General features: G+C 47.0%; 2 protein-coding genes and 1 long non-coding RNA gene across 9 annotated transcripts in view; 2 read left to right on the top strand and 1 right to left on the bottom strand.

Annotated features, from left to right (window-relative positions):
* Positions 1 to 30,793: 30,793 nt before the first annotated feature.
* Positions 30,794 to 31,664, top strand: LOC144143520 (uncharacterized). Its single transcript, XR_013317110.1, has 2 exons — positions 30,794 to 30,940; positions 31,027 to 31,664. It is a non-coding gene; the product is annotated as an uncharacterized LOC144143520 (long non-coding RNA).
* A 7,272-nt stretch (positions 31,665 to 38,936) lies between these two features.
* Positions 38,937 to 48,334, bottom strand: LOC144143521 (uncharacterized). 7 transcript variants are annotated; one of them, XR_013317111.1, is made up of 4 exons: positions 47,963 to 48,328; positions 45,723 to 46,051; positions 45,477 to 45,658; positions 38,937 to 39,114 (listed from the first exon to the last, which is right to left on the bottom strand). XR_013317111.1 is itself a non-coding variant. In XM_077675299.1 (4 exons), the coding sequence occupies exons 1-3, from the start codon at positions 48,018 to 48,020 to the stop codon at positions 45,513 to 45,515; spliced, it is 480 nt and encodes a 159-aa protein (XP_077531425.1). In that variant the 5' UTR covers positions 48,021 to 48,334; the 3' UTR covers positions 38,937 to 39,114; positions 45,477 to 45,512. The 7 variants fall into 7 exon arrangements, 2 of the variants coding, with proteins under 2 accessions (XP_077531425.1, XP_077531423.1); XR_013317112.1 differs by having other exon boundaries at positions 45,477 to 45,655; positions 47,963 to 48,327; XM_077675299.1 differs by having other exon boundaries at positions 45,477 to 45,605; positions 47,963 to 48,334.
* An 8,679-nt stretch (positions 48,335 to 57,013) lies between these two features.
* LOC144143085 (uncharacterized) overlaps positions 57,014 to 71,665 on the top strand; it is a 16,416-nt gene continuing 1,764 nt past the window's right edge. The window contains exons 1-3 of the mRNA XM_077674902.1: positions 57,014 to 57,021; positions 68,635 to 68,744; positions 68,854 to 69,036. Of these exons, the coding sequence (XP_077531028.1) occupies positions 57,014 to 57,021; positions 68,635 to 68,744; positions 68,854 to 69,036 (301 nt within the window). The remainder of the gene's footprint in view (positions 57,022 to 68,634; positions 68,745 to 68,853; positions 69,037 to 71,665) is intronic.

The raw sequence follows: 71,665 nt of genomic DNA on the forward strand, positions 1-71,665 counted from the left end.
TTGTTAACCTTTCTGCGTGAAGATTGTGTAGATAATTTGCCCGTTGTATGCGCTCTGAAATACAGGACGTCCTTCCTTTGTTTCTGAAAGTACCACTCATACTCGCGTCCACACAACGACGGCGTCTTGTATTTGTGGTGAAGTATTTAGTGACGAAAACAAGACGATGAAGTATTTATGCTCTCGACACGCAAGTTCGTGTTTCACTAATTTCATGCGCACACGAACCATAACTTAATGATAAGCAATAACAACAAATGAGAAAGGACAATAAGGTATTCAGCTGTAACTGAGCCTGTCCAGTGCGTAGGCACCGAAAAATGCAAACTGAGACACATGACTTTCCTATTTTCAAATTCAATTTAGTCGTGTATAATGTAGATACATTATAAGAAAGAGGAGGACAAGTAAGAGAGAGAGAGAGAAAATTCTTGAATGAGACCGAAGAGGTCAGCCCTGGTTTACTTAATAGCCAGGCAGTGTCTTAGCTTTAGATGAGCGGCTTTCTCATTCCAGGAAGACATGGCCTTCTGCTTCTCGTCCTGTCCGGGTTGTGGTGCCGAGACTGGTCAGCAAGGTCACTCATTGGTCTTCATTCGCGTTCGCGACTATGTCTGTCTGTGTCTTCTTCATCGCAGAGCCAAGGAGTACGGCACAATGGCGGTGATGGTAATTATGGTTTGGCGGTCGGCACATACCCACCACGGGGGAATGACTGGCTGTGGCTACGTCCCTCCTGATGTTGATATGCTCGCGGCTGCCTACACTCTCAATATATATATATATATATATATATATATATATATATATGCGTGTGTGTGTGTGTGCCTCTCTGAAGTTTCTACTAATGTTGTTTTCCAGCCGCTTTTCGTGTCGTCTGTCGTTAAATCTTGGCTTGATATTTGATTCCCTGGCACGCGAAAGGGGATAACTTTAAAGGCCGAGCACGTGGAGGGGTGCCCTGTAAATTTCCTACGGAAGATGCCCCGACGTACACGCGCTCCGAGAAACAAGAGATAGGGGGAGCAGCGAACGTCGATTGCAACTCCATCCGCGAACGTCAGACGTCGCAGAATCACTACGCCTGCGGGACGATAACGCCCGTTCTGGAGCCGTTCCAGCGGCCTCCCGCCCTCCTTGTTATCGCGTGTGTGCGGAGGACCTACCCTTGCGTAAACTGCCGCCACCGCCGATCGACGCGTCACGTGCATCGTCGAGTGCGCAATACGGTCTATAAGTGCGTGAACGCGTTGCGTCCGGCTACGCGCGCGTATTTTCTGCGCTCTGTTGCACGGGAGATAAAGGATACGCGGTCGCCTTGTTGCGTAACGCGTACCTCACGATGCGTAACTCGTTCCGTGACTTCTGCTACGTAATTTTTTTGAGTTTTAGCTTTCCAATAGCGTCATGAGATACCAGGGAAGGTGAGGTATATCGATGAGATTTCAAAGTAGTAAGACTCCTTGGGACACAAACGGCACTCCTGGGGCCGTATTCTCGTGTTTTGTCCGTTTCAAAAGTGTCCATTTTGAGCAAGACCTGATTAGCTAAAAGCGAACACCCGGATGTGACGCTATGCAAGCACGACGGAGCTATGAGGTGCGGCTTCTCGGAGCAGACGATTTTTCGTCGCCTGGTTGTTGGTTCGCTGGCGGAACAATAAACACATAAAAGATATTTTAAAATAGGTTTAGTCGTTTAAACTGTGTTACAAGAACAGTTGCGGAAAAGTCAACCCAAAGCCCGCCTACAACTGGAAGTACGTCACAATAAAAGGGACGTAAAACGGACGTTTTCGAAACGGACACACACGAGAATACGACCCCTGATTAGAGAGAGAGAGAGAGAGAGAGAGAGAGAGAGAGAGAGAGAGAGAGAGAGAGAGAGAGAGAGAGAGAGTGATCTTTAATGAAGTCTGGCGATGTTAGCCGGGCTAAAATGCCTAACTTACTACGCCAATTGATGACGTAATGAAGATGATGGCGATGATGATGACGAACTTGATGCGCACAGAGACCAGAGACGTTGAGTTATTTACAGAGACTGATCTAGACCTGTGTGTTGCAGGTACTGTATCAAAGCTTTTGTAGCCCGTAAAGCACGTTCGGGACATGGCCACGGTCCGAAAACGTCCTTTAGTTGAATGTCCACGCGTCATGCAAGGAGTGCAAAATAATAGATTGTTTCCAACTAGCCAGCCTTGTCATTCCTTTACAGGATTCGGCTTCATAGCTTAAAATAGTCATGGGAGAGGAGGCCTTCGCCCTTCAGTTTAAGAAAATATCTCGAATAATTAATTATTAAACACCTTGGAATGTTCCATGAAACACCGTTACTGAGATCTGCCGCGCACAACATTGCTGTTAGGCAGGCACACAGTGGTTGAACTAGTTAGTTAATCTACAACGCCACATATCGCCATAGGACACCACAGTCAGGTTAATTAACCACTAATTATTTAGTTATTTTAATAATACAATTTATAATCGATTGATTAATCGTCGTACGGGGATCGAACCCGGGTCCCCAGACTCCAGAGTACGAGCATCAGTACGTCGTCAGCGTAACAGGTGAAGGTGGCAGCGGGACGAAGGTGAAGGCGTATCGAAGCTGACGGACCGTATGTAGAACGAGAGCACCCCAACCACGGAGAGCTCATTCAGAGGAAGCTGTGGCGTCAAGTGTCGCCAGCCTGTCAAAGTCAAAGTCGTCATCATCATCATCAACAACAACAGCCTATCTACGCCCACTGCAGGGCAAAGGTATCTATATATGTCCAAAAAAGGCCCATATATCTCCAAATGGAGGTCCAGTACATCTCCAATAAAGGCCCATGTATCTCCAATTGAAGGTCTGTCAAAGTGATCCTCACCAAAAGACGAGTAAACCAAAGCGAAGCGTTGCCTTACGCCAACGCGACGTAAGGCAACGAAGTACTTGATAAGTTTCGCCAGGGGAAGCCATAATTATTTCGCGTTGAAACGTTGAAGCATATAAAAATGCACCGAAGAATTTTGTCTTTTTTCCGTTTATAAGTAGCTTCTGCGAGATGACGACACGTTGCAGCGGTGGAGTTAATTCTTCTGGTGAAATCGTTTTGATGGCTACAACTGCAAGCTCGCCACTTTTTGTTAAAGAGTGAAACAATAAACCAGAATGAATACCATGGCGACCATGTAGAATTCTGACACCGAATGGCCGTTTTGCCCCGAAAATCGTTAAAAGCCTACGCATACCAAAGGAAAAGTGCATCACGAAAGTCATACAACACTTTTCTTACACGGTCTCTACCCGCCGCGGTGGCTCAGTGGCTAAGGCGTTGTGCTGCTGAGCACGAGGACGCGGGTTAGATTCCCGGCCGCGGTGGCTGCTTTTCGGATGCAGGCGAAAAAACGAAAACACCGGTCTGTTCGAGATTTCTGCGCACGTTAAAGTTCCCTTGTTGCACACGTTAAAGTTCCCTTGCGCACGTTAAAGTTCAGATTTCTGCGCACGTTAAAGTTCCCTTGCGCACGTTCAAGTTCCCTTGCGCACGTTAAAGTTCAGATTTCTGCGCACGTTAAAGTTCCCTTGCACACGTTAAAGTTCCCTTGTGCACGTTAAAGTTCAGATTTCTGCGCACGTTAAAGTTCCCTTGCGCACGTTAAAGTTCAGATTTCTGCGCACGTTAAAGTTCCCTCCATATATACAGCGCGCCTCGTAGCCCACGTGTAGCTTCAGTGAGTCAAACCCCAAGAATTTGAACGTTTTCTACAATATACGCACCTTGCTCCAATGACTTACCGACTAAAGGTTTAGAATTTCAGCTTATCACCTTTGGCCCTATTTTTAGCAATCCCCACATCTGATGCATGCATGCGTACGTAACAAAGCCTTCTTTGAAACTCCTGCCCTGCGCTGCGTCAGGTTTCGCTTCAACACCACGAGCGTAAAATAGTACAACTCTTTGTACAAAGGAAACTCGCTACAGATGGGTGAACCCTCCGGTGGTCGTGGGTTCGACTCGCCGACACAGCACGCGAACTCGGAGACGCTCGGAGAACACCGGCTCTGCCCGCGAGCGCAGCCTCAGCGGAACCAGCCCTAAGATGTGCTTATCAGTTGCGCCAAGACGATGCCTGCAAGAGCAAGACGGAATGCAAGACAGGGAGCTGAAGTACAGCGGCAGTCGTTTCCGGTCTTATCGCGGCAGCTTTGGGACTAAATCCCCGCGAATTAGCCATTCCCCTAATCTCACCCGAGCAACTTACGCGCCTACTAAACGCCAGCGTAACGCACATAATCACCGTTCGTCATCTTTCTGCAGGTGCCAGCACAAGCTCGGTGTAACCACTCGAAACCGAGAGAAATGGCACGACCGGTCGTCGCCGCGGGGGGCCTGCCGTCGCAGAAACGTCCTCGCAAACTGGCGAAGAAGCCGTTTTAAACTTACGCAATACAAGCCGGGACTGCTGCCCCATCGACGCAGTGTAAGCGCCGACGCTAGTTTCCTCCCCCCACCCCGGGAGCCCTCAGGGTTCACGTCTTTCGCCGTTGCTTTTCTCTCCGTCGCTGCCCCCATCTTGTGTCCCATTCAGTGGCGTGCGACGGTGAAGTGTCGCCAGAGCAGCGTGCGCACTTTTTTTCTTCTGCCGCGGACGCAGTGTGCGTGGCCGCAGGCGACCGATCTCAATCACTTTTCGGTGCTTACGCGTACGGCGTTGCGAAAAACGTGAGGTCGAGCCATCGACCGCGTCTTTCGGTCACCGCTTGTGCTGCTGCAGCGTGTTTAAGAGCGTGAGAGCACGTTTAGTGCAGTATTAGCATGTTATGAAACGCGGCGAAAAAGAGGGACGACCGCCGTGTAGCGATGCTGGGAATTTCAGCGGTCAGCTTTATGGATACCGGTTTGTTTACTTGCGTGCTGCTGGCTGCTGTTCAGGTCAATTTCGCGAGTTGGCAAGTTTCTGACGCTGAAATTGCCAGCACATCAATGGATTTCCCCATAAACAGGTTGGTCAACCGAAAAGCTCTGACCAACCGGTCAGATCTCTGAAAAAGATCTATATAAGATATCTATAAGAGCTCTATAAGATCTCTATAAGAGCTCCGATAAGATTGGACACATGGCGCTTACGTGACAGCGGGATTAGATTGTGTCAAAACGATTACTTGGAAAGCGCTGGAAAGGAACACTTCTAAACAAGATAATACACGCATCCATCATGAAAAAGGAGTTCAATAGTACCCCTTTATCTCACAAACCAGGAGTCGGTATACATACATTTAGATCGTTCGCCGATGTGTTCACTTCGTGCGCGAAAAAGCGGCGCATGGGTTCATTCTTAGTTTGCGAATGCGGTCTTTGAGGGTTTGACGATCGATTGGACGCACTTTTAGCGAAGGTTTTGGCGCACTTTTGCGCGGTTTTCATGTGAGAAATCTTTCACTTTTCTCTCAACTTTCTTTAAAAAAGGGTGGTAAACGTTTTCACGGAAGATGAACTGTAGCTGACTCTAGCAAGAAATTTGCCCGTATGTACCAGAAACACTCGTTACAACGAAGTCGTCGGGTTATTAAACTGGTTTCGTCATAGCGATACTTCGTTATAACCGATACATCGTTGAAAGCGGATACTATTTGCTCTCAATATATTCCAGTGAAGACCGTGAAACACTTCACATTAAGCGAGATTTCGCTATACCAAGGCGCTTACTTTACTTACGCAGCAAATACCTTCAGCTGCAACTTTATCAGCTAATTATGCATTGTAAAGTGATTCACGCCCGTTTTGTCTATAAATAATACCGTTACACCCTACCAAAAACAAAGAAAAACACCATTTAAAGGGTGTAATTAACGATGAAACACCTTTTAAAAGGCTGTATTATTTGTTTTTTTTTTGGGGTGTAAGGGTGTTGTAAACAACAAGACACCCTTAAAGTGTGTTTTCCTTTGTTTTTACGCTATAGTGTAAGGGTGTACTAATTAATATAGAACGACTTAAACCCTTAAGTCATTTTGTAGTGTGCTCCCACAGTGTCGTACCGGACGAAACTGGAAGCATTGGAGACCGTCGAGGTGTTTTGATTCAGCGACTCTGTAATGCGCCTGGCTTGGCAAGTGCAGGAGTTTGTAGATTCCGCAGCAACCAGATTACACGCATCCCCTTGCTGCGAGTTCGACTATACACATCCGAACTTGCAGCCATTTGGTGTAACATCGAGTGGACTACTCCCCATCGGCCTTCTCGGAATGTAAAGAGCACCCTGAAAAGTTGACAAGCAGCCCTGGTCTACGTACCATGTTTGCACATTTCTAAGGCGCACCTTTTTTTTTTTTTTTTTTGCATAGAACTGGCCTTAACATTTGCGTGCGCGTTACAATCGGGCTCAAAGGTGAAATCGGCTTTCAATGTTCCCCGCTTTAGTTTTTAATGCCAGCAGGAGCTGGATAAGCACGTTTATGAAGCACAAGGAATTTTTGCTGCCACATTTGCGCGCGTCAGATAAAATGTCTTCTTCCGGGTACATGGTGTCATGTTTCTTACGTCTACGTGATAGAATCAGCGTCAAACTATTGTTTCAAATTTTTGTACGTAAACTTACCTGTGCATCACAATAGGGGCGCGTTAGAATCGTGCAAATACGGTATTCACTGAGGGTTTCACCAAGTTGGAGCAAAGTTCCACAGGGCTGGGACATAACAGAGCCCGTAGCGACACCTGTGGCGCTGTACATAGCAGGCAATTTTCCCAGTCTCCCCTGCCGTACCAACTGGCAACGTGTACCGTTATGACCGAAGATGAAGCCTGGCGGTGGAGAGTGCAAAACATCCTACTATAAAAAGCATTGGAACTGCGACACCTAGCCTGGACTTTGTCTGTGCGCCGCCATACAAAGATGGCGCCAAAAAGGCCCATTTTGATTGGCTTCAGCCGCCATGACGTCATCATCATCATTAGCCTGTCTACGCCCACTGCTGGGCAAAGGCCTTTCCCGTAGATCTCCAATTATACCGGTCCTGCGCTAACTGCGACAAATTTATCCCCGCAAACTTCTTGATCTCATCTGACCACCTAACTTTCTGCCGCCCCCTGCCACGCTTGCCTTCTCTATGCATCTACTCTGTTTCCCTTAATGGCCAACGGTTATCCTGCTTTGCATTATATGCCCTGCCCGTCATGACGTCATGGCATAATTGAAACTTAATTAGATGATGCTTTTGGGAAGGTGGCATTGATCAGGTTGGGTCAGTCTAGAGAAGGGCACCTGAAGGTGGAGGAAGGTCTCTTCAATTCGTCATTTCTGATTTCCCGTTGGCTGCTCCAGAATCATTCTGAATGTTTTTGCCGTAGAATCTCTGCTCAGGACAGGAAAATAAAGGATACCAGGTGATCTCCCCACTGTTGCAAAGGTCTCGCACTGTCCGGAAGGCGGCAAAGCTGCTTCGTCACTAGCCAGCCTAATTGAAGCGATAACAGGCCAGACTACTCGGAAAGGGAACGCAAGATAATGCACGATAGCGACGTTTGCCGAGCGTGCAAACAGGTCTCTCGATTCGCCGTCAGTCTAAGCGTGCATGTCCTATCAGGCGGCGTTTCCTTGCCGATTCCTAAACGTATCTATTTGCTTAGGTCTCTGGGCGCGCGGTTGCGTCCTCTCTGAAGCCACCGCGTGCTTTGAAAACTAAAAATAGGAGCAGGAATAGCTTGCCTTTGAGTGATTTGGTGAGACGTAGTGACGTATACGTGACGTGTACGGTCCCAGCGAAGATGACACACTAATCTTCTTTGAGTTCCATCTACATTGTGGTAGGTTTTTGTTTTCGTGAATGCTTGCAAGTGGATGGGCGTAATCATGAGATCGTCACGGCTGCTATGATTCCTGGCTACAACTTGATCGAGTTGAGCACTGCGTTAGAAACTTCACGGGGGAAGGGGAGGGGGGGGGGGGTATAAGTTTAAAAACTGCTGCAGACTTTAAAAATAGACGTGTATGGATGTGTCCCTTTTAGTAAGTAGTGAAATCAGATGATTTTAACTTTGGTTGACTTTAAAAATCGAGGTGTATGGATGTGTTCCTTTTAGTAAGTAGTGAAGCCAGATGATTTTAACTTTTTTTTACGTCTCAAACATGCTCCTTGTGCGCTTTATTGACTGGGAGGAGGTTGCGGCACTTTGTCAGGCATTAAATTGCCTTTTTGCCAACCTTGCCCCTTTCATGTGTGACAAATGTACTGTACCCTGTGCTCTGTAACTGATTGAAATTGAAATTGAAAAAAAAAATTGAAACTGGGCTCCGCCCCATGCGACAGTGCCAAACAAAATTCGACAGAAGCTGAAGGTGGTGTGCCACGTGTAGAAAGAGTGAACCTCAAAGTACGTCAAGAGAGAGAGAGAGAGACAAAAGGTAAATGAAAGGCAGGAATGTTAACACGGCTATGGCCTAGTATGCTATCCTACACGTGGGAAAGGGTAACAAGGAGGAAAAAGAGGAAACCAGGAAAAGAAGGGGAAAGGTACTGACAAAGCGTAAAGTGGCGTGGCCAGTGGTAAGATACTGTAGACAAAAAAGTTCAGTGAGTTCATAGTGGGTAGTGTTTTGCGCTACAGCCTCCTGTGCAAGTCCGTCGTTTTTAGAAAACACAGGAGCGCTTTTGTCGCCTTGTGCGTAGATGACGGAGAAGGCCAGTGGCTCAGGGTTTTCTCCTCAGAGAACGGGCGCCGAGAGTCTAGCTTCGGTAGAGTTGAAGAGAGTTGGCTTTCTTTCCGATGAAAAACGTGGACACTCGCATAGGACATGTCGTATGGTTGTTAGAACTTTGCGCGGACCTTCCGTACAGTCGTGGATAGAGAGAACAGAGGGGCGACAGAACGGCCCGGCGCAGAAAAGGAAAAGTCATTAAAGGGGTCGTGAAGAGAAAATGCATTTGTATTTGCTTTAATTTGACTGCTTGAGAGACATTGTAAGAACATAAATTCCAAGTATTTTCACAATTCATTGCTTCTGGAATTTAGGAGGCGCCGCTGAAATTCTCGTTTTGAGGCGCATCGCAAGCGACCATGCGCGCACCGTCGGTCGGCAGCGCAACTAGAATGACGTCATGTGAAGTACATTCGAGAATTCAACGTTGTTCAGTGTTGTTTGTGTATAATGTTCTGCAAAGCTGCAAACCCGATATTTTAAAAATAATGCATCCTTTATTTGTGGCCAAAAAACAGTTTTCTATCCACGTGAGCGGTGTCGTGACCGCTTCAGTTGTCTGGCAACCATTGCAGCAGTACTCAGACCTACTGGGTGTTTGTACAGTGTCTAGCCAGTTTCCCTGCGGAATTTCATGTTCTTTTGCCAAATTCTCTTCGAAATGTTACCTTTTTTGTATGAAACGGCCCGAAACCTCTCAAGCAAAAAAAAAAAAAAGAAAACAGTTCCCTTGTGCGATTCGAACTTGCAGCCTCCGGGTTAACCCAACGTTACGGTCAGCCTGTCGGGCACTTTATCCACTACACTATCGACGTGAGAAGGGCGCGCGGCGAAAAGCTACTGCATAAAAGCCTCTTCGCATTTGTAACCCAGAAGTCTGTCGTGTTTTCATAAATTCTGATCAACACAGAGCTTTAACCGCCAACTTACTGTTTAGCGCTTCTTGAGAAAGCCAAAGCGGAGCGTATACAATCAACAACACAGCTTTAACAGCATAGTTTATTGCAGGAAACAGGAAAGTAATCGTCGAACTGCGTGATGTTGGGACTCGGCGACTCGGCACTGTATTGCTCCTTCTCGCTAGTTATTTTTACGCTTGATGAGTGAATGATGGATGGGTTTTAAGTTCCGACTACTCTAAGTTCCTTCCATAAACGTGTTTACGTAATAACGTCTCATTTTAAGCGTTCAGTCATTTATCTCGTCAGGTCAGAAGTTTCACGCTCGCGCAACTCACATTACAGCTACGTGAGACAGGCGTCGGCAAACTAGTGCAAGAATATCGGCTAGCAAAACGACAGTTTAGACTCGTGCAAAACAGCGCAAACAGCTTACGAATGATCAGTTTTGATTAAACGTGGTTACTTCTGCCTGCGCCACTCGCCGGAGTTGTTGACTGAAAGTTCGACCATGTTGATCAGTCGTATCAGAGATCAGACATCACCCGTTCAGTTGCAGGGCGGGTTTCATCATGGCGCCGATGTAGTAGCTTTATCTGACCCTTTGCAAACCCGCTCTATGCCGACATATTGTGCAGACGAGGGAGAACTGTGATTGGCTGCTTACTGACTTACTTAAACGTCACTTCACGAGTTGAGGAGGAAAGCCTCGGTGAAACCGTAACTGCATTTGTTTTCATATTTGCCGATATCTGGCAACGAAACGGGTATGCATTGTTTGTTTATCAAGGTTCCACGTTTATAAGCGCGCACACAACACAGTTTTTTTGAAAATCTCTTCACGACCCCTTTAAGAGGCGCCTCTGACCGTAACGGGACACCACGACTGGAGGGAGGGGGCCGCTCGGAGAATTCCGGGAAGTAAGGAGGGGCCCGGATCCTGGTGGCCGCCAAAGCGGGAGAAAGGAACGAAAACGACTCGGAGGGGCCCACGGACGAGCATCGCTCCTGCGACTGCTCGAATTGGCTTCCAACGAGAAGTGTGAATAAACAGTTAAAACGAACCAACGAAGTACTTCTTTCGGGTCATTTCAAAAACCTACGACGACAGAAGAAGTATTCTTACAATGGTCTCTGGTGTGTCCCAGACTTCGCACGCCTCACTGGCTGCCATTCCAATCAACTAGGAGTAAGCATTTGTGAATGCGACTACAAGCCAGGGACGACAAAGAATGGTTGCATCAGACCGCTGGAGGCGTAATGGAAGGGGACGCTGAAGATGCGGGTCCAGGGTCTCTCGGGCAAGTCTGCGGAGAGTCCTAGCTGCGTCCGTCCTGAATAACGGAATGTATATGGTCTCCTTTTTATTTGGTACACCAAGCGGGTTCAAAAAAGGTAACCGGTCTGTCTTCATAAAGGGTCGATATTCAGCAAAAAAAAGGTCAAATATCTATTAAGCCGCTTTGTGCTGACGGTCATGGTGGAAGAAGTTCATAAATCGGCTAAGAATAGTTGGGAGTTACTGAAGTAGGCGTCACAGACGAAATCTACGGGCTGTCGATGCCCACGACGAAAGGTGCTGTTCTTGCTGTTCGCCGTCAACAGTGGCGCCACGGAGACCGTATAAGCAAAGTGTGCGGTTTCCTACAACCAGTTGTCTTTGTGCAGGCGGAAAGGAGCAACGTGAATCTCGTTTGCAGGCAGGCAGCGCGACAGCTCACAGCAGCTCGGTCTCCGTCTCGGCTGTGGTGGGAGCGCGCCTGGATATCCAAGCCGCTCGGCGCGCAGGCTTCCTGTGGCGGCGTTTTCAAGAGGCGAGGACCCGTCGTTGGGCGATCCGCAGCAGCTCTGGTTTCAGGCCTTTCCTCGACGGCGGCTCAGTCCTCTGTGTGCCGCGTTCGTCGTCCGCCCTGCTCGTTTTCCGTTTTCTTTGTCTATGCGGTGCTTTCGCACACTCCGCGTGCATTTATGAGTTTGTCTTTCGGTTTTGCGCGAACTCCGAGTGGCTGCCTGTCGCGGCCGCTTGTTTGGCCGCCTCTGGAAGCTGCGCCGTTGGTGCCAGTGGGGTGGACCCGTCTTATCTCCGGTCGAGGAAAGCGGAGACGGTCGGAATGGAAAAAGCAGGGGCCTTGTTTGACCGAGAAACGGGCGGAGATTTCGGGAACGAGGAGTGGTCGCTTGGTCGCGTGTTGGGCGGAGGGAGTGTTGTTGGACGCCGTTCTTGATGCACGGGACCGACCATCTGGAACGGTCTTGAAGCGCGGCGCACGAAACTTTAAGCTGTTGTGCGGGGGTTCTTGTACACTGCACGAATTTTATGAGTCACGCTGGCGTGAGTAACCAGTGGCATGTTCACGGCTACGCACTCCGGGAAAAGTAGAACAAATGCAAAGTGTTTGGCGTGTCTCCCTTGAAAGCCAAACATCGGTGGCGAATTTGAAGGGCGCGGCTTATAAGGCTTCGGTCGCCATTGGAAATGTAGTTGATGCCAATGGCTTTTTCTATTTGCGCTCTCCTTTAACTGACTTGATTATTTTATATGAGAATCTCCTGTTGCTAATCAAGGATTAAAAAGGAGCGGTGGTGGAAGAAAGGTTGATTCTGATAGAGGCGAAAACGCCCGTGTGTACGAGATTTTGGCGCACCTTAAATATTCCCAGGTGGTCAAAATTAATCAGGAGCCCTCCACTACGGCGCGCCTCACTGTCGCCTGCGTTGCGTCGGCGCGATAAACCCCACAATCAATCGAAACAAAGGTTGATTATTATGCATATAGTGAATGACCGCTTTATTTTTGCATCTTCCGCGCCTGTTCTCGTCACACTTACGTTCCTGCTGGAATCTCGCTACAGAACACCGTAGATTCGACGTTGCACGTTAATCTTAACTAAATCATTGCAGAGGTATGGCTCACCGGCACAAGCCACGCCATCAGGAAGGGGAAAAAAACATACATAAACCTTTACAACTTTTTCACTTTGAGAGCAGCCATTTTATCATTGGGCTTTGCTAGCACCGATATAATTGGCGCAGTCGGTAGCATCGTCTAATTGAGCATGCGCAGTATACACTCCAGAACGTAACGATGTTATCAGTGTTTAAAAGATAATTAATCCGAGCTCAGATTACACAGCGCACACCCCGCTTCGGTAGTATCATGTACTATCGGCGTCAAATGAAACGCGAACACGAAAATATGAATCCGAACATGCAAAATTGAAAAATACTGTTCGTAGAATTCACTTAACGGCACGCTATTGGTATATTTGGAAATCCACTTTTCCCAACTTTGTTTTTGTAACTAAGCCACGCGTAATTTTGGCTTGCATAGAAAGAAATCGCGCTAATTGCGCGTTCAGGTTCATATTTTCGTGTTCGCGTTTCATTTGACGCCGATAGTACCAAATGAAGTGCGAACGACCTTTACAACGCTCTAATCAAGACTCGTCCAAGTTCGCCACGACTCGTATCAGAGGTGTTGCTTTCGCAAGTCCACCACAAACGTTTCCTTTCAGCCTCGTGTTCTCGCCAATATATTCGGTCCACATGTATAGCTCTCATCGTTGCATATCAACCAGAGATTCGAGAGCATTTCTTTTCTTCTTTTCAGGACGTACACAATGACTTCGACATTCTCTTGCGTTCCCTTCAGACGAACCAGTTTCACTCGCCGCTACGTAGTCCCCCTTCAGGTGGGATCAAAAGTGGGCTTTGTAAAAGGCCCAGCACCGTCGCAGTGGGCGGAGCAGGGACGGGAGGCCGCCGTTCTCCATTGTGCGGGAAAATTGAACGCCTCCCCATAGCGTTATCTAGTTCTGCGGCGGCAAACACGGGCGAGACGAGCGTAATCTCGGCGACCCGCACGACAATAGGATTACGGGCTGGCCGCTACCTGAGCAATTGTACGCCGGCGCTGACCCTGCGCTCCTCGGTCTGCCTGCCTACCAGGAGTTCGCACTGCAATTCGAAATTGCTGGAAAGCCGCCCGCCCGCTTCCCGTCGTGTCTTGAGAAACGGGTTAGATCACGAAACTAGGAACACAGTTTTGCCCGTGGGAGGCTCCTTCGGCCATGTTGATTTTGAGTCTTGGAATTCCAGGTCATTCCAAGACACAGCGACGAATTTCAGAGTGCAGTTCCAAGTAATGCTGCAATTCTCCCAAGGCACGCAGTGTTTCGCGTTTAAATATTCAATTCAATTCAATTATTTTCTTTTTCACTGATTTATCGACAGAGAAATTGGTGTCAAAAATTACTCCCACCTCCCCTCGCGGGAACTCCTGTGTAGATGCGACGCAGAGGGGGTTCACGTTGCAGCGTTGGGCAGCGGAGGAACGGCGCTGGAACGATGGAGCGGAGCAGCGCAGGCACCGCGTTTTATAGCGCGCATAACGGTGAGGGGACGCGCCGGCGCCAGTGCGTCAGCCGCGGCTATGACGCAACACAATCCAACACAATCCACTTTAATCCAATCCAATCCAAATTCAAGCCAAGCCAAGCCAATCCAATCCAAACCAAGCCAAGCCAAGCCAAGCCAAGCCAAGCCAAGCCAATCGAATCCAATCCAATCCAATGCCCCGCGCGAGAGATTGTTCGCTATCGGAGAGGAGAGGGGGTGAGCGGCGGTGAGCGCAGCTGGCGCCGGCTCCGGTCTTTTCGGTACAGGACGTTTCGGTACAGGGCGTTTCGGTACGGTTTTTTCGGTGCACGGGCGTTTCGGTACACGGGCGTTTCGGGACACGGACCTTTCGGGACACGGGCGTTTCGGTACAAAGACGAATTTCGGCCAGTGCTTTAGGCTGCGGGCGTTGTTTACGGGGTGGTTACAAGCGCGGAATTTGTACCTATTTATTACAGATGCTCTTATTCGAAATTCTGCGTTATTTTAGGCCAGCAGTTGGTTATGCGGCCTTCCCAAAAAAACCTCTGTTGATTTGTTAAACATTAGCTGCGATATTTCTAGCATTCCGACAACCTATAAGTATTCATTATTTTGTTTCTTAGCGACCTATTATCACCAGAATGTTATATAACAAATCAGTGACAGTTTCATCGTGTTTTTTTCACTCCTTCTTTTGACGACTTATTATCACCTGTTTATTTTTTCGAAAATCAGTGAGGTAAATATTTTCTTTTTGCACTTTGCGGAGACCCTTCGACAGCGGCTGCGGGAACGAGTCCCACCGCACGGGGAAGGAACCTGTCCCTTTATAACGTAATGACGAAGAAGTTGCAATTTCTTGTGTTTCTGCATTTGTGTGCGTTGCTTTCTTCTGATAACGCAAGTACTTGAGGTGTTATTGGCAATGCATTACGGAAGGAACATATTGTACCTTGCCGCACGCTTCCGTCCCGACTTATTCGTAGTTAGAAGTGACTGCGGCGGGTTTATTGTGTTTGTGAATAAAATTTGGAAATGCTGTGTAATGACGTTGAAAGCACTCTGCAATGTTTTATGCAGCATACATACAGTTATTCATCTTCGCAAGAACTGCTCATCTGTAATTCTTGGCGTTTTGCTAATATGGTCGTGGCCTGAGACCAATGTCACCTGCTGCTCCCCATAATCAGTACTTTTTTGAGCCGCACACCGTTATAATGATGTTCGCAGAAGCAGGTGTCGGCACGACATTATACATGGCTTATATATAAAAAAACAAGTGCCGACTGCAACAGGCATGCTGTAGGTTAAAATGAGCCGCTGCAACTCAAATCGCGTGGGATGATGTAAGTGAAAAACCCAGTGTAACAGTTTAGCGCTACTATTCCGACGGATAATGTTTCTAACTTCACTGTTAAACCATTTCATTCTTATTTATAAGATTGGTGTTTACTTAGTTTTAGCCGGGAAGAGCGCTTAGTGTGTAAAAATATTTCCCGCAGCAAAAATGCACGTCAAAGCAGCGCCCCCGAATAGGAGCCACGTTGGATCACGGCTTATTGGTACCTCTGAAGTTTACATACCGTACTTTTGTGACAAAGAACTTCGCTACTCAGAACAAAATATAAAAGAATGTCTAAGTAATTGAATAATCGTTTCAAAGAACATTTATGCAAAAAGTAAACAAATGAAACAGGATCGAGGAACTATCCTTAACAAATATCTACGGGAGAAATCGCTTGAAAAGTATGCGGATTCGTAAGTAGGCGTTAAATAATCACAATATTAGCTCAGAAGCTGTCTTAAAAAATAGATCCTAGAGATCCTGCGCAAAATCAAATCAAAACAAAAACAAATGAAAGAACTAACTGATATGTTCATGCAGCGAAAACTCCTTAAACCCGTAAATTTTTTATTCTGGACCAAATTTTGGACTGAAGGGGCTGCGGAATCCCAATGGGGGTTCCCCGTGGGGTCAGTCACCTGTCTTCCCGGAATTTCTCTGGACGCACGGGGAGAGGGGGAGGAGCGTGCATGGATTGCGGCGGAGTTTGCATAAAACGCTCGCCCTAAGATCGGGCTCCCGCTGACATTCGTGCCGCTAACCATTCGGGGTACCAAGGCATGGTTTTTTTCGCAGAATGCGCCGAAGCGCAAGCGATCACGTGGGCGACGACGGGATGGGAAACGCGAGGGCGCAAATAAATAATTCAGCCCCGTGAGAGGACGAGTATTTAGTATTTCTTTTTTTTTTTATTGTAGTGTTTAACGCGCCGACGCAAGCAGGCGATGAGGCGCGCCGTAGTGGAGGGCTCCGGATTAATTTTGACCACCTGGGGATCTTTAACGTGTGCCGAAATCTCGTACACACGGGCATTTTTACTTTCCGCCTCCATCACAAAAGCGGCCGCCGTGGCCGGAATCGAACCAGCGACCTCATGCTTAGCAGCGCAACGCCTTAGCCACTGAGCCACCGTGGCGGGTAGGAAATACATGATGATATTGTCGCTAAAGAAACGAAGTAATGGACAAACTATACATTTTGTGGCTACGGTTACGCAAATGGGCATTTTTTTTTTGGCAAGGCCGCATAAATGTCTACTGGCCTAAAATAACGCATAAATACAAGCAACAACAGTTGTAATAAACAGGTGAGATTTGCGTGCTTGCAAATCTCATGTTAACAACGCACGCGAATTTGGCAGCCTCAAACGCTCGCTCGAATTCGTTTTCGTACCGAACCGCCCTGTACCGAAATGTCCCGTACCGAAATGTCCTGTACCGAAACGCCCATGTCCCGAAACGCCCGTGTCCCGAAACGCCCGTGTCCCGAAACACCCGTGTACCGAAACGCCCGTGTCCCGAAACGCCCGTGTACCGAAAAGACCGTACCGAAACGCCCTGTACCGAACCGCCCTGTACCGAAAAGACCTAGACCCGCTGGCGCGGCGAGGAGAATGGGGGAGGGGTGGACGCCGACAACGCCGGTTGGATGCAGGGACAAGGCGAGTGAATAAGATGCGTTCGCATCTAAAACGCATTATTGAAGATGAATTCTGCCCGCCATTTTAATGTACCACGCGCCTACATGACACTGCGAACGGGATATTTTGTTTGCTTTGAACATAAGTGATTGATTGAGTGATTGAATATTCCCCAGCCTACGTGACACTACAAACGTGATACTTTGTTTGCTTCGAATATACGTGATTGATTGATTGATTGATTGATTGATTGATTGATTGATTGATTGATTGATTGATTGATTGATTGATTGCGTTGAAACTCCGAATACGCATGTGCTTAAAGGCCGCACTCGTTCCAGCCAGCGGTGTCTGCATGCTTGCAGAAAGAGACTCGCTCCAGTTACACGCCCCGGCGGTTGCCGGATATGAACTCGAGAGCGGGAGATAGTATTGCCGGCAGCGATTGTACACGAGCACGGCAGCGAGGAAGAGGGAAAGGGGGGGAGAGAAGACGGCTCTCGACGGCGGCTCGATAACGCGACGAGGCCCGCCTCTGGAGATCAACTAACGACGCGCCTGAAGTGCTAACGCGGCACTCTCCACGAGCCGGGATGTGGGACGATATATGTTTGCGCGCGCGAGGCTCCATCGACGAGAGCCCGCGACATGACGCTCACCGCCGCCGGGCGCCCATGGTCGACGCCTCGAGGCTTCCAGACACCTGCGGCTCCATATTCTTTCTTTCTTCTTAATCATTAAACAAACATTTCTTCCTGTTACTTCCTTCCTTCTTTCTTCTTTAACAAGATCGCATTTTTTGGGCTGTCTAAATGTGAAACTTTTGGTCTGTCTGTCTGTCTGTCTGTCTGTCGGTCCGTCTGTCGGTCCGTCCGTCTGTCTGTCCGTCCGCCTGTCTGTCTGTCTGTCTGTCTGTCGGTCCGTCGGCTTGTCTGTCGGTCCGTCGGTCTTTCTGTCTGTCTGTCTGTCTGTCGGTCCGTCGGTCTGTCGGTCCGTCCGTCCGTCCGTCCGTCCGTCCGTCCGTCTGCCTGTCTGTCTGTCTGTCTGTCTGTCTGTCTGTCTGTCTGTCTGTCTGTCTGTCTGTCTGTCTGTCTGTCGGTCTGTCTGTCACTTAATTCAGCCACACGGCGAAAAATCCGGACAAATACTTCTCGAGCACGGAGTATACAAAGGCAAGACCGTTCCAAGCGACTAAAACTGACTGCGGCCATGGCTCATACTCATACTCATATTTATACTCATACTCAAGGTTCATGGCTCATACGGCCCTAGTTCATACGTCCATACTGACCGCAGAGGAAACATCAGGCGTATTCGAGGCAAAATAGAAGTACATAACCGAGAGTACCAGCGTTGTAAGGATACAAGTTAGATCAATTTTGACAATATTAAGTAAAAAAAAGAAACAATGCGTAAGAATTGCGTTTAATTAAGAGAGAAAACAAAATTAATTGTCTCCAGCTTCTCGAAGCACAGCAGAAAGTAAAGTTCTTCACAGATAGCGCACGACCAGTGCGAACGCGGGAAATTTGAATTGATGTGAAGAAGCCTGCACTGCATTGATAATATGAGAAGCGAAACGGTGTGAGGGGGAGCGAGGAGAGGGAGTCACGTGACAGGCGCAGCAGAAGACGTCGGTAGTCTGACAACGACGTTTGCACCGAAGAAAGCCGATACGCGGTCAATTCTTCAATTAAAGGAGCCATGAAGAGAAAATACAACTTCGTTTAATTTGAAAGAACTAGGATTCAGTATCTCGCTCAGCTCCATTACGGCCACAAAAGATGTTTTTTTAACGAAAAAAAAAACAAGAAGTATTTAAAAACTTTCAAATTTTGCGCCCCAGTGACGTGTTATGAGCAAGAATGACGTCATACGGGCCGACAATAAAACATAATTTTCAGTGTGTTAACTGCACGTTAGCATTCAAGTGATGCGGTCAATTGAAACTAGAGGCCCCATTACAGACGTCCAGTCATGTGTCGTCGCGACAGGTCAGTTAGGCGGCCGCCAGTCGCACAAACAAGGTTCCGTGACGTCATAGAAAAGTTGCCGGAAATTGGCTAGGGGGGTCGCGACTGCTTGACGCGTTTTCTTTAATATCTCCGTTATTTGTTGGAAGATTGCGATGATATGGTATCATCGTTATCGGGACTAAGCAGTCTTTCTAATAAACCCAACTTGTATTTTGTCTTCGTGGCTTCTTTAGGAAACTTTACCATCCGTTCCTGCAGAAAGTTGAGAGAAGCGCGAAACCTTTCTCACATTAAAGCTGCATCAAAAGTGTGTCAAAACCTTCGCTAAGAGTGCGTTCAGCCGTCGCTGAAAGTGCGTCCAAAGGATCGTCAAACCTTCCAAGACCGCAGACGAAGAACGAACCCATGCGACCATATTTCGAGCACTAAGTAAACGCATCTACGAAGCACCTAAACGTATACCGATACGTGGTTTATGAGATAAAGGCATTCTATTGCACTCCTTCTTCACGATCGATGCGTGTGTTATCTAGAAGTGTTCCTATGTCGCCATTTCCAAGCGAACGTTTTGACACAATAGAAGCCCGGTTTCACACACGCGCCGTATGTCCACAGATCTTATCAGAGCTTTTCGGTCGACCAACCGGTCTATGGGTATATATGCATTAGTCCCAAGCACCGCTAGCCATGTCTTAGTGTTCCTGCTATTGTCTCACTGTTCCCTCTATTTGCGTTGCTGCTGACGCCTTGCATCGCGAAATTTGCGAAATTTCTTCGTGGGACAGGACGCCATCGTTCCCACTAAGAAAGCTTCGCTTTAAAAAACGTAACTGCCAGTTTAAATGCCCAATGTGTCGTTTTCGTATCCCCGTTAATACGATCTGCATTAAAATGCGATGTTAACGTGGCCTGAGGCATGCTAGAAACTGTCGGGGAGACGAAATACAAGTTTAGTAGATTAAAGATACTATTTCGTCCTAGGGTTGCCACCTGACCGGTTTTGAACAGGCCCGACCGGTTTTTCACGCAGCGGGAAGGTTGCCGGTCGGTTCATAAAACCGGCTAACATTGGCCGGTTTTTTTGGCTATTATGCCGCGGTTATTTTTTATTTGGCCTTTTGTAAGCGTCAATACAGCGACTACGACAACAAATATGTTTCGACAAGCTGTACAAAGACACGCGAGCAGAGAAAATACGTGGCCGAGCGCGATTCCTGAGATGGAAGGGGACCAAAGGCAGGAACAACACAACGAAATGCCGCCGGCGCGGTCAGCAAGTGCGGTTGCTTTCAGTGCAGCACATTCAGACAAATAACCAAAATCTCAACCACTTTCAGTACAAACGTTACGTTGATTTCTCTGTAGGAAAACACTACAATAAATGGCATTGCGTGGCAAAAAAGAAAACGGGGCTCCTTTTTTTCAACACAAATTCAACCTTCTTCATACACCCCCCCCTTACCCCCACCCCCTCCCCCCCCCCCCCCCCCCCCCCCCCCCCCGAAGGGCCGATTTTTTTCTTCGGGAAAGGTGGCAACCCTATAAATTCGTCCCGATAGCAATACCACCACTTTTGGCGCCAATTTCAAACAAATAATGCGGATACAAATGTGGCAGATGAAGCAGTGTCAACTCCCTAGCCACTTTCAGGCGATTTTTCTATGACGTCACAGATTCTCTTTTGTACGATTGGCGGCGGTGGACCGAAGGACCCGCCCTGAAAGAAACATGACTGGGTGATTGTAGTGAAGTCTCTAGTTTCGCTTGATTGTATCGCTTGAATACTAACGAGCAGTGAACACACCGATAACTATGTCTTTAATGTTCCCTCTATTGCCTCCCTGCTCCCTGTATAGCGTTACTGCTGACGCCTTGTAGCGCGAAATTTGAATGTTTGTAATATTTCTTGCCTTTTCCTGGTTAAAACGAAAACGTCATTCGTTGCTGGAATTGGGCTGAATGGGTTACCAAAGGCTGGTTATTCCAGATTGAACGAAGTTGTATTTTGTCATCATGGTCCTTCAAGATTGAAACGTCAACGTTAAAATGGAAGAATACAAACTAAGGAAACAAACTGTCCAACTGTAACTGACATTACTCGAGTTTTATTGCATTTTTCTCTCCCGAAGATGGGTTTCGTGGACGTATACACCGATGCCAAGTGCTTGGAGAAGACTAGTTCCAGAAGACTATACCGTGGCCCCGCGTGAAGCGTTCTTCCTTCGGCTCGTACCCAGTCCTTCATTGACACGTGGTATCGGTGATTTCAGGCTCCGCTATTCTCGTTGCCCTGTCGATCGCCGATAAGGGGGTTGTTTGCATTCTTCTTCAGTCTAGATAAAGCATCCAGAAAGCTGTTTGCGCTGCTGAACAGCCTTTCGCGAGGTGCGCGTCCCTGCACTCGGCAGAAAGGGCTTCTCAAACACTTCACAACTAGGAAGCTCAGCAAGATTCCTAAAGTACTGTACAGACATCTCATTATCGATCGACCTTCCGTATTGAGCTTAGTTTGGTCTTTTCCGTCGATCGTGTGAACGATACGGTTCAGAGAGAGAGATAAAACATTTATTATCATGTCCAGCAGTTGTGGGGTGGGGAATGAAGGGATGGGGCGACGAGGTGTGTGGTGGACCTCCCCGCTACGGCCGCCTACTCACTGCGCGTCTCGGTGGAGACGGCGTTTTCGGCCGTTGCCGCGCGAGGATGTCCATCACCTGCCGGACCGTGCCGCGTTGATGGCCGATGTCGTCGCTTCTTATGGCGAGTGCCATGCTTGGTGGCATTGGGTCTTGGGTGTCTTCTGGGGGCCTGCAGTCCCATAAAAGATGTGGTGTTGTAGCCCTGGCTGCGTTGCAGTGTTGACAGTGGTCCGTCGGATAAACCGTGGGGCAGATGTGCTAGGCGAATACGGGGGTCCATATCGCTTCCGTTTGGAGTTGACGGAGTATCGTCGACTCCGCTCGTGGGAGGTCGGGGTGAGGGGACTCTTTTCACTAAGATTCTTACATAATGCCACTGAGGGGTGTTAATTTGATTGATTGATTGATTGATTGATTGATTGATTGATTGATTGATTGATTGATTGATTGATTGATTGATTGATTGATTGATTGATTGATTGATTGATTGATTGATTGATTGATTGTCAATGGCATCCCCTACGTAGTGAGTGATGGCCGTGTGTCATCTTACCAAAAAAGCTAATGTATCTATTTCTTCTGTAATGTACCATTCCTTCAATTATAGTGCATGCTGAGAAGTTTATGCATCTCCTCTTGCGGTGGGATCCGTAGTTAAAGCAGAAGGGCTACGCAGAAGCCTGCAAACCTATAGGGCATTTCTTTAATTTCCGTGAATCCCGCTTGGCTTTCTGAAAATAAAAGTTTTGTTCATTAAAAAGGCTGCTCTGTTCCGATGAAAGCACCTTTTTATCGCAAATTTCTAAGGAAATAATTGAGATATTAATGAAAAAGGATGTAGCGGTGGCGACTCCTCATGCACTTTCCGGCGATTTCGCTGCGACGTTACAGAATTTTGCTTGTGTGATCGTACGGAACCGCCAAGGAACATGTGTTACCAAAGGCTAGTTCTTTCAAGTTAAACAAGGCGGTATTTTGTCTTCGTGGTTCCTTTAAGAATACCCTGCAACACTTTTTTAAAACCTTTTTTTTTTTTTCTAAATCCTAAATGCTTTCACAACGTAGTCAAACAACACATACAGTACTTAGATTAGGGTGTCACAAAGTTCCTCAGCCAAAAATTACTGCTCTATGCTCATCAGAGAACTTCGAAACTTGCTCAACCGATTTTTCTCTCTTTCCCCGTCTTGGCGTTCTTCGAGCGCTCTAATGATGCCAGAGGTGTAGCAGCTATTTTCTGGCTTTTCTTCAGCTGCAGCAATGAACGCATTCGATAACCGCTTTAAAGAGAAAGCCGCTAAAGCAAAGCAGAAACAGTAGGCCTATCTGCTGCGACGAGCAAGTGACGCAGTGCCGCTCCGTGCTGGCGATAGGTATGTAGCAACGAAAAGGATTGCGGGACTCTGGTTACTGGTATAGCTTTCGCAGTCAAAGTCAAAAAAGTCAAAAAAGATTTTATTATAAATATAATGTTGAGTACATGGTCAGGATATACAGGAAGAGGTCCCGAAGTCACAGACTGCAACGGAACCTCATATAAAGATTGACATACGTGATTTTACAAAGCGCAGCAAACATAAGATTCGATGAAAAGGGTGTTTTTAGCGTAAATATTTAGGCCGTACGTTATTATTAGCAAGATTGTAGATGTACCCGCCGCGGTAGCTCAGTGGCTAAGGCGTTCCGCTGCTGAGCACGAGGTCACGGGTTCGATTCCCGGCCGCGGCGGCCGCTTTTCTGATGGAGGCGAAAAACAAAAACGCCAGTGCGTACGAGATTTCGGCGCACGTTAAAGATCTCCAGGTGGTCACAATTAATCCGGAGCCCTCCACTACGGCGCGCCTCATCGCCTGCGTTGCGTCGGCGCGTTAAAACCCTACAATCAATCAAGATTTTAGATATTCCATAAAATGCCAGTGAACATAAATATCAATACAGAAACACTCAAGTACAAATATCTAGAAAAATTGAAACAATGAAACAAGAAAATCAATTACTGCATATGTAAAACAGAGAAACGGTAGAAACGCTTCAAAAATAATTGTAATAATATTAATTTCGAAGTGAAAATGAGGAGAGAGCGGAGTGCATAATTTGAGTATCTTCTATTACTCAGCGCTATTCGTATCCGTGTCAATACATAGATATTACAAAAAATTATGAATTCTGTTTGAGGAGATGGCATTTCGCAGCACCTTTGAAAGAATGCAGTGTTTTCACTTTTTTTAATTTTCTTGGGAAGTGCATTACAAATGGTAAATGCAAAGAAATGGGCCGTTTGCTTACCGTAATTCGTTAGAAATTTAGGCACGCGAAGGAAAGAGTGAAAGCCATCATAGGAAACGCTGCAGAGTCCCTTTAAGGGACGCCAGAACGGTGCTAAATTTCGCAATATTCTTGGAGCACATTTTCGAATGCTGTGCCCGGATTTTGTCACTAAAATAGAGTGCGAGTTCGCGGCTGCGCCACGATATTCCAGCCTTCCGTTCCGAGCCCGCACCAGCGATAACGAAACCACTTGCTTCACATGTGGTGAACACGTGTGCACGCACACAGCAACCCCTCTCCCTCTCCGCACCCCTGGTTCCCAACAGCCAGCGTCTCGTTCTGCTTAGTTTGTCAGCCAGAACCCGCCTGCTCAAAATTAAGAAAACAAATTGAAAGTTGAAAGCTAAACTAAATGTAGACGCAGACGAGTAGTTTCGCATTACGAAAGCCCGTGTCTTCTTTTATTTGTTTTTTTTTTTTTCTGTGTGTGTGTGTTTTAAACTGGAAAGGAAAAGGCGTAGCGACGGGACGGAAACTAAACAAACAGAGAGCAAATACGGTGGCTGTTAGAGACTGGCGGGGGGGGTGGGAATAAGGACTGCTGTAGCGGGATAGCGCGCGCATGTGCAGATGGCTTGTTTGAGGAACGCGATACAATCTAAAAGACCCGTTTGTTTAGTGTCCGAAAGAGAGGAGAGAGGAGGGAAGAGAATGCACGCGTGAATGAATGAACGAGTTTGGCTATCAGTGGTCCGTGACGGCCTCAGCGGCGTCAGGAGCTTTCACGCAAGTGGCAACGGCGGCCATTTTGGTGTCTTTCAGTGTTGCCAGATCGCGGTTCTGCGGCCTCACCGCTGTCTTTGACGGGGTCATTTGTAAACAACAGGCGTACAAGGGCCAGCAGGACTAGCGTCACTAAATAAGGGCTTTTAGAGTACTTATTTAGTGACGCTAAGCAGGACAGGGGAAGATGAAGATCGTATCACGGCAGAGAACGAAGACAGAAGATCAAGACGGGAGTCCAAGAGGAGTCAACATTGAGCATTAGATTTCACCATCGAGGAAGCACTTAAACTGCATATATGTTTGAATATCAAGATCACATGTATGAAGAACGACATGCTGAGTCATAGCTGAGCTTTCAAATATTCGTTTAAAGATACCTCCCCCCTTGGCTTGGTTTCGCGTGATAGATCCCTCTTCTTTCTTCTTTCTTTCTTCTTTTCCTATCTCTTAAAAACTCTTTTTGACTTCGGTCCAGTTTGTTTATTATTAATTGGTGCCACCCGTGATACGTATGTGGTACGGGTTGGGCTTTTATTTTACTTTATATCCCTTTAGTTTGTCTGCCTGTCTGTCGAAGACGCAGCAACACGGCATCTTCGGATACACTTTTTCAGCTAAAATGCTGCGAAGCTCGTTATCTTTGATTCGCGTTCGGAACGACGTCAGTCGCGCGCAGCCGCAGAGCAGGGAGGACAAGGTAAGTCTATCACAGTTGGCCGGCAGAAATTGCAAAAACAACAAAATGGCGGCGCCCATGAACCGCTGCAGTGTAAACAAATGTCACGTGATGCGAACTGACCAATGATCACGACGGCGGCACGGAACAATAGGAGAAAATAGTGACGATACTCTGTAACCGTACCTAGTGGCACTAGTGGCACCGAAGCTCTGGATTATATACGTCGCGCAGTGTGAGGCCTCTGTCAAAGCCGGCAAATGCAATCAGCAGTTTCGTTTAGTGGACACCTGTAGACGGGGAAGGCCAGGGCGAAGGTTTGCTCTTGTTTTTAAAGGGCGAACGTACAGTAAACTCACCTTAAAACGGGGTGTTTGGAGTCATCATCATCATCATCATCATCATCATCATCATCATCATCATCATCATCATCATCTCCACCAGCCTATCTACGCCCACTGCAGGCGAAAGGCCTCTCCCACAGATCTCCAATTACCCCGGTCCTGTGCTAACTGCGACCAATTTATCCCCGCAAACTTCTTGGTCTCATCTGCCCATCCAACTTTCTGCCGCCCCCTGCCACGCTTGCCTTGTCTAGGGATTCACTCTGTTACCCTTAATGACCAACGGTTATTCTGCCTTCGCATTACATGCCCTGCCCACCTCCATTTCTTCTTCTTAATTTCTACTAATATGTCCGGAGTAGTAAACAGGAAACAGGCTTTGCTATAAGCGATACTTCGCTAAAGCGGATATGGCGTCCTTTCAATGCGCTGCAGAGGGGTCTGTTAAAAACTTTGAATAAAGCGAGATCTCGAACAAAGCGATATCCTAATAACGAGTGTTTATAACGAAGTCTTCGGGTCAGAAAACTGGTTCTGTTATCAGCGACACTTCGCTAAAATCGGAAATAATTCGCTCTAAAATCCCTGCAGTGGGGATTAGGAAACACTTCGAATAAAGCGATATTTCAAATAAAACGATTTCATTATAAGGAAGGTTTGCTTGCGTATTATGTATAATGTGTGGCAGGCGTTCTCGGTAGTAGTTAACGCCCCACTCCCTTTATTTAAAAGCGCGGATACACTTTTTCTCAAAATACCAGCCAATCTGGTCGGCAACTGCTTTTTACTAACCCCACTTCCCCTTCCTTCTCCGTGCTAGACCTGCTGCGTCCTGCAGGCGGACGGTGTTCACGCCATCAGCGGCTGGCTGTTCACGTGTTCGCGGCGTGGCCTTGAACCTTCTCGTATTTTAGATGTTTATGAAAAGAGATCTCCCGGCAGGCCAAAAGCGACGCGTCCTCTTTAACCTTGAGTGGCACATGAGCGGCTGTGTCACGTTCATTCTCTTCGTGACTTGCTTTTTGTTGTTGTCTCGTTCTCCGTCTTCCGGCTCACTTTCATGTTTTTTTGCACACGGACGCCACGAAAAGCCCCGACCAAAGAGAGGCTCACAGCTCCGCTGTAAAATCGGCAGCCCTGCTGGGTTCCAGCGTTTCCCCCCGGGACGACACTGTCCGGGTCTGCAGCCGCCCACGCCTGATAGAACCTCTCGTCAGGTGGCTCTCGTCATCATCGTTGTCACAATTTTTCCTGGAATAAAGTTTCATTCATTCATTCATTCATTCATTCATTCATTCATTCATTCATTCATTCATTCACGCTCATTCTTTCACTTTGGCTTTGAGTGGCGCTGTGGGTATAAAAATTCCTGGGGAACTTAAGTCTGCTTTCGTGCTTTGATAGCGAAGGTCCGACAATACTTATTAACAACTCCTTTGCTGCAATATCGTATTTACGTATTTTTCTTTGCTTTCGTTCTTTGTATTCTGGCGCGAGTTACTTTCACCGGCTTCTTTTCTGGCACACCGTGTTTCGTCTCTTTCTCCGCTTTCGTTCTTTATCCCCGAATTCATACCCGCCGCGGTGGCTCAGTGGCTAAGGCGTTGCGCTGCTGAGCACGAGGTCGCGGGTTCGATTCCCGGCCGCGGCGGCCGCTTTTCTGATGGAGGCGAAAAGCAAAAACGCCCGTGTGTACGAGATTTCGGCGCACGATAAAGATCCCCAGGTGGTCAAAATTAATCCGGAGCCCTCCACTACGGCGCGCCTCATCGCCTGCGTTGCGTCGGCGCGTTAAACCCCACAATCAATCAACCCCCGAATTCATAGACCTATCTTAAACTTAAGCAGCGAGCGTACTTCAAGAAGTCAGCTTCACTTACACCAGCAAGCAGACTGGCACACGCCACAGCTTCCCTAGAATCATGGTTCTGCACTTCTGATGGCCACCTGTTTAACTCACGTCATCACGTTCAGCTGCCGCGCCGCGCGCACTATTGTACAACTTCTAAGTTTCCAATGCACATTTTTGTGGAACGAGCAAATTATCCCCTCAGGGCTGCCTATTCATGGCCAATGGATATTTTCCAGTAGCGGTCTACTCATGCGCTACTCTCGCTCCCAGTGACCGATCCGCCATTTTTGGGGAGCAAAATGTAAACAAAACGACGCCATATTGGACTAGCCAGTTGCGAACGCCAAGCCAGTTGAGTGCTGCTCCGTTTTCTGAGCCATGAAAGCGGCTGACAGGTAGGCGCTACGGCTGCCATCGAAAAATTGCTGTGCCACGAAAACCATGCGTGGCGCCTGGGAAGTCTTCCTCAACTGCGCAAGGCAAGCGGAAAAAAAGGGGTGTGTTCTCCTATAATCCCCCAAGTGTGGTTCGGGCGGCCGCCGCAAGAGGGCTATGTTACTGGAAAAAGGTCCATTCTCTTAGTGGGTATATGCCACGAAGAAAGGAACAACCTTCGTTCTACCGCCAGCAAGCAACCAAGGTTCAAAGTGTTTTGCGGCGGCCATTTTCTGGACGGGATAACAACAACGGCTTTTCGCAGGACGGGGCGCTTAAAGGAGCCATGAAGACAAAATACAAGTTGTCTTTATTAAAAAGACGGCTTAGTCCCGATAACAATGATACCAATATCATCGCAATCTTCGAACAAATAACGGAGATATTAAAGAAAACGTGTGAAGCCGTGGCGACCCCCTAGCCAATTTCCCGCAACTTTTCTATCACGTCACGGAACCTTGTTTGTGCGATTGGCGGCCGCCTAACTGACCTGTCGCGATGACACATGACTGGACGTCTGTAATGGGGCCTCTGCTTCCATTTGACCGCATCACTTGAATGCTAACGTGCAGATAACGCACAGAAAATTATGTTTTATTGTTGGCCCGTATGACGTCATCCTTGCTCATAACACGTCACTGTGGCGCAAAATTTGAAAGTTTTTAAATACATACTTCTTGCTCTTTTTTCGTTAAAAAAACATCTTTCGGGGCTGTAATGGAGCTGAGTGAGATACTGAATCCTAGTTGTTTCAAATTACACGAAGTTGTATTTTCTCTTCATGACTCCTTTAAGGCTTTCGCCTTATACGCAGACCATTAGAGCGTGTGTTTTGGCGCAGCACCACTACATGCGCGTAAGAGCGTTACGTGACACGCTTCTGGCCACGGCATGGCTTCGTTGCGTGGGCACATGGCAACAGCGTTGCGAAGCCGGCAACGGAGACGCTGCGCCCGGGGGGTTGCGAAATCGCTCGGGGAGGAACGATATATGAGGAGAAAGAGGGGTACGGAGTCGAAAAAAAAAACAGAAAAAAAAAACAGCGACACAGGAAAATGAAGGAGCGAACCGAACGATAAAAAAGGGGAGACAAACTAAACCAATATAAAAGCAGCGTGGAATGGGCGAAGGTGGGGGGCGACAGAAGAGGCCTTGAGAAACGCGGAAATGCGAAACGACGACGACAGCCGTTCTCTCTGTCCCTCTTCTTTCGATGCGCGAAGGAACGGGGCTCGGTGGATAAAGAAGAAAGGAAAGAGAAGCGAAGAGGGAAATAGCCACAACGCCAACTACAACTCGCCTCCTCGGAGGAACAAAACAAAAGAGGGAGCGAAGCCGCTTGGTTCTCCCGTCCTCCCTTGTCTCTCTTTTTTGAGCCTTTCTTTCGTTTGTCCGTTTATTATTCCAGTTATTATTAGAGAGCGTTTAACCGCACCGGCGGAGAGGGGGGACACCGTTTTCGTCAGAGCCCACAAGTCGACGCCGCAGTCTTCAATCGTTTTTCAGTTGCCACGTTTTTATACCTTGTTTTTTTTCTAACGAGTTGCCCCAGCCGTCGGGCAGTTCGTGCCTCCCAAAAACCTATTCTTGTTTGTTTGTTTCTTTCTCTCTTTCTTTTGCAGCGATTTTGCCTTCTTGCCCTCTGTATCAAGAGCGGGGAAGGCCCCCCTGTCTTGCACGTGACAGTAGGCCTGAACGCAAGAAACATAAATTTGGGCCGTAAGATTTTCCTATTTTATTTCTTGACTTCATCTCCTCCCTCCTCCTTCTGTTATTTCTTCTTTTTTGGATCACGTTGCTTCTGCTTTTCCATTAACTGTGTCTTGGTTTTTCTTTTTTGCAAGCTTAACTGCATTACGTTCAGCGCACGGGCCAAAGTAGCAGGGCGATGTTGCTGCGAAAAGACTGAATAGGAGGAGAAAACGGGGGAGTGGGGCGGGGAGGCGCTGTAGGAGCTGAGAATAATAACCGGGTAGGAAATAAAATTGGTGGGGGAGCTGACAGAAAGAAAGATTAGCCCAACGATGCGGGAAGCGGCGAAGAAAGAGAAAGAAAAAAAAAGAACAGCAGCGGCACAAAAGCGGAGCCCTGCGGGACTCCTCCGAAGGGGGGAAGGGGAGGGGACAGCAGACAGTACTGGGTCAGGCAGCAAAAGCGGCAGCGGAGACAGCGAGGCGCTGCAACTACCCCTCTTTCTCCTCCGTCGTCATGTTGCGCAGTAGCGTATAAGGGGAGGAACGGCTGGAAACGCTGATTGGTTAACAGAAATCAACGCTCAAGAAGGCGATCCGTCTCCCTAGGCGACCCAGGGTGCCTAGGGAACCAAAAAAGGTCCCCAGAAAGGTCCCTGGCCGTACGGCGGCGCCACCGCGCTGCGGCCGCGAACGAGCCGAGCCTGCCGGCCTGCCGGTCGGTTCATTCATTCGGCTCCGGTGCTTGCGGCGGGCGGGTGCACGTCGTGCTGCTCGCCGGTGCCCGCTTTTTTGGCGCGAAAATTGCTTTGTCATCGCCCGTCGGAACGAAATCGTGGTTCTGCAGGAAACGCACAGCAATCTCAAGGTAAGCAGTACATATTCCCGGCAAAAGGGTTTTGCCCCCCCCCCTTTTTTTTTTTTTTTTCCAGCTGCAGCAGGTGCACGACGTGCTGCTCGCCAGTGCCCCTTTTTTGGCGCGAAAGCCCATCGGAACGAAATTATGGTTCTGCCGGAAACGCACAACAATCTCAAGGTAAGCAGTACATATTCCCGTCGAAAGGGTTTTGTGTTTTGCCTTTTTTTTTTTTTTTTTCAGCTGCAGCAAAACGTGCCACCCCATGGCACGCCGTGATGGTTTTCGCGCGCTGAGCCTGAGCCGCAAGGACGGAGGTAAAGTAAAGCCTGCGCAGCAGTGATCTGCTAAAAAATGGACGTTGCGCGTGAAGCTGGTGGCAGTTATCTTTTGTTCTTTTCAAGGTGCAGCACGTGGCGTTCCATCGGCGGCCGCAGGGGACCGCAAGAATCCAAAAACCTAGGACGGAGGTAAAGTAAAGCCTGCGCAGCAACGATCTGCTTAAAAATGGACGTTGTGCCTGGACCTGGTGGCGGTGATCTCTTGTTCTTTGCAGGGTGTAGCACGTGGCCTTCCATCGGCGGCCGCAGGGGACCGCAAGAATCCAAAAACCTAGGACGGAGGTAAAGTAAAGCCTGCGCAGCAACGATATGCTTAAAAATTGACGTTGTGCGTGGACCTGGCGGCGGTGATCTTTTGTTCTTTTCCAGGTGTAGCACGTGGCGTTCCATCGGCGGCCTCAGGGGACCGCAAAAATCTAAAAACCAAGGTAAGGCACGCTATGCTGCTGCAAACTGACCATGGCATTGTGAACGAAGTTTTTTTTTTTTTTTTTGCGTGGAGCTGGTGGCGGTGATAATTCTTCTTTTCAAGGTATAGCACGTGGCGTTCCCTAAGCAGCCCCAGCGAAGGACCGCAAAAATCCGAAAACAAAGTTAAGCCACACAGCAGCCCGCGCTGCTGGAAACTCCTGTGTGTACACAATATTGTTTTTGTTTTATTGCTTTCCTTCCCTTTCAAGGTGCCACCTGGAGTACGGCTATCACCCCAGCAACTGGTATTACGCGCAACAAAATTCTGGAAAGCAGGCTGAAAACTGGCGATTTAGGCAAAGTGGCACTTTTGTTAGTCGGAATGAATTTGTGTGTTTGCTTGTTTGGTGTACTTGAGAACAATAAATCTGTCAAGTGCTTATCTGTGGTCTTTCCTTCGTGGTATGATGAGCCCCACTGGGGGTTTATATGTTCCACATATAATTATGACAGTCAGAAGAGGCAGTTCACTCCCGCAAGAACTTATGAGCTGCTGCAATGCTTTTTTTTTTTGCCTAATTTAATCTTACCAACAAACGAGCTATTGCGCTTCCGTTTCTATCCCATGGCCCCCGGCCAGCTCTATATGGGATAAACATGGCAAGGAAAAATAATGCCAGCTGCACTTTATTCTGGCACAGAAGGATGGCTGCAGGCATGCTGTTACCGTGTGAACTTCATGCTAGCATTATGGCAGAGCTATCGAATGAAACCAGATGCCCCACTGCAATAATGCAATCGCTTGTTGGTGGCTTGCAACTTCACCTAGTCCCTGTGGTGTCCCGAACAGAGCACAAAAACGTAGCTGGCAAGCCACCCCCCCTTTTATTTAAATTCTTTTGTTCAATAAGAGGTTTTCATTGAACATGTCGAACCTAAAACATCATCTTGGTGCACAACCTAGCGGTACTTCAGTCGCAACACGTACCTGATCGTGCAAAGCGCATGCCACACAAGCTCATAGCATGTGGTTGTTGCATTGACGACTTAAACACAAATCCTTGGAGTTAATTTAGCCATCTGTGATGAATGCAGAATTGGCAATGTTTCATAGCACTGTTTGACATAGAATTTGCAAGCTTCGTGTTATAACGAGTCTTTTTTGGGAAGCTTGCCATTAAATGACCTGCCATCAGATACCAAGATGCATGACTGAGTATGCTAATAACTGCAGAGGAGCATTTCTAGCCAAAATGCTTGCATCTGCCCATATAACCTCACACCTCTTTTTTGTTGTCATTAGTTTTTAACACTGAGTAGTAGACACCCTCCTTCATGTGTTGTGTTTTCATTCCTGCTGGCACATTGCCAGGCACCGTGCCCCAACAAGGGCAGTTTAACGTTATCTTGCACACTCCGAAAAGGCCAACCTGGCACATTTACTGGCTCCACTGTCCAAATGCGATAAGAAGTGAATGCTAAGCATCAATGGAAATTTACCCGCCTCAGTGGCTAGGGCGTTGTGCAGCTGAGCACGAGGTCATGGGTTTGATTCCCGGCCGCCGCCGCCGCTTTTCTGATGGAGGCAATAAGCAAAAATGCCCGTGTGCACAAGATTTCGGCGCACGTTCAAAATCCCCAGGTGGTCAAAATTAATCCGGAGCCCTTCACTACGGCATGCCTTATCGCCTGTGTTGCGTCGGCGCATTAAACCCTTTAATCAATCAAATCAATGGAAATTTTTTGCGGTATCACAAATTGGCTTTCTTGAACATTCACGGTTGAGCACTGCCTGCTGTTGGATGGTACTTTTAACAAAGATAATGTTGATGCATACTGAAACACAATGCTCCAGTTCTGCTGTAATTATATATTGAACAAGTAAAAGGAGTTTTGGGTGATACAGAACGCCCAGGCTGACATATCTTGTCACTGACAGTACAGTAGGCTCTCACTAACTCGAAGTCACTTAATTGGAAGTAATGTGCTGGTTCCGGCAATTTTACATGCAATTCCACGGAAGAAATTGCTCGATAATTTGAAGCTAGAACCCATTATATTAGTTAATTGGAAGTTATATTGAATAGAAACATCAAGGTGACTGTCATTTCTCGATAAAAAACCATTTTCAAGTGTCGAAACAGCGCCCTAATTGTTCTCTACTGATGTCGGTGCCATCACAACTAAGGTAGTGCACTGTTGATAAAGCAGCAGGCTAGTTCAGACTCGCGCCAATGTTCACATCTCTTGTGAGGCCCTCAACCTTCTTTGTTTCTCACAGCACTGTGTGAGCAGTTAGGTGAACATTTGAGGCTTTGATTTTAGCGATAAGTCTGCACTACCATGACAACCCATGACATATAAGCTCCACTTCACAACAAAAGTCAATATTCTGAACGAAATGAAAAAGAGATCGATTTGCGGACTAATGACAATGCTGTTCAGGTGCATTTTGTTCAATTGAATTGTGGTCCCTGTGGACTTCGTATTATTGGGAGTCAACTGTGCCTTCAAGCGTGAAAGCAGTACTGAAGCTGGATGTTTGCTTCTAGGTGTGCTCAGACAATAAAACATACAACATATGCGTTGTAAAACACCTATATACGCTCTTTGACTAGAGCTTCTTGAATTCAATTATCAAATCAAAACTTTATTTTATAGGAGTGAAAGTGAGGGAACAGGAATTACGAGAAGGCACATTGACTTCTAATTTTTGTTCATGTCACAAGTATGTGATGCTTTCTTCCTCAAGTTATTGAACATGCATTTTACGTGCATTTCTTTTCTTTCTGAATCTTGAACTGTGAGGAGACTTTGTCCATGACTGCTGTCTACGAGAAGGGTCACGCACCCCTTAAGCCATCAATGAATGGCTTTCTTGCTTGGCTCCCTTTCACCGTATAGGGATGAACAAGTACAGAAGTGAAAGGAAATCCAGTTTTGGCCACGTAGACAGGAATCTTCCCATCTGTTTTTCACATCCTTTCAAGTCAATACAGCTGATTCTGGAACTTCCCCCGTGAAATCGTTTGCCGGTTAAAAAAACAACGCCTTCTCACACAGCTATCGACAGCTGAAACAGTCGAAGAGGATGAAACGCCTAGTCTCAATGCAGCATGCACAACTGTAGGCTGTTTTTTTCTTTTCTCTTGTGATGCTGAAGCATTTCTGGGTATCGTACTTATCAAAAGGTTAAATTTATGCCTCTGCATCCGCACGTATCTCTTGGTACCAAATCAGAAGGGGCATCATCCCATTCTTTACATGAGTATTGCACTCCACACCGAATGATTTCTGTGCCTCATAAGAGAAGGGTCATGATCTCTCTGCTCATTCTGTTCTTCACGCTACCGATGAGCAATATCAAGAGAATTCCACTCTTCACATAAGTGAGGAACAAGACGAAGCACCATTGTTTACCACAAAAAGCAAGATCCTGCTCCTCAATTCCTTCCTTGATCATACTAGCAAGGAGTTGGGTAAAATGCAAAGTCCATCATGAGGAGCAGTTCAACTCTTTAATGGTCAGCCTCGAATAACAAACAAAAGGCAAGGAAATGAAGGGATGATATGCACCATGCAACACCGTGCACGGCTCTGTTTTTTCTCCTTTTGTCTGAGTCTTCAGGCTGACTGTCGTAGAATTCAACATGTAACAATTAACTGGCTCAGATTCTTCCTATTTGATGCTGAGAAGGGAATCCCACTCATCACACGATAAATCATTGTTAAACACCACTGTTCACCAAATGAGCGTAGCATCATGATCCTGCTCTTCAATTATGATCCCCAAGTTAATGAGTAGTAGTATACCTCACACCAACTAAAGATGTTTCTTAACTTCCTGCCTTTTTTTATCCTTTGTATATTACAATTTCTTATCTTTACTACCTAGTTCATCATACAATTGTTATGGCCCTAGACATGGTCCTTCACAAGTGGTTGCAGCTGTGGGACCGCATCATTCACAATAAAAAAAAAAAAACTCTGACGAAAGTGGAGCAAGTTTAACAGTACAATCAAGGTGCGCAAATGCTGTTTAATTGCCTATTGTGTAAGCGCTGCAACGGTGCCTTCTGTTTGAACTCAAACTGGCTGGAACGTAATATCAACTAGTGTTTGGAATTACTTCTAATGAATATGGGAAATAAAAAATGCAAATATGCTAACAATGCTGGTAAAAAAGTTAAGCTGCTTTGTCTGAGAATGACAATTCCTAAAGCTAATATTTGTAAAATTAAGGGGCCAGGTGTTATCCCCGAGCAAAACCTATCTGCTGGGACCATATAAAACAAAACTAGTTCCAATTTGGACCCACGTCGTTCAGATGCTTGTTTGACCTGGTGCCTGGACTCCCAGACGGAGCCATTTTTAGATGAAAGGAGAGCCAGTGACTCCTAAATAGTTTGGACATCGAATGAACCGAGAACAGGGACAGTTGGTAGCATACAACAACCACCGCTCCCACCGATTTCCAGAAAGTCGGCTTCGCTTCGTGCACGAATGCATCGATCGGAAGCTATCGCTCGCTCATCGCTCGCGACGCTTATAATGTATTAGTAATGACACTGTAACTCACCAACCTAGCCTCCCCCCGTCCTCCCTCGTCTTAGCAGTGTGCAATGCAAGCTTTTTACAAATTCAAAAAGCGTCTGGACAGGATGATCGAGTTTGCTTTGTTCAGTTTAAACTTCCTTGACTCATTTTGAAGCTGATGACCTTCAGTGGTCGCCGTGCATCGTAATTTCGAGAGGTATAAACAGTGTACAGAATACCGCCTTCATTCCTAGCTATTAGGTGAAAAAATAAACTATCGGCTGTGGTACTGGGGGCGCTGAGTAAACACACGTGTTTTAAGCCTAACGCAAAAAAATGAATAATAACATTTCCGTTTCTGCATACATCCCACCCCAAAGGAGCGTCAAGCGTGCTCTGCACATCGCTTTCCAAGTTTTGGGGTTCCTATGAGCTGACACGACACTTTTCATCAGCATTTCCGACTTTTCGTCAACAAGCACGGAGCGCGCACGTGTTTGCTTTGTATTTTATTCGATTGCCTCAGCAAAATAAGCCCCAGTTCTGCATAATTCTTCTATTTTTGGGGCGAAAGATGAGCCGTACTACCGACCGCTATTAAAACGTGATAAAAGGGCCAGATGGCAAAACATCAGCATTTCAAAACATACCTCAGTTACCAACGTACATGCATGGTTGCGCATATATTCCTTAAAATCATGATACGAGAGTTTGTCCCATGATGCACATCGTGGGGCTCAAGTGCACCAAATACAATTGCAGCAAAAAGAAAGCTCCAAAATCTTCTACTCAGATAAAAATAAAGTGTAAATGCTAAACGGTAAGAGCTAGCTTAGCTCTTGCATAGCCTGCATAGCTTGCATTCGGCGTTATGTTTGAACATGAGTGGATTAATTAGGAAGTTTCAACTTAAAAAGTGTGCTATATATGCTTCTCGCTAGCTATTTTATAAGCTAATTCAGTTTAAGGCACAATCTGTGTGCTTTGTGGATGTGTAATTGATTGTTACCTCATCCTGTTTATCCCACTGATGTCAGCAAAATGCGATTCTCTATACATACCAAAAACTATGCAAACAATTTATAGCAAGGAGGACTATATTATAATCCTTGTAAGATAAGTTTGATTAAAAGCACCACGATTCAATTTGCTAATTTACAGACAAGGGCAGCTATGTGCAAATGCTGCTGCTCTATGGAGGGAACCACCTGGGTCTCTCACCACAGCAAATCGATCACTGTCACCTATGGATGTGAGTAAAAAAAGTGTGGAGGGGGGAGGCAAACCGAGGCACCAAACCCCCTGTGTTACCAAAAATAAGACATGTAATAACATAAATTGCTTCCCTCTTCACAGGGAACTGATACAGGTGCTCTGTGCCACGAAAGCTACCAGATTACATTTAAACAATGCTACAGTTATTGCAATATTTTGCTTTTATTTAGAGGTTTACTTATTTAGACACCATTTATTTGAGGTACGTAATACATGTTCACGTATTATGACATGCACTATCAGGTAACGCGTATGAAAATGTGACCGCAGTCTTGGGATCAAACTAAGGGAGTTTTATGCGATGAAGCCAGGTACAGGCTATGAGGCATGCCTCAGTAAAGTGCTAGAGATATCGCAGTATTGGATGACAACTGTACTGTTGACCATGATGCATTATGCTTTTGCTGAAATAGGTTCGCACTTTTTTGCTGAGTTACTTTCAGTTTCTTTCAGTTAGTCCATCAACTGATCAATCAACCGAACATAAACTCAGGGGTTTACTACCTTGAACATATAAGTAAACTGTAGAGTTGATTTTAAGTGAGTTACTTTAACCGAGTTAAAATTGATTTTAAGTGTGTTCAGTGCACTACGTTCCTTTTGCACAGATGTAAAATATACATTGAGATCATGACCTATGAAGCCAGTCATGGTGAATGTGCTATGAAACTGCAGTCATAAAATATGCCTTATATTTTATTTGCATACAGTTCCCAGTACGGCTACTCACAGCATCTGTACATATTCTGAGTACGCATTTGCTTGATATAGAAGGCATAATTTATAATTTGCCTTGTAAAGTCCCAAAGAAAATGGTACGCTGCAGAGTTTCCTTTAAAAATTCTTACAATCTCTTAGGATGGCCATAACCACCATCATGGGGGTATTCTCAATGACAGTAAGACGTTTCTGCAGGGAAGTGTTATTTCTGAAGAATGCAGCAGCATAGCGAAACTAGAAAACACTAGTGTGACTTTAGACGATACGAAGCTCATAATATTTGTGCAAGTTTCCCTGAAAGATGGCCCTCAGTCAGCAGTGATGAGCTTCCAATCGACAACCTAAACTCTTCTGTGACGCTGCAGTAAAACTATAATTGTGTGACAATTCAGCTTCCACTCATTCAGGATATTTCAGACTAAAGCCCCTACTTTGAAGTGAAGCAAATTGCACTTTTCTTCTGGTCAGGCATGAAGAGAACAGTATATATACTCACTCATTTCATATGCAAGTATGAACTGCACTGATCTTCCATTGTGTGCAAAAATGTAATTGCCGTCTTCGGATAAAAAAGCCAAGGTAGTTTTACACGCTGAAACTAGAAATGGCTACAGGGAATGCCATAGTGGATGCTGGGAAATTGTACTCTTTGATGAACTCTACTTCTGACCATGTGTTGATGATCTTTCCTAAAATAGGTTCGTATTTTTGCTGCCAAGGTTACTTTCACTTAATCCATTTGTCAATAATGCTATTCAGTGTTCAAAAGCAAAAAATTCTGTTTGAAGTTTCGCATTTGTGGCACACCATTCTTCAGTTGGATACGTCCAAGGACACCGCAGGTTTTTTGATACCAATCAGTTGGTTTGTATTTTTTTTTCCACTCAGGCCAACAGGAAATTGTAAATTGAATAAAAGAATTCTATTTGTTCCCAGGACTTCGCTTAAACACATGTATGACCAGCCATTTATAGCATGGTGCAAACTGAAATGATTAACAGGAGTCAGCACGTTTAGAAGTGGTAGTGCACTGAAAATTGCACTTGATGGGAACGGGATGCGTCTTTTAGTCACAGTCATTTTCAGTGTAGTTTCTTTTTTGCTTGCATGCATGGCTACATATTCAGTGGTTGCAGGTTTGCATGAAAAGTAAACAGACACACTTTATTATTGAGGTACACTTTATTATCGAGGGTACATGGGTATTGGGTTCAGACCTTGAAATTTATTTATACTCTAACAAAGAATAACTTTAGGCAGTGCCATCCTCTTGCAGGCAATAGTTCATTGTACCCTTGTTTGCACAACGCCAGCAATCGCAGCATAGGCGTCTCTGCACTCCTTCCCGTCATGCTGCAAACCTGTAATGTTGAAAGGAAACAAAATACAGGGTACCCACAAGTGTTCTGTAATGACAAGCTTATCATTCATTGACAAGGAAACAGCATGGGTTGCTAAGGCATTTTGCTACAAAAGGCACTGAAACAGGGCAGGTTTCATGCAGTACTATTGTGGACCCACAGAGAACCTTCTGTAAGAAGAGCTCAATAGTCGTGTATACGATGCACACCAACGGTGGGACCCATTTGTGTACTTCTTTCCAGACGTGCCAGGCAGACAGGCCGAGAGATAATCGAAGCGTGCAACATTTGAAAACTGGGAGGCGATTGTGTTACATTGCCAGTACTTTGTGACAGAGTTCGCCTTCTTAACCAGTACATGCCGCCAAACACAAGTGCGGCATTGAACTTGATGTTCCTCCTTTATGAAACTCTGTTATCAGCTCGGCAGTGGTCCATAGCTGAAGGATCATGTGTGTCAAGTAAAAGGCTCTACCAGTGTTTGTCATGTGAGGGGGCGGGGGGAGAAGGGCAAGGAAGTACGTTCGAGTGGAATGTGTTCCATCTCTTTTCTTCTGTTGATGCCAAGGTTTATGTTTAGTGCACATTCCACAAAAAACTAGTTGTGAATCATCACTCGACTTGTCTGCTTCGTTCGTCCCAGTCTTTTTCGTGCTGTTGTTAAGATGGCACATACCAACTCGCCCAGCTCACCCCTCTGGATATGTTACGGTTGGCTATGCTACAGCTAGTAAAATATGAGCAACCACACGTAAAGCCATACGATAAAAAAGCTTTCAAGGTGGGATTTACTGCAATAACTTCTTGTGCAAGAAGTTACTCCGGTAAGCACTCAGAGTGATAAAAACCAACTTGATGTGGATAAGCCGAGTCCAATCGTAGTGCTGTTGCAAGGGCAAAAGTTTTTGGCAGCATGCACACGAAATGGAGTACATGTACATCTCAGAGCAGCTCACAGGCTTCCGGCAGCACCAGGCTGCGATGAACTCCATTGCCAACGTAATGACAGAGCTAGAGCACACCCAGACTACCAGGCAGGTGGCAGCCCTCGTGCTACTTGATGCAGTGCCGTAGCCAGGGGGGAGGGGGGGCTGACCGGGCTTCAGGACCCCCCCCTTCCCCCCGAAATTTTTCCGGCCATCGCCATGCTGCCTGTATGCCTGGTACGTCGCCTGTGAACAAAGCGGCATATTTTTGAAAGTGCCACTAATGGCACTTTCCACGAAATGCTATGAAAATGCCACGAAAGTGCATGTCTACCCTTCGCATGGAAGGGAGCCGAGTCCGGCCGTGACAAAACGAAGCGCCTGAGGGGTGCGAACCGCTGAAGGATGATTTTGGAGGGGTGCAGCCCCAAAAGCGACGGTGCCTTCGGGTAAGCTCAGCGCATGGGACGCCAAAGGCATGCGTTGTATCCCTTTGTGGAGACATGCGGCGAGACCGAGAATAATTGGTTGGCTGAGTTGTTCTCAGCAGAGGAGATTGACTCGTCCGGGGAAGCATGGAGTGGTCTGCACCACGGTCCGCACTAACTCGCGGCGGAAAAAAAGAGGGACCGCCGGCCATTGATGGTTGAAGACTGGTACAATGCAGGCCCGAACGGGAACAGACGATCTTTGTATGTTAAGCAGAACAATGTGCAAGTGGCAGTGGCTGATCACGGCTGCTCCCTCTCCTAGAAAGGGGGAGATCAAGTGGCCATGGGCACACATTCAAGACTCGTGCAAGATAACTGAAGAATGCGATGGGCTACGTAATGGGTGAAACGTGCAGTTTCACCCATTTCACCAGCTGAATGAATGCCGTGCGCGGGCAGAGGGCCTTTGCGATTGAGACACACCGCAAGGTACGCCCCTCTTCCTCGCGTCAGCCCTTCATTCTTCCTTTTTCACGTTTCTGTCGAGGCCCGGAGGGTTTTGTTGGAGTGGGCTCAGATTGCGCGCACTGAGTGTTGTCCCCTTCCGACGGCGATGTTGCGACAGTCAATTTCACCCCCGCGATTAGGCAGATTTGTTCGGCGGTATTCTCCCCTAACCTAGGAAAGTGCAAAACAGCGGGTCGACAAAAGGGCGTGCTGCGGCTCCCCGAGCCAGTTCCAGACTTTATCCTAAATGTGAAGGCACGACGGTCACCAGCCCTGCCACAGGCAGACGGCGTCGCGACAGTAACAGTAACAATACCCGCCGCGGTGGCTCAGTGGCTAAGGCGTTGCGCTACTGAGCACGAGGTCGCGGGTTCGATTCCCGGCCGCGGCGGCCGCTTTTCTGATGGAGGCAAAAAGCAAAAACGCCCATGTGTACGAGATTTCGGCGCACGTTAAAGATCCCCAGGTGGTCAAAATTAATCCGGAGCCCTCCACTACGGCGCGCCTCATCGCCTGCGTTGCGTCGGCGCGTTAAAACCCTACAATCAATCAATCAATCAATCAATCATCAGCGACAGTAACAACGATCAGATAGCCATATTCGGCTGCCCAGAGCAGTGTATATTCAGGGGCCGGAGTCACAACGGCGATATCGAATAGTAAGTCATTTTCTTCCAGTCACTAATCCTTACATGATCACTGATGTCTTTTGACGATGGAGGTTGCATAGTACGTTAAGTTGTGCGGTGCAGATCAATTGTGCATTCTTTGATATTTAAATATTCACTTCGTAATATTTACACGATGCCACAGTACCTTGTGTCTCCGAGCTAAAAAATGTCTATCTTGTTTTATTCCGAATGCAGTATTTGCGTTTGAATTGGTAATTGAATGCACCCACGGTGGAGCGGATAGGTGACTTTTAATGAGGGAAAATGTAAATTCAACTCCTGTAAAGGCCCAAATATTTTATTATGCACGAAGTTGGAGAGGATTACTCAGAGTGTATCGGGACAGCGTAGCATCAGTACATGAAGAATGAAATATATATTTGTTCTGGCTGCAATCCACTGCTACACCCAATTTTAAAACCATAGCAGTGTGCGCAGCGCAAGTGAAGGACTTTCGTACTGGTGGCAAAGAAGAGCTCTAGAGAGAGAGAGAAGCAACTTTCGCTGAGCCCATTTCAGGTGACGCTCGCAGGCGTCAGACGGGGTGGAACCCTATTCACGAGTCCCATATGAGTCCAATAGCTCCTGGCCCCTGGACGCGAGCTCTTGCTGCGTCGACAGGTCGGGGCTGGACATCAAGATCTTCCATCGCTGGGTAGGGGGGGTGCCTTTCTGGTAGAATTTTCCTTTAATGCTTCCTGGCCTTTGAAGTTCTGTGGGCGCAGGACTATCGTTCTTTCAAGGCTCAATCGGTCGTGCATGACAACAGAATTTCCTAATTAAATAAACGGCCACATACAACAGGCCCTCTCAAGAGCACCAGCACACCTCCGCCAGCCTCCTCCCCTCACCCCCCCCCCCCTCGACGCACGCACACACACACACACATACGGGTGCGCGCCAATGTGATTCTTCCCGGATCCACAACTGATACATTCTAAAATGTTGCATGAAGCACATTTTGAGCAATCGTCAGCATTTCTTAAGTAACCGAAATAACCAAGGAATTATCACGGTAAACAACTTTGCAATTTTTAGCCAATCTATTCTGTCGTAGCCTGAAACCATGCTTTAGTTTGAACATCACGGTCGCTGTCAACCAAGGAAATAGTTTAACTGCGTCATTACTGTCCGCTGCACGCTAAAGCATGGTAGTCTTTGGTCTTTCTGTATGCGGGGCCATGCCAATACGCATGTTTTCTTGGTGCACTCCGGGAAACAAATCTATCCTGTTGTAGCCTGAAACCATGCTTTAGTTTGAACATCACGGTCGCTGTCAACCAAGGAAATAGTTTAACTGCGTCATTACTGTCCGCTTCATGCTAAAGCATGGTAGTCTTTGGTCTTTCTGTATGCGGGGCCATGCCAATACGCATGTTTTCTTGGTGCACTCCGGGAAACAAAATGCTGACTTGTTTCGGGCATCGCACCATGCCCGAAGGTCATGCTGGCTCTGCACAGCTGCCCAATCCTCCGTTTTCTGGTGGACAAAGAAGATTTCAAACATAATTTCCATTTCCCGCGTCTGCAACGAAAACTACAAAACTTCTGTGCGCCCTATACATTCCAGAACCGCCCATGCTCATGAACTGCAAATACTTTTTTTATCGTTTAGCTTTAAAACCGGCAGTGTGTACTCGGCTGAAAAATGGCAGCGCACGCGTCAGCTAAAAAAGTATGTCCTTTCATTAAAGTTTGAAACCAAAATGGTAGGACCGCATTATAACTCTTTCATCAGATCTCACGACAAAATTCAAAACGTAGCAATATTTTGCTCAGCTTGCACAGAACATGCCTGCCCGCAAGAGTATGGTCAGACATCGCCGTATTTGCGTTATTTATTCTTGCTAAATATAAAGTTCGATACAGCATTGAATGGCGAACTTTGCAGTGACTTGCTCTACCTCATCTGGGAGTGGTAACTAAAGGGGGTGGCTGCTCCAGAAAAGGTATAGCTTGATAGTACACGCCTTCAGGCAGATTATAGGGCATTTATGCACGAAGCATTGAAAACGTGACCGCTAGGAATGCAACTACTTGAGAACACCAAGCTCATTACAGCAGACTCTAAGTTGGGTTGTGCAGAAATGTCAACCAGATTCATTATGTTACAAAAGCACAAGCTTCTCCGCCCCGATGAGACACAAAACAGAAGCGCAAATTTAAACTGGCATGACTTAACAAATGCCGATGGCTGAATTATTCCGCTTTGCGTGTGGACTAATATTGCCAGGTTCATGTAATTTTCGCCCTTAACAGCGCTGTTCTTGCGCGTGATAAGATCAAATGATAAGATCAATGAAGGCCCCTCAAAAATCACGCAATCATGTTCCTTGGCGATGACTTAGGTCGTTGGGCACCAATCATCCAACAAGATCCTGTGCTGTCATAGTGAAATCGCCGCCGGAAAGTGGGCGGGGATTCGCCATTGCTTCAAATGTTTAATTTAATATATCGATAATTCCTTCGAAGTTTGCTGTAAGACTGATATCATTGTTATCGAGACAAGAAAGTCTTTTTAATGAACCAAACATGTATTTTATCTTCATAGCCTTTAACCCTTTGAGGGTTTTTGCCGTACGTGTACTGCGGTGGTTTTCCGTCCCGCAAGGTCTTTGCCGTACGGGTACGATTTCGAGCATCCGTTTGAAATTTCGCGCCATATTAACGATGCATGCTCCCTGGGAGGTGCTGCCACCTCCTGGGACTTACAAGAAGTGTTTGAAATTTGATTGTGCTACCTTGTTGCGGTGAAAAACAGAACTCTCTGGCTTCAGCGCGTTACGGCGTCTGTACGTGTTAACGCGTTTCGTGGTTTCAGTTTCGCCACGTGATCGCATCGGAGGCGCGCGAAACTTGATCGACGCTCGCTATCAGGGGCGGCGGAAGTTGATTTCGATCTATATTGGCGCTGCTCTTATCTTGTTTATTACCCACGCTCACTAGGTATTCTTGCCCTCCTTGCTTGGAACTGAAGTAACCTAATCGGAGACTCCATTGTGGGGGCGGCGGAAGTTGATTTCTATCTATATTGGCGCTGCTATTAGCTTGTTTATCACCGGCGTTTTCTCGCTCTCCTCGTTTACTGGGTTGCCTTCGAGTTCTTCAGATGCACGGCAAAGCAGCGATATGGCCCAACGAACTGCCCGCTCTGATGACACCGACCGCGATGACTCTTCTGACTCTGAGTTTACTCCTTTCACCGAATCTGAATCGGAAGACAGCCTTTTTTCGGAAGAAGACAGCTCATTTTCGGACATGCGCTGTATGTGTGCAGACTTCAATAAGGCACTGTGCATAGACCCGTGTTTCAAGGAATACCACACTCTGAAATACTATTGAACATTTTTCAGTTCTAAGTGATGCTGACCCCAAAATACTGTTCCTGATAATTTTTTACCATTTAATCATGACTTTAGACATTTTGTACATTCCAAATCCGCAATAAACTAATTTGACCACCAGGGAAAGTTCTTTTAAAAAAAATTCGACCCTCAAAGGGTTAAGGGCGCTTGCAAACTTCCGCGCTTTTTTTTTCTATCAGAGGAGGGGGGGGGGGGGGAATAAAGGGTGCCTTCAACAACCTCCAGCACCCTGTCATCTCCCTGGCCATAAAGGAGGCCGGCATTGCGGACAAGCTGCGGGGCTCCGTCGAGGCGTTCGTGACGGGCCTCATGGCACAAAGGCAGGTAGGCAACGCCCTGTCGGTGCCTCAACCAGTGGATGTGGGCACCCTGTAGGGCACAGTCGTCAGCCCCTTACTCTTCAACATGGTCACAGTGGCACTATCAGACGGCCTGCACAGTAGAAGGGCGCACAGGGTGTACCTGTATGTGTACGCCGCAGCCGCAGCCCTGTAGGCACTAGGCCCCATGGCGGGCTGCCGAGGCGTCGTTCTGCAGCTGCAGGCACCCCCGGATGCAGTGCGGGCCAAGCTCGCCAATGTCAGCCTGCAGCTGTCGGGCACCGAGATGGAGGCGATGCTTGTTCACTGGGACACCCAGGCCTGCTGCAGGGTCACATGCCTGCAAATTGACAGCGAGCAGCTCGGGTGGAAGACCAGGGTGCGCTACCTGGTGCTCATGCTGGACCACCGAGATGGCTTCTGCCAGGCCGCCAAGCAGCTCCGTGCCAGGACCGGATGGCCACCTCGGCTGTGAGTAAGGTGGCCGCCCAAGACTGTGGCTGCTCCCAACAGACAGCCTTTGGCTGTAGGGCTGCTGATGTGTGCGCTGCCGCTGGTCACCTTGCCGAAACCAAATTGGTGGCAGTTGGAGGGTGACTGCCGCAAAGGCGCCCGTGCCTGCTTTGGAGCTCACAGTGCCACAAGACGCTGGCCAAGGCGGGGGTGTGGACAATCGGGATGGCGGTAGAGCAGCAGGCCCTGGGCCACATCGACTGGCTGCAGCGCGCCAAAGGGGGAGGCCTCCTCTGCAGTAGCTGCGCATCCACCTGCACTCGTTCAGTGCTCCACCACACCACCTCAATTAATGACTGATGCCACAACCAACGTGCTCCATCGCAAGGAATGAAGGAAACTGGCCACGAGGTACTTTCCATTGGTTGCCACATTTGATGAGCTCATGGCAAAAATGTCTGCATACCGCGCTGCAAACCACGTGCAGCTTTGGAAGAGAGACACTAGAACTATCACAGGAGTGAAAAAGCGTGATGTAAAGATTGATAGCAAGATGCCCAAGACCCTGAAGTATTACCAGATACGTTAGTGCTGCATCCATGGGGGCATGAAGTTCGTGAGCAGCAATAATGGCGGCGTGCACATAAATTATTGCAAGTCCCTCCTTGAAAACGTTTTTGTTACATTTACCCGCGGTTGCTCATTTCTTGCTAGCCATAACATAGCTAATCTCCAGGCTCAAGCCTTACTAGTTTCACTATGCACTTTGTTGTTCGGCTTGCCTGAGAGAGAGAGATCAAACTTTATTTAAAGCGGCCCATGTCCGGGCTGCCTGAGCACATTATCACAAAATGCGATGTATGCCTGGCTCCATTGAAACATATAGTTTTATCGCTTGTGCATAAAGCAGCGCAGATCTATCTGTCTTGCTGGTGGAAAAAACATCTCTGTAGACAGCAAACGGGAGCCGACTGAAATTTTAAAAAGGAATTTTCACGGATGCCGGAAGAGTGGGTTCAAAAGAAATTTACTGGCAGGTTGTCATGCGGACCCCAGTCGGCTAACGAGAAACAACTTACGCGAAAAATTTATACAAGGGATTATCACGGATGCAATGAGAATTGCCGCAGCCATATCAGATTTTGTGCTATGCCAGGTAATTAGGCAAGGCTTGCGAGTTGCTCTTGCCTTATTTTGTAGGAGCCTCGCACTTACCACCTGGCGGATGTACTGTCAGGCAGGCTCTGTGAGTAAAACAACAACAAAAAACATTCCGGCGAAGCCACAAGTAATAGTCTACTGCAACAGGGTTTTCCGAAGGCGCACAAAAATAGAAGCGTGCCATACATTCGCTGTAAGCCCCCGCCGATTAGGTTCAGCTTTTGGATACAGCTTATTTTATTAGGCATCAAACACAGAGTATTTCATGGGAAATACAGGACAATTACATGACCTACATATGTTTCTTTCCAGTCGCAAGTGGTTCACACTTGCGACTGGAGCGGTAGAAGCGACGAGATTTCTGCCGCTTTCCTTGTTCGTTTGGTCTCGACCAATTTTTGTCGCCGCGGACAGCAATCGCGTCGCTTCTATCGCTCCAGTCGCAAGTGCGAACGGGCCTTCACACTTGCGCTGCGTAGCCACACCACATCGCAATCTAAACCCATTTTTCGTGATTCACGCCGCCGTTAAAGCATGCACTGCTCATGTCAACACAACATTTCAATCTGCTATCAGGAATTTCACGATAGGCAAGCGCTTAGGCTTATTATTTGTGGAATGTTGGAAGCGGTCTCGAAATGTTATTAGAAAGTACGCCTTGCTGCTAAGGTTGAGGCTCTGAACAGGGTGGACAAAGGGGGTGATCGTCATTTCCACAGGGACGGTCGTCATTTCAGTGCACAGGCACAACAATACCTGCACACGCCACGCAGGAAAAATATGGAATACAATGCGATCGCTCCACGAACAAATCTGTCGTCAAAACTTGTTTTATCTCCCTTTTTTTTCCCCTGAACACACTGAGTTCATGGAATGACGCACGTGGAGCGTGCACCTTCTGCAAAAGAAAAACAACCGGACCCAAAAGTTCACGTAAAAGGAATGTTTAAAGTAAACAAGAAGGCCAAAATAAAAATAACCGAGCACTAATAACAGAGCACATGGATGCCTCACCTTTTTTACTGCGGGCAGTGGCATCTACAGTGTGCTGAAACTCAACACACCACACCATGATGAATAACCAGATTCTTCTTGCGTGAAAGCGACGATTGCATCGGTCGAATTTTAAGGTATATGCATGTCTTTAACACATTTTCCCTTCAGTAGCTAACTTCTGCAATCTCAACACAAAGAAGCCCGCTTGAAAAGCAAGAGCTTTCCGCCATTTTGGCCAAGCGCGGGGACTAGGCAGACTAGGGAGGCATTCTAGCGCTTTACCAAAGACTAGGGAAAAATTTCTGGGGAGAAACAACAACTAAACAAACAAATCTAACGCCAAAAAAATAATGACGTCATGCATATTTTAATGACGTCACACACATTGACCAATCAGCATTTCCAGCCATTTCTCCCCCTATACGGATGTTTCTGCGCCCCCTTGTCCCCCCTACCCCCCCCTCCACGCACCTACTCCCCAGTTCGGAGTGTTTGGAAGGTTTCTTTTGTGAAGACAGACTGGTGCGTGCAGCAGGGGAGGGATTGCTGTGAGCAAGAAAATGACTCCCCCCTCCCTTAGCAACCCCCCTCCGCCTTCGGAAGCGAGGCTCGAACATGACGAGAACCGTTGCAAGTGGCGCCGGTGGTTGGGCGGTGTGTCCAGGAAAAGCGACAGGGAGGGGGGGTCGAATTGGGGGGATGATTGTTGCTGTGTTGCTTGAGGGGGACTGAGACGCTGGCAGGAGCATCGGGGCATCGAAGGAGGTGGGGGCTTCCAACTGGAAGCGCGGACGGGGCTGGAGGGAGAGCCGCGAACACCTGCAGTCGTTAGGGGTTCAGGAAATCTCTGCGAGAAGCCCCCCGCTGCCTCCATGCACCGGCCTCCTAGCTTGCTGGGTTTAAAGCTGATGCCGCTGGGAGGGGGGGAGTGCAAGGGGGGGTTGTTTTGGTAGATCGGGGGCATTTTGAAGCCGGTGCCCCGGGGGGGAAGGTGCAGTAATGTGAACACGGAGGGAAGGGAGTGCATAGGAAGAAATGATGGCAGAGTGTGCTCCCCTCTGTGCGTAGTTAGAGGGCAGGGCGATACGAAAACATACAACGGGTCCGCATCTCGAAATTACGATGCCCCCCCCTCCCTGATGCTATCGTGAGGTTCATTCGCGGGTTTTTTTTCAGTTTCCTTCGCTGTTTACTTTGGAGCGTCCAATTGGTGCCACTTGCTGCGCCGTCCGTGACGGCGTCGCAAGGTGCCTACGGCGGAAGTGGATTGGGGTATGAACATTTTGTGACTTGCTTCTTCCTCTTTCTTCCGTTCTTTTTGCTTCTTTGGCTTTTACCTTCACGCCCCCGTTTTTCTGCCGATCTATTTCTTTATGTCTCAGGTCCTACTTCACATGCGCTTGCGACATGTTGGTTTATTTCTAATAATACTCTCGGAGCTTTCCGCTCCATGGCATGCCCGAATGTACGGTATAATGGGCACTTGTTGGATTGCGTGAAGCTTTCCCGTAAGATGCTTATCTGTGCTCGCTTTTTGCCTTTGTGAGTCGTCAGCGTTGTTTATTGCTGGTTGCGCGGTCGCAGTTACGCCGGAATATCGTTTGTCGTGGCCCCCCCAGACCTCGCTGCTTCTCATGAGGTCTGACTCTGAGAAGAGCTCCGCACGGTATCACGTGACTGTCGCGTGACTGAATTCAATCTGAGCTTTCCTTATTTCCCTGAGTAAACTACCCTGCGATAGAAGCGACAGATAACTTCTTCATTGTTGTTGAGCGACCTATGTCTGCAGGAGAAAAAAAAACAGTCCGCTACGTCGGCTGAGAAAAAAAAAACATTCAGTTACCGGATAATGCGTAATATACACCGCTCTGCTATACATCGAGACCTTTTAACGTCGTCTTATTACCATAAACAAAGCAATTACACGGAAGTTGTTGTTCAGAGGCAATATAAGCAGCTTATTCCGGACTTTATTATAAAGGGCCTAGGGCCCTTTAGTTAACATTTGCTTAACACTCCATGCATCCATGTACAAAACTATGCAAACAGCCCTCTTAAAGTCACTTTCACTACTATACAAATATGCAATTCTGGTAGACACCTTTCAGGAGCAATGTGAACAGTCATGTATGAATATACCAGGGCCCTTGGACCTGTTATTGCTAGTATTTTCTTAAGCCGCTAAAGTCTAACACATCAAGCGTTACGGACGGAGAGACGGGTATCTTGTCGAGTTCCCGTAGAAATGCGCACGCATCAAATAACAAAATTTACCACCCCTTCCTAAAGAAAGTTGAGAGAAGAGCGAAAGCTAAAAGTGCGTCCATCCTTCGCTGAAAGTGCGTACACTCGATTGTCAGAACTTCAGAGACCCACATTGCAAACGGAGAACGAACCCGCGCGACGATTTTTCGCGCAGTAAGTAAACGCATCTACGAGCGATCTAAATGTATACCGACACGTGGTTTATGAGATAAAGGTATACTATTGTACTCCATCTACGTAATCAATGTGTGTATTATGTTATCTAGAACCGTTCCTTCTTCGCGATTGTCAAGTTAAAAGTTGTGACACAATGGAAGTCCGATTTCACGCACGCGGCGTATGTCCAGGAACCTTATCAGAGCTTTTCGGTCGACCAACCGGTCTATGGGGAAATGCATCCGTTTTTTTTGACAGACCGCCATCGGTCCCACCAAAGAGCTTTCGCTTTAACACAACCGTTACAGCGGAGTTCAGACTTGTTGCCTGCCTGTTGCTAGTGTTTGCTACGTCCTATCTAGTATAGGTAAGTACACACTTCTCAGTGTTGCATTGTCTAACAAGCAATACAACACTGCAAAACAACTCGCAATGCAATGCAACGCAATCCAAAACGTCTTGTGAGCACGTTTTTCCTGCATGCCTCGGATCAGTTCGTCGGTAAGGGAAAGCCAAGACGAAGTGAGTTTACTAAAATTAAATTCATGAATAGATTTTAACGAGACTCTAACGAGATTGAATAGATTTTAACGATTTTAACCATCGCGCTGTGGCTGCTATTCCTTGTTGTTGATGTTGTTGCTGTTGTAATTGACCTCTCACGTCAGTAGAATCACGCTCACTTTGTGACGGATTCTTCCTGTCTATGTAGTCTCTATTCGTTGATGCTTTGCACCCAGAATTCTGGTTGCGGTGGATTTTCAAGACTATAGTCTTTCTTTGGCTACTTAAACCCGAAAATTTCGGTTTGTCTGTCTGTCCCACGATTCAGCCACCCGGGAAAAGTGAAGAGATTTTTTTGAACAAGTAGTTATATAGGCAGAACATTTGCAAACTACAAAATGTGGTTATATGCTTCCTACTTGTAAACACTGTTGAGCAAAAAGAAACCATTCGACACATTTGGAGCAGAACGTCAATGCATGACTGGTACCGGCAGTGTTATTTTAATTTAAAATGGATGTTCACTCTTTTTTCGCGATAGAAAACGAAAAAAAAAAAAAAATCCCGGGCCATCTCCATTAACGTGAAGCCTGGGGAGGGGCGAAGCACGCAGTGTATAAGTGTACTCTTGGCACCTTGGCGTTTTTGCCAACAGAGATGAAACCGTTGGGGAGTAGAGGAATACAGCTTCGCTGTAAACGTCTCGAGTCTTTGATGCGCGACGCGTAAATGCGTTTCCAGGAGTTTTAGTACCGTGACTACATGAGACGACTATTACGACGACGATAGAAGATGCCAACAGCCTCAGTACCTGCGGTGCTTCGTCCCTAAAACTTCGTTGAAAAGACGTAACAAGGACGTACAGGGACGTTACAGGGACGTACAGGGGACGTAACAGGGATGTTGCAGGGACGTAACCGGCACGTACAGGGACGTAACACAAGCGTACGCGCGATCGAAAAAAAAAAAAATTCATCTCACTAGAGTGACGCACGGAACGAAACGCAGCGGTTGTTCCCGTCGTAACTTCCCTCATTTCGTTTGACTTCGTTTTTTAAAAAAACCCCACATGTTTTCGAGCCGCGAGTCAGGGCGACGCGTTTTCCGTCCGCTTTTCCGTTCGCCTCTCCAGAAATGACGGAGTGCGAACACAGCTGCTTTGCTCCGATTGTTGCGACAAAATAAAAAAAAGTAAAGCAGGGCAAAGAAAAGCAAAAATAAAAATGCTTCGAAGCATGGTTGCTGGAAACGCCAACAGCCGGCGCTGTAATCTCACGTCAGCAGCACAATTTCGCGTCAACTTTTTCTTTGCTTGGTTACGGTTGGTGAGCTGAGTGGCAGGAGGAAAAATGTATTGTTATCCTTCTCGTTCTAACATTTCCCTCTCTTTCATTGTTTTTCCTCCTTGTGTAATTCAGCGACGTGCGTTAGTAGATGTGGATACCGCATTAGGTAATAACAGGCATTAGAGTAGTCGGAGGGTTTGACGATGCGATGTAAACATATATTCATTTGCATCGTCAGCGCGGACGCCCTTTCTTCGCAGCCATGATTGTCGTTCAAACATTGTCGCCATTTCTCGCCTTTACTACTAAATAATGACGACTGAATAATTATGACCGAATAATGTTAATACAAGTATGTATAAACGTTTACTTACGAGTACAATCACGATGATGCAGTCGCTACCATGTGAGAGTACGTTCCGCTGTAGGTTCAAGCTTATTCCTATGCGCGCCCAGCGCCATGTACTGGTTCGCTTAACACCCCTTATGTTCTTCTAAGGAAGTGCTGAAAGAAACCCGCTGTTCGGTCAGTAGCCCGGGGTTAGAATCGCGGGTTTTGACGCGAATAGCCGCATTCGAGCCCCAGCAGAGCCAAAATTTTTGCAATACCCAGGATTTTTTTTTCTGCACGGTGGTCTCTTGGCTCAGTTCTACGCATTGTTTTCGTAAATAAGGATGTTTTGGTATCTTCAATATCGGTTTATGGTGGGCGTGGCATATCAACACGTTTAATTAAGGTTCTGCATCTCACCGGTAGTGCTTGGCTTGGACATATCTCGGAACGGAATATCGCTACAGCCATGATTAGCCCCGTATAGTCAGTTTTATAATAATCATCATCACCAGTCAATAAAATGCCTGCTGCTTCGCTCATTTCTTACTCTGGCTCTGCGTATGCATCAGTACGTCAGTGGAGATCGATTGTTTGATTGTCTTTGCGTGCATAGGGATTGAAAATTTTCACTGTAAGTTTTAGTTTTCATCACCCATCGACAACAGCTGTGCACATATATCCGGTTTTGCGAATAATTTGGCTACACCTTGACGTGGCTAGCTTCGATCCGCCGAGCTATTCTGTTCGGTGGCTCTGATGTGGTTGCGTTTGGAGTGGACACTGTATTTGGCTCACATTTACACCTTGCTCTATCTAACCGCTCGTTCCACCTAAAAGTTGTTAGCTACGCATTTATTGGTTATTTCAAGTACAGACATTATGACTCCACACAGAACAAATTTCATTCCGTCCAGTCACGTTCGTGATATCCGAAGCGAATGATAGCTTCCGCGTCGTCCGAAAGCTACACGCGTGCTTCTGCCAGTCGTAGACGTATGCGCGTTCCAGCTTGCCAGATAACAGTAATGAGGGGTAAGATCGACTAGTCACCTGCCATTCGTGGAGTATTTTAGCTCGGCGTTCACGTCATTTAACAACCTTGACAACCTCGCGGCGCTTCGATGTCGCCAGAACCCGGAACTTCGTCCCCATGCGTGCCCGAATTTACGATGGATGTTTTCTTGTTGGTATGTTTGAGTTTTACGCCCGTTGCTTTTGTTTTTAGCCGCGCAACCGCAGAGGCGGAGCGCAGAGTAGACACGTGGGTATATCGTCCAATGAGAAGCGGGACCTTTTCCTGCAGCAGACGATCACCGCGCAGACGACTGCCGTCTGCTCGCTCTTTGCACGCTGCATTCGAACAGACGCGGGGGCAGTGTTGTGAGAACGCGTTGCGCGTGACATTTCCCCGGCTTTGCGAAATAAACTTTTTTTTTTCACCTTTCGTTGCCGCGTCAGTTGTAACAAATCTAATTCTTGACGTCAAAACAACCGAATTCCAACCTAGCGCAAGTCATGTCTTGGATAGTATACACGCCATCTTGATTATCTTTGTGAATAAATTACGCCTTCGCCGTCGCAGTTGCGTTCCGTTCTTTCTTTACGCGGGTGCGCTCGCAAAAATATTTACCGGCCACCGTAGCTCAATGCAAGATATAAGGCGTCAGCGACCAGATCAATGATGTTCACTGAGGGACGATTTTTCCGACATGAAAATTTTTAGCACTCGGCTTGGTATGAATTCTCTTATTCACATAAACTTCTATTAAGCGATGTATGCCTTTCTTTCAGTGCTGTTACAGTTCGAGACGCAAACAAATGATACACCAATTCGAGACACCAACAACATGGACAGTAATTAAACGGCCGTTGCGGTCCGAAGAGCAAGGAAGTAAACGTAAGGGACGTGTTCATAAAACCATCTGCCTCCGCGGTGCTGTTCGACGCACGTGAATAAGTCTCCGCTACACCCACACATCCGGGTGCTAATGAGCGAGACCTTGACGACTGTCTGGCAACAGCAGCCGCGGATGGTTTCCCTATACAAGCGCGCGAAGTTCAAAACATGCGAAAGAACAAAAAAGGCGTAGCGGATGGCGGAAAAAAGACACGAGTCCAGAACCCTTTCCGAACCTTGCTTCATGAGACTACGCGCCATTTTCAATACGGACGTCATCATAAAATATGCTCCACGTAACTCAGTGGCGTCTTACCTAGACACTAACCCCTGCCCAGCACAGTCTTTCACCTGTATACATATATTCGCCGCAAATATAATTCAGAACAGTATGCCAGTAGGCGAGAAAAAGTACTAGTATAGTAAAAGAATGTAGTGTTCGTTAGATCAGTCTCAAATACTAGTAATCGGTAACAATACGCGCACTGTAATTTAGTGCTGTCGCGGGTGGAGAAATTTGTGAGCACAATGAGAACAATAATCCGACGCGAAAGTTGATGCCAGTTCGCCTGAGCAGCTGAGAGGATCATAGCGCCATTTTCCTGCCCAGACCCATTCCATGTCACGGTAGGCTTAGCAGCGCAATCACGCACAAAAAAACAGTATAGCATCCCGGATAAAATACGATGACCTTTATTTGAAGAAAAGCGCAGGAAGAAAGTAGAGAAATAATCTCGTTCTTACAGAACAAAATGAAAAAAAGAGCGCAAGAAAAGGTTGAGTGGTAGGTGCAAGCGTATTGTAAGAAAGGCATTTTCACTTAGTCGGGATTTCTTTCAGAGCCCTTTGACTCCTGCAGCTCAGATATAGGAGGTACGGGTAGGCGAATAAATTAGCTGAGTTGTGTCGACAAACCCGCGCCAACTTGAAAGCACCGTTGCTAGAAGAGATGTACTTCAACTCAGTAGTGCCTCCCAAGATTTCGGTTCGTCATTTAAAACCGCCTGCTTAAAAATAAGCCTAGCCTAAACTGAACAGCCCCCGTAAATAAATACTCGTATGCAGGCGCCTCCGCACATGTTCTAAAAAGCGTCCTATGAAGGCCGCCCTCTTGCTATAGAGCAGTCTGTCCTAATTTTTACCCAACCGGCCATGCCGCTACCGCTTACTCCTTGCCAGTCACCGTTAATCATAGAAGTTGTCAGTGAGCGGACGCGGTTTGGCAGGTTGGGTAAAAATCAAGCCGGACAGCAATCTCGCAGATTCGTCCCGACACCACCGAGAGCGGCCTTCTTGAAACGCTTTTGAGCTCGTAGGAGTCTCATTTCGCTGTTTCGATCGAAGCCCAGCAAGCGGAATTTGAACTCCGACCTTATCACAATGGCGTCACAAGCGGTACTTCTAATTCGTTTATTCGTTTACTTGCTTCTTTTTGTGTTGAGTGTCCAGTCCCGACTTGCGTAAGCTGCCCCGAAAGCATGAATTCCTTTCCAAAATGAAGTCATGTCCGAAATCGCTCGCAGGCGCTGGATAGCAGACGACCATTTCGTAGCAGACGACCTCCGGCGCCATGTTTGAAAAGCCCGATGCGTGGCGCTCGCGTCACGCTAGCGACTCGTAATGCCGCACCTGTATCCACAGCCTGCGTGCGGGCGGTAACAAATGACACACAAGGACGCATAAACTAAAAACTCAAGTGAAAGAAGTAAAATAAAATAACGGGTAGAGACACAAACGAAGGTTAAAAGAGAAGCCGAGCATTACTCAAAGATGAAAAAAAGAACGGCTGTGGCAGACACACTGGCGGCCGCAGCAAAAATTGTCTGCTGCCTGCTGCTGCTTCGCCGCGACAGCAGAGCGCCGCTTACAAAGGGCAAGGCTTTGGTCCACAATCTATCTTTCGCCAAGCCCACAGCTGTGATTGGCCCACATTTTGTGACGTTTTCAGTTACATCGGCGAATGAGGAAGCATTACGGCGGTGTCGAGTCACGGGCACCAGCGACAGCTTGAAGGCCTTCTGCGATGTCTGTTGTTTTCAGAAACACCGAGCGCAGCGCAGATAGGCCCAACAGCACAGGATTGAGTTTGCGTTGGCGTGCCTGTGCACTGTGCGATTCGGTCGCGTGTATGCGCTGGAACAGAAATTTGGCTCGGACTTCTTACACGTAAAGCAGGCTTCAAATAAAAAGAGACCACGAAAGAAAAAAAATGGCGGCTGGTGCCTGATTTCGAAAGTGACGCGCACGTGCATGCAGAAGTGGACGTAAGAATATTGCTTATTTACGTAACGTTTGGATTGGATGAGCTTGTAATTACATTTTTTAGCTCCGTGTTCCTTACAGGTTGTTAGTACACTTGTATGTAGGTAGTAGTGTTCTTTCGCTTCGTTTTCTGTGTGCGGCTTTCGCAGTCCTAGTTGCAGGCAGGAGTGACTTTTGTGGGCTTCTCTTTTGTGGAAGGCAAGTTTAAATAAAGCTTAACTAATAAGCAATTACGCTCAAATTAAGCGAAGAAAATGGGCATGGGCGGGTCATGTCACTCGCATGAGGGACAACAGATGGACCATTCGTTTGACGGAGTGGATGCCAATAAACCGTAAACGCAATAGGGTCCGGCCAAAGACTCGATGGAACGGTGAGCTACGAAAATTTGGCGGGAAAGGGTGGACTCAGCTAGCACTCGTTAGACGTGGCTGGTGATCTTTGGGAGAGGCCTTCTTGCTGCACTGAACACGACCAGGTGATGAATAAATAATAAGACTAAACTCGGCGCTCCACAAGCCTATAGTATAACAACGCCGTCGTTTTACCTCAGTGAATCAAAATATCGGAATGGACTATGTCGCGTTTTAACGGACAAGTGGATTCGACAAGACGGGATTCAGCAAGATAGTGTATCTTTAGCGATGACCAGTTTTACACCGTATGCCATTTTGTGTTTGTAGTTGCTGTTGTTATAATTTGACTTTGTTGTCGCTGTTGCCCCACAGCCAGAGAAACAATAATTGAACGCTAAATAGTTTTCATTGCATATAATAATGAATTCAGGTAAAGCTTTCCGGCTCATCGCAGTTCTTTCAGAACAGATTTCTCGGGAGTTATTCAGCCTAGTACAATGAAATTTTGTACAACTAATAATGAGGGCGAGAGCTTGCTGCGGGCATGGTTTCAAAATAACAACACCGCTCTATACCATGTTCGAGAGCCATCTAAACCATCCCATTGAAATGTATGGGCAGTATTTTTGGACAACGAGTTACACAAAAACATTTTGTAGTTCTGCAATAAATTTTTAGTGTTTATATCGATGTCGACTCCTTTCTCTGTGCGAAAAAAATTAGCAGTGGCTTAGCTCGGCTATGCCAGGGTATACGTAGCGTGAGCTCAGGTTCAGCTGGTTATTGTTAGGTTTCCTGGTTGTCTAGGATAAGCTGATTATGCTTACTGCTGCTAAGACGATTTCTAATCCAATCCAATCCAATTCAATCCAATTCAGTCCAGTCCAGTCCAGTCCAGTCCGGTCCGGTCCGGTTCGGTCCGGTCCGGTCACTGCTCCTCGCACATGCGCAGCACTGCTCTCCAGCAGCCACACGACTCGGCTATCAAGCGGCTCCTGCGCAGCGTCAGACTTATATACTGCGCAACGGAGGCGCACAGCTAGTCACGCGCCGGCGCCAGTGCTTCTGCCACGGCTATGAGTCACTCCTCCGGAATGCGCAGACCGGCGAATGTGCAGACCCAATTCTCTGCACACCCGTACTCCAATTGGATTGGATTTCGATCCAACACAATCCAATTTAATCCAATCTAAGCCAATACGATCCGATCCAAACCAATCTAATGCTCCTCGCGCTTGCGCAGAACGGCCCTTCACAGCCCACGCGAAACTGCTCAACCTCGGCCAGTGTAGCTTACGCTACAATATCAAGTTTCTGCTATTGTTTCATTACGTTCCTGAGCGGTCGGCTTTTGGTGCGAGAAGGCGGGAAATATCCACAAAACATGACATTTTTAGCGGAAAGGGGAGGTGGGGGGGCAGGGTGTTGATAGAGTTTTAAAATAGGTTCGTAAAATGTTTCCGCGCCAATTTTAGCTCATCACTCGTACAAAATCATCTAACTGAAATGTCATTTAGCATTTCACCTCTTTCTCATACGTGTCACAGAATATAATTCTAACTGCTCACTCACAACATTTCGAGGAGCGCACAGCTGCGCAACCCCAACTTTCCTTCAATCTCAGATTGCGATGGAAAAGTACGCCGCGACTGCCGTGCTGTTTTCTGCTTTTCCTTCTCCTCGCCTTCTCGTCTGAAGCAAAGGCGCAGAAAAACGAAAGGAATTGATACGCAGACTCAGTAAAAAACAATCCTGCACTGTTTACTGCAAAACAACAGATGAGAGGCTTTGCACTGCTTGAAGCAAATATGTTCTTCCCTCGAGAAAGAATCGCTCTGGTTGCAGGAGGTGCGTTGTTGAAATCGACAACAAAATGCGTTACAGTCGTGTAGCTGCCACGACTCCACCAAATAGACTATAGCGATCTTGGTGTGCGTAGTTTAAAACACTCGCATTAACCTTATTTAGAACACCATCTTGCTTTAAAACAGAATCAAAGCAAAAGAGAAATTATTTAAAGGGACCCTGCAACACTTCTTTGAACTTTTTTTTAAATTCTTAAATGCTTTCAGAACGTAGTCACCAAACACACCCAGTACTTAGATTAGGGGGTCGCAAAGTACCTCAGCCAAAAACTACTGCTCTATGCCCATCAGATAACTGGAAATTCACTCAAAAGATTTTTCTCTCTTTCCCGGTCATGACGTTCTTTGACGGCCCGAATTACGCCACTGAGGCCATGTAGCGACAGGAGGGGCCAAACAACACATACCAGTGGGCTACCAGAGACGCCAGAAACATACCCCACAGTGCTTGATTCATTCAAAAGATCGCGTTTACCCAATAACGATGTTGCGGAATTTAACGCAAACTTCAAACAACTAAACTAGATAGTAAAACAAACAGATAAGGCAGGACCGACACACCAGCCAGGTTCTCGTCGCGTATTTCCAAACGCTTCGCTGCACAGAGCACCCACGTTACATGTCTGATTGCGCGACGCATAACGGTAATTAAAAGTCGTCAATGGCTGCACCTCAAACCTAAAGCGACCTAGAACATACCAAATGACTATTGTTAACAAAAAACAACGCTTAGGTGTTGTGTTTAGAAACAAGACAGTACATTTACAAAAAAGGTAAGTAATGAAACAGAGTAAAAGATAAACTACCGGGGCTCAAACCCAAGTCGTCAGCGCCTGTATTCAGTACTATTCCACGAGACCACAGAGCTTGAACGGGGGGCTCCTTTTAGCAGGCGCTCAAAACTTCGCGCAGTGACGTCACACATGTCACGTGGGTGCTCTATGCAGGAACAGTTTGGAGGTTATACTTTAAACTGCGCATACGGACGGGACAAGGAAGAGAAGAGACAGGACGGGCGCAGGCTCACAACTAGTTTATTGGAAAATGGAGCATGCGAATATACCCACACCAGCACATGCGCACACATGTCACCATCTTTATCACAACGGTTTAAAAGTTCATACTCATTTCCATACAAAGATATGGATGGTTCACTCACACACTGTTCACCATGCTTTCGAATGAAGAAGGCCTCGATTAATTCTCTTGCCACCTGTTCTCGACTTTTGCTCAGCACCTTCGTCTGAGTCAAAACTGGCTCGCATGGCTTGCTTTCACAAGCCACGCAATGGGCCGGAAGGTGGGATCTCGAGGTTCTTAATTATGGCGTCACCGAAAACTGTTTGTGCGATTGGCCGACCAAATTCACCGCCAAGAAACATGACTGTGTAATTGTAATGGTGCCTCTAGTTCCGTTTGGTCGCATCACGTGAATGCTAACGCGAGGTTAACACACTGGGCCTCTATTTAAACGTCCTGGACGGTCCGCGGACAGTCCGAGGACTGCCCTCGGACCGGAAGTCCTGTAGGAATGCAAGGGGAAAACGAGCGCCGGATGACGTCTCGGGCAGTTCGGGGACGATCCGGGATTGATAATCGAGGAGGCCAGCTGATGATTGTGTTTTAGTGACCTCCCTATTACGTCACTGCTTAAGCCGTGTAGTGTGAAATTTGGAAGTTTTTCAATATTTCTCGCGTTTTTATTTTGTTGGAGAACGCGTTTCGTGGCTGTAATTGAGTTGGGTGAGTTATGTAAGGCTAGTTGTTTCAAATCAAACCAGTTGTATTTTGTGTGCATGGCCCCTTTAAGCCTGCAAGAATCTCAAAGGTAACGACCAATATTATCGACCGAAACTAGATTAAAAAAATCCCGGGTCATATTCCTTACGTGAAACCTGGGGAGAGGCGAAACATGCAGTGTATAAGTGTATTCTTGGCGCCTTGACGTTTTGCCCACGGAGATGAAACCGCTGGGGGTACAGGTACACAGCTTTGCTGTAAAAGTCTCCTGTCTTCGAAGCACGAACCTCTCTAGCGCGAGGCGTAAACGAGTGTACCGCCCGGTATTTTTTTAGTACGCGTTACGAAGCGCTCCAGCGCGAAGCGTAAACGAGTGTCCCGGTGTTTTTTTCTAGCGCGAGGCTTAAGCGAGGTTCCCGGTGTTTTTTGTTCCGTGACTACATGAGACGACAATTACGGCGATGACATGAGACGCCAACAGCCCCTCAAGGGCTTCGCCCCTAAAAGCGCTGTCAAAACCTCTACACTGGTTTCCAAAGATATGCAAAGCCAGAGTGTATGAGACTCATACTCAAGGTTTCTTTTATATTGAGTAAGTTTAATTCATCCTTCTCGAGTCTTGACGTTGTCTTCCGCCGTTATGAAATAATCGACGTCACTGTTCTTTTCTTGTAAATCGTAACCCCGACGCAAATTTTGAGTCAACTCTTTATGCACGCACGCTGGCGATGTTGTCGTAGTATTAATGGGTGATTGCTGGTATCGAGGGGAACGGTCGTTGTAACCGGTTTACGACGCAATCACTGACGTCAACGCTACCGCAGCACGTCACTTCGAAACTGGTTTTGAGTGATTACCTTAAACTTGGTGCGAATGCGCCGGGGGTGCCTACTGACGACCCGAGCGCGCATGCGCGGTGCGGGTATGACCTCCTCTTTTGTTGCAAGGCCAGATCTGCCTTAAGGCGTAGTGAGATGGATGTAGCTAAAGTTTGTTTCGCATTAGTATCGCGTTCGTTACGTAAATGCGTCGTAAAAAAGTACGCAGCGTTCACAAAAAAAAAAAAACATAAAAATACAAAGGAATAATACGAAACATCAAAGCTTGTGTTTAAATCTGCATCATCTGCCTGACAGCCGGCTGCCCTCTGCTTCGTTCAGCTGCAGAATGAAGCCGCGGCAGAGCGGCAGCCCTTGTCAACTGCTAAAAAAGCACTAGATGTCACTGCGTGTATCTTGTGCTTGTACGATACACAGTTTAAAAGTACGCTTCCGGGTATGGTGCCACCGAAAGGCCGGCGACTATAACAAAGCGTTGTGAGTGTAAGGTGTAACCGAATCCCGTAGGCTGTGAAGACCAACACTTGTATTATTGTACTAATACGTTGCAGGACGCTCACAATAAAAGGATACCGGTCGAGCAGTTTACGTGGCTATAACCACAACAGTCCTGAAGTCATTATTAGTTTGATTTGGTAAGATTCCAAGCAGCAACGACAAATGGGGTAGCTGGTGTCCTAACATACCAGAAAAAATAAAAGAGCGCGAAAGTGCACTGGTCAAAGGGGGAGAACTTCCTCGTCCTGTGAAGATTGTCCTGTGGGCTTGCGCGCTTTTTTTTTTCAATTAGCAATATTCACGATTAAGGAATTTAGGGGGGGGGGGGGGGGCGGTTGATACTTACGGCAGACGTCCCTAACAACTATTAGCCCGCGCTCTCACCAACCGGGCGCAGGGGAGGAGCACAGATATAACCCAATATCGTCCCGCAAAAGGTAGTAGGTACGAGGACCTTTAGGTATTGGGTACTAGGTATTAGCTACTAGGTACTAATTAGGTACTAGGTATTAGGTACGATTAGGTAGGAGGACCTTTCCCCTCTCCCAACTCAGTTTGTCTAAAACGCAGGAAAACACATGAAGACGAATTCAAACATACACGTTCCCAAATCCAGCACGACTAAATCATCTATTCCCCACACAATGCTCCTCGGAGTGTGCATTTTGCGGCAATTCAGGCACACTCTATCACATCGTCTGGGAGTGCGACCGAAACCCCGACCTTCCTCCCCCATTCCCAACCCTTCCCGTGAGCAGTGGGAGAGCATGTTACCCAGCTCGAGCCTCGACGACAAGATGATCTTGGTTGACCGAGCGGACAGAGCCAGGAATGCCCATATGGACTTCCGGACTAGGAAGCCACCCCACAATTTATTTTTGCTCAGCAAAGCTTCTTCCTCCTCCTCCAACTCCTCCTCCTCCTCCTTCCCATCATCATCATCATCACACCACCACCACCATCATCATCATCATGAGCATCCGGTCTCTTTAAGTCCACTGTGCGAAACTGCGGGTTTTCAACTTCAACGGCGTATTAATTCTGCACCTGAACTAAATCGCTGTCGTTGCGAACAGGAAACGCACACACCCAGCGTTTTGTTTTCTGTCCTTTTTTGTCCGCCGTTAACGCTTTCATGTATACATACAACGCGAGTCCATAAATTTCACTAGATAACCGCACTCTGCCCAGCACCCCTTTCCTTGAGGCAGCGGCATAATTCGCCGTACTCTGCCGTAGTTCTTTACAGTATTTATAACAAGAGATCGTGAGAGATCGCGAAAATACGGTCGCAGCTGGGTCTCACTTCCTCGTTTGGCTAGTGGCTTCGACTTGTTCGCTGGCTAAGGGCCAGAGAACGCGATATGCTGCTCTCGCTTTGGATTTTGTTGGAAGTTTTGTTCGCGCTTTTTTACGAAGCTTTTGTAGTTGTTAGTTGATGTGCGCGGATGCGCCTTCCGGTGGAACGCGCGCGCGCTAACATGACGACAGAAGAGAATGAACAACAACAAAACATCAACAACAAAAAGTCCGCTTCCTCGTCTCTTTTTACGCCGCGTTGTCGAAACCACTTCGCTCGGGGGGTCGTAAAACAAGCGGCGAACCTCTCTGCTAACACGCAGCTGGCTCAGGAACTTTCGGTTTTTTTTTTTTTTTTTTTGTAGCGTGTTTTATTTTTGCGCTTATCTGGTTATATAGCGTTCGTGTTTACGGCAACAGTACGTGCCTTGCGTTCAGGTTTCTGCATAAGCACGTACTTGCCAGGCACGATCCTGAGTGTTTGGAAGAAGACGGCTATTTTGTTATCTTTGTTGAATGTGGTCTTGGGATATAATGACGCATGAATTTCGAAGGACAGGGAGAACGTTTCAGAATTTTGAATGGTCGCGCGTTCAAGTACTGCTAGGTACAGCAAAAAATAGAGTCCAAGTCAAGTCAAAAGATTTTATTGTAAACAAAGTTTGAGTACACGTTTAGGATATACAGAAGGTGGGCCCAAAGCCCCAGACTGCAACGGGACCTCATATAAAAATTGATATACGTGATCTTCTAAAGTGCAGCAAACAGAAGATTCGATGAAAAGGGTGTTTTTAGCATAAATATCTAGACAATTCCGTTTTTATTACCAATATTGCAGACGTTATGTTTCCAAAAATGCGAGTGACAAAAATTTAAATAAAAACTCTTTGTAATAAAACCAACCCGAAATTAAAATGGTGTGACCGAACGAAAGCAAGGCACCTCCGCAGCAACATCACCATTTTTTATTGGTGGAAGCTTTTGGCGGCGCCCGCCAATCACACGGGTTCCGATGAAATCATAGGGGTAGTGCGGGGAGGTGTCGCGGGGTAGTCGTCATTCTTTCAGTTGTTTTTTTATTTGGCTAAGTTTGAAAATTGCGGTAAAATTCCTATGGTTGTTATTCTGGCGTTGTAGTCTGTTCAGTGAACCAAACTTGTATTTTGTATTCAGGGTCCCTTTAGGTATGTATGGTATGTATTTATCATATGTATGAACAATATTGGGTTCTGTGAAGTGGTCGGATGCGTACTGCTCCTAAATAGTACCATAATTGATAATGACATAAGGCGAGCAGGGAGGAGGTCAGAAGGGTTGCTAGTCTAAAAGTGTGGAGACGGGTTTTTGAGACGGTGCGTTCATTGATGCATGGGTGTGTGCGTGTGCGTGCGATCACACCGATCACTCCTGAGCACAATCCGTCAGAAATTCATCCGAAAGAGAAATTGAACTTCTGCAACAAATTTCCAAGGCTTCGCTAGTCCATGAACTATGTCCGTTACTAGCAACTGAACCGCAGCACGTATCACCGTTAGTACTATACAGAATAAGTGCGAAAAGAAAATGCAGTACGTTTTTTTAATTATCCGCTCAATACAGATTTGATACCATATTTGATACACGGATAGATTGAGACAGACAGACAGACAGACAGACAGACAGACAGACAGACAGACAGACAGACAGGCGATATATAGATAGATTGACAGACAGACAGATAGATAGATAGATAGATAGATAGATAGATAGATAGATAGATAGATAGATAGATAGATAGATAGATAGATAGATAGATAGATAGATAGATAGATAGATAGATAGATACTCTTGCATGGTCTGGCATGCCTTCGTTCAAAATACGTACGTAGGGAGAGATTTTCCGGCGCGGCGTGGGCACACATCTGCGTTCTGTCACACAGGCCCGACAGTGTACACGCTGGGAAGGAGAGGTCACTTGCACCTGCATTTCCGCGGCGCACCGGTTAAGCCAACACTCGGCTCTAGCCAACACGAGACGCACGTGTTCCCCGAGAGAATCGAAAGCAGCCTTGGCGACCCAAAGCAAACACTCTTCCCCTCCCAGCAGCGCCCGTTGCGCGGAAAGTGTTCGCGGGCGACTCAGAGCAGCTGTTTGACCGAGCCCGCGGGAGAAAGACCAGCTCAAGCGGCAGCCAGTGCTGCTGACGAACAGCGTTGCGCAAGGCGAAACTCCGCTGTTTGCCCTTGGCGGGTCGTCGCGCCCAGACCATCCGCGGCATGCCAGCCACGCAGCCTTCCTCAGCCAAGCCAAGCCGATGCAGTGTTATCGTTCTTGTTTTTCGCGGCCGTTTTTTTTTACGTTTGGGTGGATGTTCAGCCAAGGCAATCTGACGCAGCGTTTTTGCTTTTGCTTTGCGCTGCTGCTTTTTCACACTTGGAGGGATATTTAGCCAAGCCGATGCATGGTTTTCGTTTTTGTTTTGCGCTGCTGCTTTTTTTTACATTTGGAGGGATATTTAACCAAGCCGATGCAGGGTTTTCGTTTTTTTGTTTTGCGCTTCTGCTTTTTATGTTTGGGTAAGTCAATCAACCCAGCCAAGTCAATCTGACGCAGCGTTTTTGCTTTTGTTTTGCGCTGCTGCTTTTTTACATTTGGAGGGATATTTAGCCAAGCCGATGCATGGTTTTCATTTTTGTTTTGCGCTGCTGCTTTTTTACATTTGGAGGGATATGTAACCAAGCCGATGCAGGGTTTTCGTTTTTTTTTTTTTGCGCTTCTGCTTTTTTACATTTGGTTGGATGTTTAGCCAAGGCAATCTGACGCAGCTATTTTGTTTCTGTTTTGCGTTTTTGCTTTTTCGTATTTGGAGAGATATTTAGCCAAGCAGCCGATGCAGGGTTTTCCTCTTTGTTTTGCGCTGCCGGTTTTTTCTCGGTGTGGGCGCGGAGTAGGGAGAGGGGTTACTCAGATCATTTTTTCCGTTTCTTGAGAAACTTTCCTGTGCAAGCAGCAAGACCTTCAAACAAGCCGAACTTTGAGAAGTTCCACTTGCATGAGATTTCTCGTATTCTCGGCTTGTTTGTCCCCCTCTGAACACGGGGAACCTGCGGTGAAGTGTCTCTATCATACCCGTCAAGTTGCGGGGTTTAAGTTTAGGCGAAATTTTGAAACCAGGGGAAGAGTAGCCGGGGAGACGAGGAGCCTATAGCCACTGCAGGTTACCCACGACAAGGGTGTGTTCGGCCATTTTTATTTTTTATCTGTTTAGACTAACACCAACCTGCTCTCTCCATTATGTGGATGCTATGTCCCCCTCATTTAAGGGTCGCCCACGTATGCTTCACATTTAGTTACAATTTAAGCGTCCTTGCGAGAAGTTAGCGAAAATCGTGTATAGCATTTGTCACGCGAAGCATATATCTCAACGAAAGTCGGCTTCAAACAAATAATCCAGATATTGCCGACAGTAAGAGTCCCATCTGCGCTTGCGCAGCATTTTAATTCAGTTTCGACTGCGCATAGTATTTTTATTACATTCCTTCATTGTACTCTGCACCATATTCGTGCTTTTCTATATACCGTTGTTAAGTGCCTTGTGTTCGCACCGGAATGCGAATTTCTATTGTCCTATTGTTGTAATGCACGCTTTACGGGAAGTTCAATGTTCCGTTAGGTGCTGCTGCAGCATTTCGTCGGGGAAACTACCAGATTGCAAGCAATGTCGAAAATAAACTTTGATTTGAACTTTTTTTCCCCTTCGATAATATCCTTACCCACTATAATTCACAACGACGAGTATACCAACACCCTCGTCATGCTCTTTCCAGATTCGGCGTGGTACTCCCCAAACTCAGGCAGACCCCTTTCCCGACAGTACACTCCACCACGCCATGTTCCTTACCAATACCCAGCCACTTGTCAGTATTGTCCAAACGGCGGGAGCTTTCTACCACATCACAGTACATAAGCCTTAAAGGAGCCATGAAGACAAAATACAAGTTGGGTTTATTAGACTGCTTAGTCCCGATAACAATGATACCAATATCATCGCAATCTTCGAACAAATAACGGAGATATTAAAGAAAACGTGTGAAGCAGTCGCGACCCCCTAGCCAATTTCCCGCAACTTTTCTATGACGTCACGGAACCTTGTTTGTGCAATTGGCGGCCGCTTAAGAGACCTGTCGCGATGACACATGACTGGACGTCTGTAATGGGGCCTCTAGTTCCATTTTACCGCATCACTTGAATGCTAACGTGCAGTTAACGCACTGAAAATTATGTTTTATTTTTGGCCCGTATGACGTCATTCTTGCTCATAACACGTCACTGTGGCGTAAAATTTGAAAGTTTTTAAATACTTCTTGCTTTTTTTTCGTTAAAAAAACCTATCGGTTTTTTCGTTAAAAAAAACCTCGGCTCTAATGGAGCCGAGTGAGATACTGAATCCTCGTTCTTTCAAATTAAACGAAGTTGTATTTTCTCTTCATGGCTCCTTTAACGTCCTACCCAACCACTACTCCCCTACATTACCATAGAGAATGCAGAGGGGCGGAGTTGCTGGGCAGCTTCAACCTTTCTAACCAGCGCATGTTAGCGTGGGTACGGGATAGTTGGTACTTAATTTAATCCACCGATAAGCGCAGCAAAAACCAGACGAAGGGCGTGACAGACAAAGACAGAGCAATTAATTGGCTCTCACGTCCTTCGTCTGGCGTTAGTTGCGCTTAACAGTGGTTGAAAAAGGAGTACCAACTGTCTCGTTACCATTCATTGTTAAGGAATTGGTCGATTGAGTAAACTTTGTTGGAAACTGCGAGCGCGTCCTGGCGTCAGCAGTCCGGGACTTGCACTTGTCTGGCACGTCCTCCATCTGGTTGTTTGCTGCTTAACGGTGGTTTAATATGACGTACCAACTAGCTCGCACCCACACATTGTTTAGGAGTTGATTAATTGAGTAAACTTTATTCGAAACTGCAAGCGCGATGTTAGGGCACCACCCGGTTTGAGGCGTCCGCAGTCCAGGACCTGTCCTTGTCCGTCACGTCCTTCTTCTGGTTTTTGCTGCGCTGAACGGTGGTTTAAAATGGAGTACCAACTAGCTCATGGCCATACGTTGCTTAGGAATTGATTAATTGAGTAAACTATACTCGAAACATCAAGCACGATGTTAGGGCACCAGCCGGCGAAAGGTGTCCGCAGTCTAGGATCTGTCCTTGTCCGTCACGTCCTTCTTACGGTTCTCGCTGCGCTTAGCGGTGGTTTAACACTCAATTCCCTGGAAATACAGTTTCACGGGGCCCACAGCAACGGTCCACCGATTGCGCGCCGTCGGCGCCGTGTCCCGGGTTTCATTAAACAGGCCGGGTGGTGTCACACGCCCCTCTATCGAGCTTCCTCCTCGCGTAGAGCGGCTCTGGAAGCAGCAGCGAGCGGCGGCGGCGGCCGGCTGATCGTCCTCGCTTTTTCCGTCGGCGGCGAAGACGGCCCCAGTGGCTCGGCGGAGGCTCCCCCGCCAGGTTCAAGCGGGTCAGCAGTTTTCCTCGTGGCCGGTTTTTCCTTTCGACGGCGCGCCGCCAGGGAGACCCGGTCAGGGGACCAGCAGCAAGCCAGTCGGTCGGTGAAAAGATCCGGCGGCTTCGCGCCGCGTCGTCTCCTCGCAGCGGGCCAACCACTGTCGGCGGCGATCGGCGCAGTCGCCCGAGGCGCCAACGTGCTCCTGTGGCCGCGTTTTCGGCGAGGACTGGCTCCGACGGGCGGTTGTTGAGGGGCCTGTGAAGGTGCTGCTGACTCCCGGCCACGAGAGTTCCTGTATGTAGCTGTGGTAGGGAGCAAATGCAGAAGAGTTCCTTCATATAGTACGGAACATATGCAGTAGAGTAGGGGTCATGTGCAGTTGAGTCGCTGTGTATAGTATGGAACATGTGCCCTAGAGTTTCTGTATAAAGTACGGAACATATGCAGTAGAGTAGGGGTCATGTGCAGCTGAGTCGCTGTGTATAGTATGGAACATGTGCCCTAGAGTTTCTGTATAAAGTACGGAACATATGGAGTAGAGTAGGGGTCATGTGCAGTTGAGTCGCTGTGTATAGTATGGAACATGTGCCCTAGAGTTTCTGTATAAAGTACGGATCATATGCAGTAGAATTCTTGTATATAGTTCTTGTATATATGCAAGAACTCAACCGCACAAGCTCCCTACTTTATACAGGAAACTCTTCCGCATGTTTTCCTTACTATATACGCGGGAACTCTACTGCAAGATAGCGGTCATATGCAGTTGGGTTCCTGTGTATCGTACGGAACATGTGCCCTAGAGTTTTTGGACACAGTACAGATCATATGCAGTAGAATTCTTGAAAATAGTTCGCAACACATGCAGTACAGACAGTCCTGTATATATGCAGGAGCTCAACCGCACATGCTCCCTACTTTACACAGGAAACTCTTGCGCATGTGTTCCTTACTTTATACGCGGGAGCTCTACAGCAAGGAAGGGGTCATATGCAGTTGAGTTACTGTGTATAGTACGGAACATGTGTATGCAGTAGAATTCCTGTATACAGTACGAAACACATGTAGTACTGTTCCTGTATATATGCAGGAGCTCTACTGCACATGCTCCCTACTCTATACAGGAACTCTTCTGCATGTATTCCTTAATATATACGCGGGAGCTCTACTGCAAGGTCGGGGACATATGCAGCAGAGGTCCTGCTCTAGAGAGCACATGCGGAAGATTTCTCGTCTACAGTAGGGAGCACATGCGGTGGAGTTCCTGCATTAGCTATAGCTGTGAGCATATGTGGTAGAGTTCCTGAATTATCTATAGTAGGGAGAGTATGCAGTAGATTTCCTATATAGGACGCATAACCGTAGACTTCCTGTACAAAGTAGGGAGCATGTGCAGAAGAGTTTATTTATATAGCAGAATGCATATGCAACTGAGTTCCTGTATATAGCTCCCTAGCTGTAGTGTAGGGAGCATACGCACTAGAGCTCCCGAATATAGTACGGAGCATATGTTGCAAATAGAGTCCCTGTATGCACCTCACTGTATGTAGTAGGGGGAATATGCACCAGAGTTTCTGAAGGTAGCTTCCAGTATATAGTGGGCAGCATATGCAGTGTAGTTCTTGTATATGGTAGAAAGCATATACAGTACATCTACCGAGCACAGGGTTCGACGTGCAGACCACACCTCTGCTCAATCAAAACGAAGGAAACACCCTTGTTAGTGAGGCCTGATGAACAGAACACCAGGCGGTTTGAAAATATTATCACCCGGAGTCACCGTCCCTTACTTTTAAGACTGCTGTTGAGGAACTATAAGCAACACAGCATCATTAGCTCTCACCGCAAAACATCATCCTGCAGTCGTTTTAGCCGACAACGTCACCGCGGGGACAGGATAATTCGCAGGCGAGTTTTCCTTTATTAAGCTCTTTTTCCACTGCTGTCAGGTCGCATTCAGGCTGCCAGGCCGCTATATCAGTCGTGTCAAATGAGTTCGAAACGTAAATTCCCGCAAACCATGTACGTACTCGGGATCTGACTTGACGCATCACGTGACGAGAGTAGTTCGCTCTCGTTCTCGAACACTGGTTCATATTCTCGAACTCCCGAACACTGGTTCTGAAGAAAAAAACACAGGCAAGAAAAAGGACCTACCGCACGTTGACCCAGTAAGAGAGGTTGAAAAGTACGAATAATCGAACGAGGCGAGCAGCCATTCACCCCAAAAATTAGTTCGAGAAATAAACAGTGCCAATTATTAGCCACGGAGCTAATTAGTGTTTAGAAAATTCGCAGTTATTGAGGATACTTCAGTTGTTCCGTCTGTTTGCAAGCCATTTACCACTCGTCAATTACTGAACGTTGTTTAAGTGACCAACCGGCAAAAAAATACCGTTTGTTAGTAGAAATGGGCTCAATTCAAAATAGAAAGTTGGCTCTCCGAAGTAGCAGGTCAAACAACAAATGCCGACACTGGAAACGTGAAGGGCGGTTTTCCTGCTCAGTTTTTGGTCTCCCTCTCACCCTTTTGCTTATTTTTTTTTGTGCGCTAGTACCACGCAAAATACCACGACGACAATTTTGGAAACACCGTGGCAGCAGTACTTCCGTGTTGATGTGGTGAAGCTCACTCTACAGAGAAACTGGATTTTTTTTTCGACGGTGTAAAGCCCGTTCTACATGGGGTGAATTTCGCTTGCGAAATCGCAGCTGCGGCGCCGCTCGTGAACCAAAACGATCTGTTCTCGTTGCTGTGGCGAATTTCCAAATGTTTGGAAGAGTCGAACTTCTCTTGTGAACGCCGCTTAGCATTTGGCAATATGTCGCAGCAGTGAAAATAACAAAATAAATTGTTTTGCCGCACGGGCGGCGCCGCAACTGCGAATTCGCAGGCGAAATTCGCCACATGTGGAACGGGCTTAAG

This window comes from Haemaphysalis longicornis, unplaced genomic scaffold (assembly GCF_048455015.1).
Source record: "Haemaphysalis longicornis isolate Haplotype H1 unplaced genomic scaffold, Haemaphysalis longicornis Haplotype H1 scaffold_6, whole genome shotgun sequence".
NCBI lineage: Eukaryota > Metazoa > Arthropoda > Arachnida > Ixodida > Ixodidae > Haemaphysalis > Haemaphysalis longicornis.

What these genes read in the sequence shown, in the direction of transcription:
- LOC144143521 (XM_077675297.1), bottom strand. Translation starts at nt 48,020, where the DNA reads ATGGTGTGGTGTGTTGAGTTTCAGCACACTGTAGATGCCACTGCCCGC. An exon ending in CACTGCCCGCAGTAAAAAAG is followed by an intron (nt 46,052 to 47,962) that starts GTGAGGCATCCA and finishes GGCGCGCTGCAG; the next exon opens with CCAGTCGATGTGGCCCAGGG.